At 39.1% G+C, this 72,089-nt stretch overlaps 1 long non-coding RNA gene across 2 annotated transcripts; it reads left to right on the forward strand.

Moving 5' to 3' along the window:
• The first annotated feature begins 2,782 nt into the window (after window positions 1-2,782).
• On the forward strand, window positions 2,783-39,629 carry LOC148222139 (uncharacterized). 2 transcript variants are annotated; one of them, XR_015806922.1, is made up of 7 exons: window positions 2,783-2,821; window positions 21,842-21,974; window positions 22,262-22,340; window positions 28,549-28,761; window positions 37,509-37,734; window positions 38,308-38,611; window positions 38,960-39,629. It is a non-coding gene; the product is annotated as an uncharacterized LOC148222139 (long non-coding RNA). The 2 variants fall into 2 exon arrangements; XR_015806923.1 differs by having other exon boundaries at window positions 28,690-28,761.
• The last annotated feature ends 32,460 nt before the right edge of the window (window positions 39,630-72,089 follow it).

Genomic DNA, 72,089 nt, shown 5'->3' on the forward strand with positions numbered 1-72,089 from the left:
GAGGCTGAAAAATGGATGTGAAAGATTGGCAGAGAATTGTGCTGTTGAATTGTGGAGAAACAGGCCATAATGTGATAATAAATGAGTTCATTATGATCATATTTAAATAATGTCTAGTTACTGCATGCTAGTCCTCAATTCTTATATATATATATATATATATATATATTATTATTTTTGGAGCCCCCTTGTATGTATTTAAAAAAGAAGATGAAACATTTGAGATTCGTGGCCAGTACTGGGCAATGGACACCAGGCTGTGTCACTGTGGCAGTCCTGAAATTCAAGAATTCAGATTCTCCTCTGTTTCCTACAGATGCACTAAGGTTATTCCTTCCACATTTAATTTGAAATCCATTCTGTATTTTTCCTCAGAGCCTCTGAGTTCTCTGTCAGCACGCAGCAAGGTACAAGTGACTTTCTTTAAAATATCTTTGTTCTGAACTTAGAGATGAAGCTCAGATCAGACTTTTTTCCCTGTATACTTTTTTCCTCCTGCTTTTGGAGGGATGTAGCAAAGGCCTTTCAAAGCAGATTGGCTTCATTCCAGCACCAGACAATGCATTTGATTATGAGGCCCTAAGATCAAGGCAGTTTCAAGAAGCCTCGACTTCAAATAATGCAAGTCTGAGATGTGCAGATTGGTTTGATCTGCATCTTTCTGTGCATCCTATCTTATGGAGGATTTTTTTTTTTTTTTTCCTCCAGTGGAACATTTAGAGGACTTTTTCCAAAGTCTGCTTTTCCAAGTTAACAATAGAATTAACATCTCATTTTGTACTTCCTGTTAATCCCCTGCTTCTTGACTAATTTTTGCTGTTCCACAGGAATTAACAAATTTCTCAGTTTTATAGAGAGACAGTAGGAATGGTCAGTGATTGTCATTTCCTAAAATCTCAATTGTTGAAGATGCTAGACCAGTCAATAAAACACTTTTTTTTTTTTCTTCAGTTTTTCAGTCTCTTATATTTCTTGCCAATTCTTTCTCAGTTTTTTTCCCTCATGACTCGAGTGGGAGGTGGTGTGGTACTTCAAACACCTGATTTGTGGAGGCACTCGATTAACAATCTCAGCTCTTACATTTTTTACATAAAAGAGGCCATGAGAAAAGAAATGTACTTATCTTGCTACTGCAGTTTACCATTGCCATTGTGCTACTACAGATGTATATAGTATATCATATTTTTATTTTTGAATATCACTTCTTGCATATTTCCATTCTGTTTTAGTGAATTGAAGGCAAGGTGATGAAATAGAAAATACATCTGAATGAGAAAATAGTCTGAGAGACTGAGAGGTAAATCTGTGACACAAATTGTTATTTCCTCAAGCTGTTAGATAAGACAGAACCAAGAAAGCAGGCAATAAAAGCAGACCAAAATGGGAAAACAGGAGGTTATTGACATATGATCTAAATTAAAACACCTTGTGTTACTGAAAACAGTCTTTCATTTTTTAAGCATTCAGTTTCTGCCGCTTTCAGAAATTAATAAGTTGCCTACTGTCTCCAAAAGAATTTAACACTTCAGTGCCTGTCCATTATTATATATGCTGTCTTTTTTTAAATGGAGAAGCATGGGATAAATTTTATACTTTCAATATCTGTATTGCCTAATTCTGTTCTTTATGAGTCAGCATACTGCTTATTACCCTTTTTTTTTTTTCAAACTTGGATTTTTTTGTGTGTGTAATGTAGTAGCAAAAAGGCTGAAAGATGTTAAATAATGTCTGTTAAAGTATTACAAATAAAGCCCTGTGCCGCCTTCCATCCTCAGCCCCATTCTCCCAGGATTTAACACAATGACTCTCAGACCTCAGTGTGTCTGCTTTGGATACAATCTCTGCAGATTAATAAAACTCAATGAAATATTTACCTTAATTGCACTCCAGCCTCTTTCTTTTAATCATGTTGAATAGATCTAACAGCAAGTGCTCCTTCCCACTAGTGGTTTTCTCATTAGCACACTATTGGAAATAAAACTTGGAGCTGCAGGTTGGCCCCTAAAGCAGCAGAGGATTTAAGGTAATGTTTCCTGGGCTTTACCCAGGACATTCCCATAACCCTGGCAATAAAAGCTCTCTCAGAGAGTCACTGAGGCTGGCCCAGGGCTCTGCAGGCTGGGCAGTCTCCTGTCCCTGCCCACATGTCCCTGGAATTTGTCCAGCTGGATTTTGGATGTCTTTAAGGAGCCTCCACGACCTCTTTGGGCAATTTGCTCCGCTGCTTGACCACTGGTCCTAAAGAAGTTGTTTTTATTCTTACATTTAAATATAATTTTTTTCTATTTCCCCTTGTTGTATTGGAGGAGCTCTTGTGTGAGAGATGCTTTAAGCCCCTGATCAGGTTGGCTGCAGCAGGCAGAGCATTCCCAGCAGGTCAGGGAGGGCACCCTGCCCCTCTGCTCAGCCCTCTGAGGCACATCTGGAGTGCTGTGTCCTGGAGAAGATCCAGAGAAGGTTGATAAAGAGGATGAAGGGACTGGAACATCTCCCTTGTGAGGAAAGGCTGAGGGAGCTGGGAAAGGAAATGAGTAGCTGGGTTTGATTCAGTTGTCTCCCAGATGAAGTTGTAAACAAATGTGGAATTTAAAGGAGGATTAAAATATTTTGATTTATTCTATTCTGCATGTTCAGCATCAATAGTTTCATTCCAGAGAGAATAATGTAAATACAGTAGAGAGATCAGGATTAGATCAGGATCAATATTCACTTGGATTAACTGCTTGCATCCACTTTTCTATGGTTCCACAGAAGTAATGAATGTTTCACTTTCTTTCAGTGTCTGCAGATGGAGTAAAAAACTCACTACTGTCATTGGGAGGTAAGAATGAACTTCAAAGATGGTTATGTCTAATTCTATGTTTATGTGTATATATATCATGTATGAGGAATCTCTATCATTATCCATCAAAACTTAAAATTTTCAGGCAAATTCGGGACCCCTTTATTAACTCTCCATACATGTACAAAGAAGAGGCTCTTAACTGCACTGAATCATCTCCTGATATTTTTCCTCATAATGGTGAATTTTTTATCTTTAATGGTGATTTTGAAACGTAGATTAATTATCAGCCAGTATCTCTGGCTTCATCTTGTACCTTTCAAGCAAGAAAAGTCACGAAGGAATTTTGTAAAAGTTGTAGTAGTTCAGAAAGGTAAACGTCAGGCCAGCTTCATCTCTTGTTCTCAGATCTTCCCAGCATTAAAATTGATGAAGAGAAGATTTATCAGGATGGGAAGTATTCAACCAGAACATACAGGAATCCAGAGCTCCGTGCATGTCCTCATTTGTCTTTGTCTTTAGTCATTCCTCATTTCTGGTCATTCAGCTTTATGCAGCCACGGTTTGAGTTCTGTTTAGAGAGAGCTCTCATTCTACATTTGTAGAACCCCCTCTGAAATCTCTGAAACTTAATGAGGCTCTGCAGTCTCAAATTCACACTTAAATTTATGCAGTCCAGACCATGCTATTATGTACTGCCTTCATTCCATCTTTCAGTGAAAACTTTTTATTCCTAAGCAGGAAGGCAAAATTTCATCCTTATTTATTCATTTATTTATTTCACAGAGTACTTGAAAATAACTTGAATTGTCAACTGCAATCTCATAAATTTTGATAGTACTTTATATGAGGTTTAATCTGCTGATAAGAATCAATGCATCTGATCATCTGATTAATTGAACTAAACTGCAATTAGGTGCTAATGAAGATCATTTGTGATCATATGGAATGCATGTAATTCTTAAGTTCGATTTCTAAAGATTGACAGTTTTCTGCTCTACTGGTTTTTAGTTTTCTCTTTGTTTTGTTTGGGTAGGTTTCAATGCTGCATTTCCTGTTTGGAAAGAAATAGAGTAGAAAGTGAAAATTATTTAGTAAGGAGGTTGAAACATAGTTGTGAACAACTGAAAGTGTGTTTGAAATTTGTTTTACTCTCTGATGGATGAGGAGGACAGAAAATCATCTGGACCAAAGGTTATGGCAGGAGTTCACCCTTTTTGCTGTTTCCTTGTAGCATCCCTTAGGGATTCACACAGGGACCACTCTTGTCAGCAGGAAAATGTTGGATCAGAGCCCCCTTTTCAGCAGCTTTGGGGGTAAAATCCCCTCAGAGGGAGTGGGAGGAGAAGGAAAGGCTCTCTCCAGGCTGTGCTGGTTGGGTTTGGTCAGTCTTAAGAGGAGAAGCCAAAAAGAACATCCAAGCCAGCAGAATTTAGGTATTTTGGTATTTTGTAACACCTGGTTCAAAATAAAGAGCAGAGATTTGTGAACAGAAGATTATAATTATAACTGGTCTTTGGGCAACTTGATGTCTGTTGGAAGTAAAAATAATAACCCATACTTAAAAAATTATAACAGCAAATAAAGCCTGAAGAGAGAAAACACAAATCCCATTAAAAATCAATGGGCTCTTATTTCACTCACTAAAACAAAGTTTCTTTTTCTTGAAATTAAAGGTAATTGACATTTGTTTTCTTGTTTGGTTTCAATTTAAAACAATGATGCCGAGTTAATTCTCTGCTGTCTAATATCTGAGTCTTACACATACACAAACCCACAAAAATCTCATTTGCACCAAGATTGCCAGTTAATGATTTTGATCAGGGAATTGCATTGTGGTTTCATTAACTCCAACAAAAACTTTTGGTTCCCGGGCTTATGGCAATTATAACTTGTTTTGATAAAGGCATGAGTAGCTGTACCTATTTTAGGGCCACTTCTCATTGGAAAAACAAGATATTGAGTAGTTCTGTTCAGCATAGTTACTGTTCAACGTTAGAGTTCAAAGTTAGAGTTAAGGATAGTTCTGTGCTTTTAATAACTTGAAATTGCTTGAAAATGCACATAATTACAGAGGACTCAGCCTTTCTTTAGTATGGATTAGCATCCTTCTCTATCAATAAGGCAATTATAATAATAATAACTTGAAAAAGTAGCAAAGCCATTTTGATATCATGATGTTTCAGATAAATTTCTGGTTTATGCACTGACCTTGGTGAGCACCTCCATGGCAGTGTTGGATGATTATATCCAACTTGTCAAACAAAACAACACCTTATGATTTAAAAAAAAATTACATTACCTCAGCATAATTTAAAAAAATGGGGAGGGGAAGGAAAAGACAATAAATGCAAGTAGCTATTCAGGTTATGTTTTTATTAATATCATGTCGTGAAGCCCATCCTGACTCAGGGGGTCACACACAGATAAAGGCACCTCAAGCACTGCAATAAATTGGGCTGGCTCAGTCTTGTGGAGGGATCAAGGAGCTCCACTTCTTCTCCAAAATGGCCTCAAGCAGTTCCAGTGCTGAGAAGAAATAAAACATAGGGAAGGGCAGGCACAACAGCACAGAAAAGCCTTGATTTTGGAATATTTGATATTTTAGGCTAATTTGTTTTGAGATATAAGTGCTGGCATCACTGCAACTGGACTAAATCTTTGGGCTTAGCCTTTGGATAAAATAAGAATAATTTCTTGTTTTTGCATATCAAGTGTGTTCCTTTTGCTCATATCAAGATTTTAAGAGCAAGGAACAAGATTTTAAGCACAACACACCACAAACTGGTGGGAATTTGTGCAACCTCTGCTCTAACTTGGATGAAATAAATTACTGATGACTCCAAGACGTGCCTCCCATAATTAGGAAAATACCCAAGGGTTACCCAAGTCCTTCACTTAGCAGTAGATGAGCAGGTTTTTGAACAAGAAACACCTATGGCTAGGAGAGACTAAATCTATTTCTAGAACTATAAAGTTTGTCAGTTGAACACATGGAGCCCAAGCTCTCCATGAAAGCTGGCAGGTTATCAGCCAGTTTATCTCCAGAAGGAAATCCAGTATGAGCCACCATTACCTATTTATAGTCCAGAAATACTGCAGTCTGTCTTACAGCTGAAATTTTTATGTGTTTAAGTAGATGATGAGTTTTATAATCAGCAAAGATGCCCCAAAACCTTTAAAATGTAAACTTTTAAAATGACTAAATTCGCTGCATCTATATACTGTCCATAAAGCCAAATAAAATGTAAATATTTCTCAGCTGAAATGCAGAACTGCTTAATCTCTCTCCTGGTGCTATATTTTACTTCAGCTGTGTCTGACTGCACTTTGTCCTACCTATAAATAAAGTCATTAGATTGTCCACAGAGCCTTGCAGACATGTCTATAATCAGCAGTGTTATAATCCGAGCACTTTCTGTATTGGGAGTTTGATCTATACAAACACGAATACAATAGTAGAGGGATTTTAAAAGTCAAATAAATGTCACTGGAGTGCAGTAGTAAATGTGTCCAAGGAATGTGCTACCTTAATTGAAAATTCAAATTACTGAGCATTGCTCCTTTTCAATAAAACATTCAGTGCTGTTGAATGAAAAATCAATAGCTGCTTTATAGTGCATTTTTCTTAAGCAGTAGGCAAGAACTCAATTCCCCTTCAAAGGATTTTTATTCTTCTATCTTTGGTATTTACTTCTCTCCCTCTTTTTCTTTCTCTCCACAGCAGAACTGTCTTCAGATTCTTTTGTAAGCCAAACCATACTTCACTGGCAAAACAAAACCAGAGCATGTGGTACTCAGATTTGGTAGCTATTGTTGTAAAGTCATTATAAAGTCAGGTGCTTGGGTACCTCTCTTTTTCCTGAGTGAACACTTAATTTAGACTGTGTCTACTGAGGTTTCAGGAAATACTCTAGTTCACATTGGGATAGGATAGGATTTAATTTTAAGGCAGGAGCTTTGACATCCTTGTAGGGTAATTTGAGATTTGTCCTTGATATTCAGAGAGAGGGAAAAAAAAAAAAAAGAAAAAGTAAAAGCTCGACTGGAAATGGTGAAAATGCGCTGGAGATTTGTAAGGAAGAATGAAGGGAAGTTTTTAATGCCTGCTAAAACAGGGATCTTTGTGGAATGGGATATTCTCAGAGAAGATTCTCCATGGTGCTTGATAGAGGCTGAGAGTACTCTGTTGATTTTGGTGTTTGACCTGAGCAGTTGACATTTCCATCAGGGCAGGTTGTACATGAAAAGCCCGTGGTGTCCCTTCCTGTTGTCCCTGTTCCCTTGAGAGGGAGCACAGGAAGTGTTTGTGTTCTGCTCCTGGTACCTGCCCCTTCTCCCCTCCTTTTCTGCACACCTGGGAGCCAGTGATGTTTTCCAGCAAATCAACCTGAGGACACATTTCTGGGATTCCTGCCCCAGCTGTGTCCCAGCAAACACTCTCATCTCCAGTGTGGAAACTGCTGCAATCATCTGCACCTCAGTGATGAGAAACATTTTCAGATTTGCCCTGTAACTCGTGGCAGGAAAAGCCCTCGTGCTGCAAACTGCTGTGCACAGAGGCATTTGGGAGTTTGGGGTCAAAATTATCTTAATCTTTGAGGATAAGTATGGAGGAGGTCATTAAATTCCAGCATATAAATCACAAATATTGATTATAGCTGGCAATTGGATACATAGTGTCACTACATATGCCATAGCCTGAAGTTGTGAATGTATTGCACATTCCCACAGCTTTTTAAATTAATTCTAAGCATCCCTTGTTTTGCAAGAGAGCAGAGAGCAATGACAGTAAGTGTTACTTAGAGCATAAGCTCCCAGGGAAATGTGCCTCGCTAAAAGACCAGGAATGAGCTTTAATTTAAGTTTGCAGATCAAAATAATTCCTTGGAACATAGAGGAAAATTGTGTGTGCCAATATAGACTCGTTCCTTTAGATGGAACTTGTCCTTTCCTAGCGTGGCACTGATGTGACTTAGCAACAAGGATCATTAGTCTGAGCTAAAAATGAGACCAGGAAAAGAGCCAGTTCAAAGTATGCATTACAGCAGGAAAACCACTGCTGCTGCATGTGCTGGAAGTGTTATTGCCTTTCCCAGAGGTAAAGATTACTTCTTCAGCTCAGCTTTGTTGTTGTCCCCAATGCCATAAGCAGCTGCTTTCCCCCCCCCCCCCCCCCCTTTCATTTTTGTTTTGCTTTGTTTTATATTCTGCAGCTTTTCAAATTAACAGGTGCTTGTGGAGAGGCATAAGCAGGCCTAGAGACCTAAAAATTAAAAAAATGCTGTAGAGACTGGGTGTGTGGGCTGATGTTGAAATTCTCCCATGTGTAGCAAATCATGAAGAACTCATGGCTGGTCACCCAGAGGCAGAATCTAATCTGTATTTGTGGTAACAGATGTAAATTCTGGAAGCTTTTTCAGTATCTTATACAGTTTGTTTTCAACCAGCTAAAAATGAGAGCTTGATTTTTGACTCATCAGTGAAGTCAAAGAGTGATGAAAGAACCAAGTCTGTTATTTTGTTCACTGCACAGAGTCAGTGTCCTTAAGTGACTTCTGACTTTTTCAGTCAACATAAGATGTTTTTCTCTGTGTGCTGAGCTTATCCATGGGTGGCAAACAGAGTTCAGAGCAGCTTTGCCCTGCCTCTCCCTCCTCACCTCCCTGGCCTCTGCACCAGAGTCTGCTTCCAGCACGGCTGTATTGCCCACGATATCCTGCTGGGGCCGTGGCTCCTGGGACTCCTCTGTGCTGTGATCCTGTTCTGGTTCACCTCTCACAATCACAACGAGTTCCTGGCCTTCCTGCAGCCCTGCTGGGTGTGCTCCCCATCTGACCACCCTGCTGGAGGCTGGTGTTCAAAGCAAAGCCAGGCACAAACTGCACCATCCTGCAGTTCTGCTCCAGCCCTGCCCAGTTTGGGCACCTCTGGCTCCATGTGAGCCCCTCTGCTTGGTGGGTGGGAAGAGGAGTTTGGGATGGGGAGGATGAGGGAGGGATGGAGGGAAATGATGAAGGGTTGTTCTTTCTGTGACATGGAGATGTGACTGCAGCATCATCTGAGAGCTGCTGGCCCAGCCTCCCGTGGTGTGGACACAGCATCACTCCCCTGTAACACGGGGTTTGTTTAATTTCTTTTTAGGAAAATTTCCAAGCTCTTAATTCCATCCTGAATCAGTGTGAAAACTAGTTATTTGTAAAAGCAGCATGTGAATGGAAGAGTTTCTAGCTGATGCAGGTTCCCAACATTGAATGATTTGGATGTTGAAATATTCTTTTTTTGCTTTTATTTTTTTCCCCAGGAGAATCTATTTTCTTCCACAGGAAAAAAATAATAATAAAAAAAAAGAACTTAGAAGGCAATCTGCCACCAATAGCAATGGGCCAGAAGAGATAAGCAGTGCAAAAAAAATGACAAAGAAGAAATACACAATAAATGATTGATAACAGTGAGGTGAGGTTACGGTGAAAGATGCTAGTTTGATTCTGAGCTGGTCTTGTTAACAAAACAATTCATAGAAAATGATGTCTGGAGGGCTATGGGATTATAGGTCATCTTTGAGCTTGGCTTAACCTTGAGGAATTTAATTTAAGTCAGTGACTTTGTAAATAAGTTTAGTCAAAATACCTTTAATGCTTTTTCAAATATAAGTCAGAGATATATTGCTGCAAAATAGCAATAGATGCAAAAACAGTAGTAATGGCTACTCTCCTTACTGAAAGATGTGCAAGTTCTGAGAAGTAAGTAGTGAAAGAATGTAAAAAAGCTAAAATTTAACATTTTATTGATTTTTACTTTTAAGACAAAAGAAAAAGAAATGTTAAGTTTCCCCACATTTATTCTAACCCACTAAAACTTAGATTTATTTATTTTTACTCTGCTGAGCTGTAGGCTTTCATTCTTTGTGATGCCTGTATCAAACAGGATAACTGAGAAGTGTGAAAAAAAAAAAAAAAAATCAAATTGCTCAGAACATGTTTCCCCAGAGTGACATAAATCCTGGCATTTGAATGTTGCATTCCCTTGCCTTACCCTGAGCAGGAAAACGAATGGCCCCGCCAATACAGAATCTGATTCTCGAGCAATGCTGAACAGCTCCCTCAAAATTAATTTTGGACAAGACAAACGACGTGGAGGAGCCGAGCCAATCCCCCCCATGACCTCCCCTGGAGGGTTTTTGCAAACTGCCACTGCTCCTGCTTGTGATGCCAGTGCTGGGAGCTGTGGGGACAGAGCCAGGCAGCCGGGGCAGGTCCCGGGGCTGGAGGAGCTCCAGATTCCGCTGCTCCGGCAATGTTTGCTGAGCATCTCCCATGTGCCACACGAGCCTTGGGGAGAGAATTCCTGCCACAGCAAAGGGCCCCAAGTTGTGATGGTTTGGAATGTGGGCTTGCATCGGGTGCCTTTCAAATCCCTGTGTTATAAATGAGAGACAAAAGTCTCTATATTCAGCAAAATTTAAATTGTTTTATTTGATACAGAAAGAGCAAAGCAGGGCTGGGGAACGTGAGGGGTCACTGCCCACTCCACCCAACCTTGGTTTGCAGCCTCTTCTCATACTGTGGGTTCTCATTGTAGTCAACAATTTTTTGGATTTTTGTTGTCATAAGCAGTGGTGGTTGAATAAACATCCTTACACAAAGCCTTTGGGTGATAATCAGTCACAGATTGCCATCTGGGCCTTGTAGATAACCACCAGGGAAGTTCTGGGAGTCTGGTTTTTGGGATAGGCAGCATTGATCAGACAAAGGCAGGAAGGGCTTTTTGGGAAGTCTGATTTTGCAAGGTGGTAGCTGATACAACTTATTTGGAAAACATAACATAACATATTATAATGTAACATAATACAACACAATATAGCATAACAAGGTGATTTTAAACAGAATTATTTTATCATATAATTTCCGTTATCTAGTGTCCATGCTTCACTTCAGAGCTTAGTATTCTGGTTTATACAAACCCCAATGCTTTTGTGATTAACACGAATCTTTTATCAGTTATCACACCTGGGTGGTGGGAAGTGCTCCCAGAGGTGGCTGAGGCAAGGGGACAATGGAGGAGCCCCATGGTGACAATTTCCATGGGTGGGCTCTATGGGAGGTGTAATCTCAGATATGGCTGCGTTGGTTCTTGATATTGATGCCTAAAGAGGCGACCTAGAATAGAGGCTGGGCAGAGTTAAAGGAATAAAGCAGGGATTTATTAAAATCCTTCCAAGGATTCACCTTGGGCAGTGGCTACACCCAAGATGGACCCAGAGTCAGGAGTTCTCACACTTTTATCAGTTTGGGTCCATTTCCACATTGGGGTTCATTGTCCAATCCCAGCTCCAGGTTCTGCAGTCCCATCCTCCCAGATTCTCTCCTCCATTCTCTGCTGTTTGCACTTTTTGGGGCTGGAGCTGCAGCTGTCCTTGGTTGTGGGGCTGGAAAAGGATTGTTCTGTGTGCCTGAGCTGGGAGGAGAGCTGGGAACACTTTGTGTGGAGGTCAGAGTTATCCACTAATGCAGTGCAGAATCTGGAAAATATGAAAGCTAAAACTTAAGGCATCAATATTTTGGTACTTTCTAATTCTCGAGGAACAGATTCATATCTCTTTATATCCTCATTTTCTATTCTGCAAGAAATGGGGATAGAAAGGGAATCTGAGTGGTTTGGTGTCAAACCATTCCAGAGGTTCCTTTTCCCCATTTTTACAAATCACACAATGCGAGCAACAGAGAAAAGGGAATATTAGTCAATAAACATTTCACATTGCAAAGGAAGGAATTAATCTATAACACCAAAATATTTCTTCTTTCTTTTGATTTTATTTTCTTTCTGTTAAACAATTATTTTTTTTTCCTATTCAAGCATATGGGGCATTATAGCTGATTTTAGAGCCTATGTATAGCTTTGTTCTGCCTGATTTCAACATAGCCAGAACAAAATGTGCTAAACTGCATCAAGCATTAACATCAGAGGGTGGCCCAGCAGACCACATGCAGCTTTTAATTAGACACACGCAATTGTGTGTGAGCTGGCTGGCTTGCACAGAGTTAAATGAGAGCAGTTTGACCTTCTGGCAGCAGAGTGCTAAATGCTGTGGCACTCGAGCCATTGTAACACAAACCACCCTGCTCACCTTCCCATCCAGCCCAGCCCAGCCTGGCTCTTGCCAACGGAACCAAATGAACATTTGGAAAGGTGTGTTCAGTGCTAGCCAGATCCCATTCTCTTAATTATGCAGCTTTCACCAGTGTGCTGCACTAAATCATCCTTGCCCAGGGGTGGTATAATTACTGCTGAATAGCCTGGTGCTGAATAACTTAATATACCAGAGGCAACAATTATTCCCAGAATGCGGCTGTTCCACTTTGCCTGTTTACTCGAGTTCTTCAGAAAAATTATCCCCTGACTTCAGTACTCTTCAGGGCACTTCTGGTCCTTTATTTGAATATTTTGGTCACAAGCTCAGCCCTTTGAGAGTAAGCTAAAAGACTTCCTTAGATGACTGAAATGGTAATGGAATAAATATCTTCAGTAGCTCTATAGAACATAGTTTTAATTCTGTCATGGTCATGCTATTCATTTTAATTTAATCTCTACTGCCAACCCATTTCTTTTGAATTGCTCAAAATTCTTTTTTTCCTGATTTGAGGAGGAAAAAAAAAAAAAAGAAAGCTAAACTTACAAACCCCAATAACCGAAGGTCACTTTTATCTTTAATATTTTAATAACCTATTATAGTTTGCATTTGCAACTGGAGGATTTCCATCAGATCCAGTGCAAGATAGTGCTCCATTTCTTCCAGGCACAAGGTCCTTTGCTGGCTCGTGCTGCTGTGAGTGGGAGCAGCTCATTGCTGTTATCCCTCTCTCTCCATTTAACTGCTTTTGTGACATTTTTGTTGAATAGTGTGGTGATACTGGTGCTACGAGACTTTTCATTGATCTGTCAAAGGCTTTTCAAAAAGTTTATCCTGCAAATGCTTCTCTGACAGGAGAATTTTCTCCAGATGAGAGGTGTTAGCTTTACAGTGGCATTAGCATTAACCCTCTGAAGGGTTTAGCAACTGAAAATGCTTCAAAACTCTAAGCTATTATTTAGTATAATTTTAACTATTTAAAATCTGCATAGCAGTGAAGTGATTTTGAAAATTTTGCCTACTTTACATCGGTTTAGAGTTATAAATGTATAGTGTTGATCTATCAGTTTGTGTCTGACAGTCTGGCCTCCGTGTTGTATGCTTGAGAAATAACCTTTGCGTCTCACAATGATTTGACAATTAATTTTCACTTAATTTTGTTTGCTATTGTCTGGCTTTAAGATGTGAAAAATACCCATATGAAAGGAAACACTGGGAATTAAGAGTTAAGTCTGCACAGACTCACAGTAAACTGTCTGAAGATGGCCCCTGTGACCTCAGCAGGGTTTAATTTGCCCAAGGTGAAAAACTCTTGGTATGTCACCCCAAAGTGCATTTCTGCATTTCTGTGCATATTTAGATGTTGCAGCAAACAGTTAAACTCCTGAGAAGAAGTGAGGAACAGATTCTATTTCTTCAGCAGACACTCATTCTAAACCATATTTGCTTATAACCTTATCTGAATAAAGGCTGCCCTGGTTCTGAAATCTATAATGTTATTTCATTACCCTCACATTCAAACACGCATACAAATCTGACAAGCAGGAAATTCATTGGCTGAAAGCAACTTCCACTTCAGCAGCTGTATCTATTTTGGTGTATTGTCTTGGAGGCTGTGTCAACGAGCATCCCTATTCAAAAGCTCAGAATTCAAGTGCTGAAGTTTTTGATTGGAAGCAGACTAATATTAATCTTCAGTTATCAAAAAGTCTAGTTCATCATCTATTTCCCCATGTCCCCAGTAAAAAGAGTTGCTTTTTTTTTTGCCTTTTTTTTTTTTTTTGTAAGTCTGACAAAAATTCATTTTATTTGCTGAAATAAGATTTTATTTAAACAAAATTACCACCCCAAGAACAGGATATGAAACTAAAGAACTTAAGTATCTGATGTTATGGCACGTGAAATCAAAATATTCTCTGTACCTCGGAGACCAGACCTACCAGACGAAAGTCAGGTAAACTAATTAGTGCTGAGCAAAGAACATTTTCTATATTATGGCTCTCTGGGCTAATTTCACCCCTTTTGAGCTGCTCATTGTATAAAACTCCTTAAATCAGTAGGACACGAGGCACTGTACTGAGAGCAAGGTCAAGGAAACCAGACTCTTTTGGGATATAATGAATGGAGACAGAATTCTCCAAGGGATCTTTTTAATGTATGTCAGGAGCACAACAGATCACAGAATAGTGATTATGTATCTCTAGGTCTGCTTTTTTTATTTTTTAACCCCAACTGCTGTTTCCACATTTTCTTGTTGAACATTTCTAAACTGAAGACGAGGGTTTAACAGGAAATTCTCGTTATCAGACTGCCTCTTCATGGGAAAAAGATAAAAGTGGACATGTGGGAAAAAAAATCAGGAATATCAGAAATGTTCTTATTTGGTTAAAAGTTGAAGTTGATGAGCAGCCATCTAATATGGCTTGGATTGTTCTTTATTTTATGGAGTTATGCTTTCATTAATATCTTTAGTTGCAGAATTCCTTCATGTGAGCTGTCTGAACATGCAAAAGGAAGAGTCCAGTGAACTCTTCACAGGCAGTAGAGCTGAATTGCTGACTCATCCTAATCTATATTTTATATTTATTTATCTCCAGTAATGTCTGTGTCTCAGTGTGGAGTGAGATAACACATCCAAATCATCTGAGATGCATAAGCAGAGAGATGATGAACTCCTTCAGGAAACCCAAAGAATAGGCAGGACTTACTTTGAATAAAATAATTGATTGTTTTTGGCAAATAACAGAAAAACCTAAAGTAGACTTGTATAATTTATAAATAAATACTACACCTGGTGCCAGCCATTAGATAGTCCATCCCAATAATTACAAGAGTTTTGCTTTTGGGTTAGGGGGGTATTTGCCAAAAATATTTCAGTTAAGAAAATGGAAAAAAGGGGGGAAAAAAGAAACCAGTTAACCAAAGAAAAGGATAAGTAGCTTAAAAGAGAAATCTAAGACTTAAGAAATACTACATATTTTCTCTGAAAATCATATAAAAATTCTCGATGACTGTGAAGTTTGGATGCATAGCTGTTTGTTGAGTCTTGAAGCTAACATCAGGTAAAACCAGGCAAGAAAACAAAAATCAATAGTGCATCTTAATACAAATTATCCATTAAATTTCAGAGATGTTCTTGACCCATCAAGGTCTACTAACGTAGACTCATTTTTGTTCCTTCAAGTTTATTTCATATATGAGAAGCATGACTTGTCCATACTGAGCATGAGAAAGAAATCTTTTTGGTTATACAAAGCACAAATTGGTAATCTGGAAGAAACAAATATCTATATACATTTCTGATTTATGACTGAAGACAAATATGAAGAAAATATTTCATTTAGCATAACCTTGTCAGTGTTTTCCAGGCTGCCTTCATTCACAGAGGCACGTGCACCAGTGTGGTTTAGTCTGTCTCCAATGATTTTGGATGTGGTTATCTTTAAGAAGCTATTTTTCTATGAACTGCTAAAAGATTTTATACCCTGAAGTACCTCTACTTTCCCCATTCATAACTAAATTGGAACACTCAATTTTGAAGTAATAGTTAGTGTGATTTATTATTTACCAAGGCAGCAATGAAGAAATGTATTTGAAAAGAAGCCAGTAGCAAATTACAATCGATTTGCACAATATAACAAATAAAATGTTTTAGGGAGGCAGACTTGCTGTTTGAAATGATATGTGATCCATAACAATATTTCCAAGATGTCTGCTTCTTTATTACTGTCAACAATTCATTAATCATCTTCCAGCAAAGAAAGCAACTCACCTTTCCTGCTGGTTCAGACATCTAAGAAAGTGCAGATTTTAGCTCTGGGATTTTGAGCCATGTTTTACAAAATGCTGTTGTTTCAGTAAAATGAACGTACAGAACTTCTAGGTGTCCATTTATGTGCCTTTGGAGTGAAGGCAGGGAAAATTACTTACCCTGTGATGGAATCACAATATATATATATGGTGATAGATGGTCATTTTCCAGTGAGGTAAAAGAGTAAATTTTTATAACCAAAAGAGAGGAAATCACAGAATCAGAGATTTGGGTTTGGAGGCACCTTAAAGATCAGATCATTCATTTCCAACCCCATTCCCATTTTTCACTGCACGTTTTCCTGCTTGTTTTCTTCCTGAGCAAGAAAAGGAACCAGAAGCCCAAGATGTCTGAGTTAAAAAAAAATGTTGTAGCCCAGTGACAGTAATGTGCCTAAATGAGGCAGTAAAACCTCCAGAGTAAGGTCTGTTGAATTCTCTGCTGCTTGCTATGGGTATTTCTCAGATTGTGTTGGACATTTCACTGCATCCTTGAGATAACATAGAAGAGTTGCAGAGGAATGAATTTTCTGCTTCTAGTAAAGCCTAAATGAAAGATTAGATCAACAGAGATGTTTAGGCATGCAAAGATACAGATAAATGCTGACAGGATCATCAGAAATCCCATGTTTAGGCCAGTGAGTTTATTCAGAATTAAGTGCATTTTCCATGTAATTCACTTTTGAAAATATCATCCATCACCAAGCTGGATGTTTAAATGCCACTGTAAATCTGGACCAAGTTATTCTTATTGGTAACCAAGACTGGGGAAAAAAAAAAAACAAAACTGCAAAACTGAAAAAATACAATGATACAAATAGAGCTACTGCTTTATTTTATCCTTGAACAAAACAGAGTCTGCTTTCTAAACACAGTTCATTACTGTAGAAGAGATCATTCTGCCAAAAACACGGAGTAGTGCACTAAGTTATCTAAAAAGCCTCAGGAACTTCTTGGCCAGACAGCACAATCTGTTCAGGCAGCCCTTTGATATGCTATCAGCAGACACAGAGCAATCTCGCTGTGGCCATTCCCTCTATTACTCTCCCAGACTGCTGCTGCTCCCTGGGTTGTATTTCTGTGCATATCCATGCATTTAGGAATCCTTAATGGATTTCCCTGACATGAATTCATGCAATCCATCCTCAACCAGTGCACAGGCAGGGTGAAAATGTGGGGTTAGAACCCTTCATTCAATCAGACTGAGCTGGAAACTGCAAAATGTGACATTAGGAGCAATTAATTTAACCATCAGCAGAAGACTGAACTACTGCTCTTGCTATGTTAGTGCTCCTTGCAGAATAAAAATAACAACTGGCCACTGCATCAGGACTGCTGAAGAACAAAAGGAAAGAACCTCCTCTTTCAAGTAAAACAAGCTCCTTTCCAACTGAAGGAGTGAATAAAAGCTCAGTCAAAATTTCTGAGAACGTTTGCTGAGGCAGCTGTGGCTGAGCAGCCTTTTTTCCTAGCTATAAACAAGCACAATACTTATACATTAATATAATTGCTGCTATTCATTGCCTTCATTCAAGGTGCTTCAGGGGAGGAAATGTGAAGATAAACAGTATGAAAGAGCAGAACATCACCAGAGCAATGTATTCCAAAATTTTCTTAATTATTGAATTTTGATTTGCACAAGAAATCTTTCATAGGAGAAAGGGCTGCACTGATTTTTTTTTTTAATTCTTGTTTGAATGCAAGTCATTTGCTTTTGGAGGTCTTTTTCATGGGTTTTTCCAGTCTTTAATTTTGGAATTAAACTCTGCCACTTGGATAAGGCAGAGGGGCAGCTAATTAGCCAAGAAATGGGCATTGAGAGCTCTTGAAAAAAATAAAAAAATCATGCTTTTGTAAGTTAAATGATTGCTGAGGATATGGTATTGATTTGATAGTTTTGCAGCTGAAAATGCTTGCTAATTGGAGAACCAATTCTGTATTTTTATTCTCAGCACAGAATTAAGAAGCTTCTGGATTGAGCATCAGGAGCAAATACTTGCTGAAGGAAAAATGAATCCAATAAAAGCCCAGGATGTGATACTGGGTGACACAACAACCTGGCAGCCATGCTCTGGGCACTCTAAAACTGCCCTGGAAATGGACAGGTAGAAATATTCATAAATATGAATCCAAAATTAATATCAGTGGATGCTAGTAGGCAATTATTGCTGGCCAAGCTAATAACATTTTTTCAGCTCTGGTTTTCATCAAACTGGTCCCTGGGTTTATAAGTCCATCTGTCAGAGTGATTAACAGAGAGATATAAAACCTTCTGATGTACTGCCCTTGCTTTCACAGAATTTTCTCTTTTTCTGACAAATCATTCTGATAGAAAGAAAGTGGTAAAAGGATAAGGGGTAAAAGGGAGAACTAAAAATGTTAGATGTTTCTTCAGAGCCTTAAAAAATCCAAGAAAATATCTGAACAATATGAGAATTAGTTTAGATTATTTTTAAATGGATGCCTTTTTTCATTTCCCTCTATATTTATTTTATCAGGCAGTGTTAATCAGGTGTGAATGCAATATTCAGGAAAGAGAAATCACACTCCTGTTCTGTTTCACATGTCATTCAAATAGCAAAAAGTGTTTGGTGATCTACAGGAGCTGAATATTTGCAGTCTGCTGGTAAGGGCTGACAAATTACACCAATCCTTTCCTCACATCTCTTTGAAATTTCTCAGGTTTGTTTGGTTTTGGTTTTGTTGGGGGTTTTCAATAAATATTCTTCTCCATTCCACATAAGGTATTGATATTTCTGAAAAAGTGCCAGCCACTACCTTGAGTAATTTCAATAAATATATGTCCAGCAATTCAAGAAGAAAGAAGGGCTGAAGTAAATCCACCACCAGCACTCCTTGCCAGCCCATTCCCTGCTTTACACCCCTCCACCCCCCAAATAAGTTATCTACAGAGCTCTGGGATGCTTGCTAGGAAGATAGCATAAAATACAGAGGTGTGAATAAATAAGAGAGTGCTTGTTTCTTCCAATGTGTGTGCCTTGTGCTGGTTTATGTCACTATCATGTCCCTCCCTTCATCCCTACTGTCTCATTCCTTTTATTAATTGCTCTGCTTTTTCTCCCCTTCTTTTTTTCTGGCCTTTCTTTTGCAAAAGCATAACATCTGTTCCACTCATTCATTTTTGCCCATTTATTTTTCTTTTCTTCATTGTCTCTTCACTGTGTAGGTCTCCTTTGCTTTACCTCGGAGAGATTTTCCTCCATTCTCTCATTTCACTCCTTGTGATTTGTCTGCCCTTCCTTCTGGGTATAATTCTTCCAATTTCTTTGTCATGTGAGCTCTGTCTCAGTGACCCCCTTGCTCCACGTTCTGCCTCTGGTCTTTCTCTTTATGCCCTTGTACTGATTTAATTCTTTTCCCTCCTCCACAGTGCACAGCTGAGACCTCCAGCTCTGTCTTGTGGTGTTCATAGAATCACAGAATATCCTGTGGAATCACAGAATATCCTGTGCTGGAAGGGACCCATCAGGACCATCGAGTCCAGCTCCTGGCACAGCACACTCCAGGAATCCCATCATGGGAGAGTGTTGGAGCTCTGGCAGGTTTGGTGCTGTGACCATTCCCTGGGGAGCCTGCTCAGTGCCCCACCACCTCCTGGGGGGAGAACCTTCTAATATCCAACCTAAACCTCCCCTGGCACGGTTCAGGCTGTTCCCCCGGGTCCCAGAGAGCAGAGGTTGGTGTGTGCCCCTCCTCTCCCCATCATGGGGCAGTTGTCATTGTGATGAGTTTTCTCTCAATCTCCTGTTCTCCAGCTGAACAAGCCCAGCACCCTCAGCTGCTCCTCACCATCCTTGTTGCCTCCTTTGGATGCTCTCTAACAGTTTTATATCTTTATTTTTTTAACTGGCCTCCCCAGTTCAGGACAATCCACTCCCTTGACCATCCTGTGCTGCCGTTCCTGATGTCCCCCAGGACAGGGATGTCCCTCCAGGGCACACAGGTGACACATCCCACCCTCCACCTTCCCCATCCCTGTTACATCAATGGCAGTTTCTGCTCTTCTGGACCCTTCCACCACCTCGCTAGGCTGCACTACAGCTGCTCTGGGTTGTGCTAGTCAAGCCTAAAGCAGACAGAAAGGCCTAAAAGCAGATTTTCTTTCAGAGAATGATGCCTAGCTGGAACAGAGGCTAGACAGAGTTAAGAGGAATAAAATGGATATTTATTGAGAGACCTTCAAAGGCCACACCCTGGCAGTGCCAGTGCCACAATCATGGCCCTGCCTGGATGGCTCCAGGATGGAAACAAAAGAGAGCTTGGTCACAAGATCTCACATTTTTATAGGTTTTAGTCCATTTGCAAGCAGGAGTCAACTGTCCAATTAATAGCCTCAAATCAGGAAGTTTCATCCTCCTTGCTTGCTTGCCCACCCTCTTCTTTTCACATTGTTTATGCTTAGGGTCTGAAGTTTGAAGAAATTGTCCTCAAATCCCCAGCTGGAATGGGACTGTTCTGTCTTCACCACCCTGTGAAAAGATCCTAGGAACCCTTAATATAAAACTAAAAGCTACACACCCAAGCAGAAGAGAAAAAAAACTTAAAACTTAAGGCATCAGGAAGGCAGAGCTGTTGCTGCAGTGCTGCTCCAGGGTGCAGGGCTCTGCTGAGGAAGGGGATCCATGGCTGGTGCCTGCTGTGCTCGGATTGTTCTGTGAGAAGCAGAGCATAATTAGATCAGCAATGAAGCTTTTTTACAGTTTGGAATCATTTGTAAAACCCACTGATTTTTTTTGTACAGTGAAGGGCTGGTTTTGTGTAGAAAGGAAGTTATTGAATTATGATGTGTCAGTCATAATAATTAGCAAGGCCTGTGCTCACTGCAGCAGGATATGGGGTTTATTTTCTCCCTCTAGGCCTATCTAACTTGGATAACAGATATTTGAAGTTTCACCTTCACATCTAAAAGCCCTCTTCTGACAGGTGGAGGTCCATACTGGATATGCAGAGAAATCTGGGTATCCCTAAAATCATCGTGCCTCTGCTGGCCTGCACCCGCAGGAGCCGTGAGCTCTCCGTTCCTCCTGTTCTCTTGTTAAATGCTGGCTTGAAAATGAGCTTTTCCCACTCATCAGGACCTGAGTGGCAGCCACACAACCACGCTTGAACAATTTGGGGATTAACCCAGGCCAGAACCATCCTCCTACATCCATGGCAGGACTGCCCAGCTTTGGCACAGAACGACTCTGCCAAATGGAGATGAGCCGTGCCTGTGGGTCCAAGAGCCCCAGAATGGTGCCTGGATTGCCTCGTTGTGAAAACTGATGTGTTATTTTTAATCTGTTCAAAAGCAGTTCTTGCAGCATCCTATGGAGTTGAATTCAGGAAATCACTCACAATGGTCATTTTGTGTCTGTAGTGCCAGAACTTGCAGAGAGATGGATTTAGATATGCCAACAGCGACAGAATTTTCCAAAAATCAAATCAATTCCTCTGTTCCTTCCCTGAATCACAATGTGGATTTATTGCTTGATGTTATTTATGAGCTTAAATTGGTAAAATGAGTAGTCCTAGACCTGCATTTTTTTAATATATTAAATAGTTTTGTCCTTTCTTCCTGGTAAAGATAAAAATATAAATGTTTGTACAGTTTTTGTTTGTGCTAGTTCACTTTAACCACTCATCTTACACCAGTGGAACTCCACGAAATGCTGCTAATTTACATCAGCCCAGGTAAAAAAAGACATAGGCAACTCAAAAGTTTGGGGTTTTTTCCTATATTAACTATTTTTTTAGAAAATAATTCTTTTCTGTCCACTGTTTCTTCCGTGTGCCTTGAAATGGGAAAGGCTGCTGTTTTCAGAGGGGTTTCCCATGCTCTTGGTTATAAATCACAACTTGTTAGGTACTAAAACAACCAACTCCCCCCTTTTTTTTTTCTTTCCTCACAGGCTAATGGTAAGAAACTTAGTCTAGGATGGGTTTTGGTTTCATTTTTCTTATTTGTTGCCAATTTTGAGGACGTTTTTACCAATCCTATTGCTAAAAACATTTCCAGTTAACCCTGAAGTCCAACAACAAATGTTCCTTCTCTATCAGAAATATGTGTGTGGAGAGTGTGCTTGACATAGACCCATTTATTTCACCTTTCCCTGCAGGAAGAAATTATTTATTTTATTCAGAAATTATTATTGGATACGCTTGCTAAACCTGAAGTTCTACATGTGTGAGGAGTTAAAAGTTCAAGATGGCAATGTAAATCTCAGCATTGATTTCAGCCCTCCTTACTCTGTAAGTACTGTTTATTCTTGGAGACAGGTTCCCTTGTGATCTTGCTTTGGAAGTAATTACTGGGTTAGTGTTTAAGGCAGAAAGCGTTTGTGGACTGCTAACACACAAGCTGACAGAAAATTCTCAGCAGATCTTAACTCATTTTCAGTTCTGCAAGACTTTTTCAGAGCGTTCTGATCACAGATTGTTGTTGAGATATCTTTGTTCTGATCTCACCTGTCTGTGTTTGCTGCCCAAGCCAGGTTTTTATCCTCCCCACCCACCCAGTCCCATTTTCTCTCTCACAGTGCCTCCCACATTGCCTGGCAGTGATGATCAGCTCCTGAAAGAGTGGCTTGCATTCCAACTGGGCAATTAGAGACAAAGGTGGGAGCTTTGTTTAAAGTTTAATATTTAAAAAAATCTTCAAAGTATCTTATGAGCTCTAATGACAGGATTATCAACAAGAATGAAGAAAACCAATGTGAATTATTTATTCCTTCATCTACTTACCAACTGAAAGGAAGTCAGCTTCTTATTTAGAGTCAAATCCCAGCTCTGCCAGACATGCATTGTGCTGAAGGAGTCAAAGATGTGATGACAAAGCCATTTTAGCAAAACTCCTCCAAGGCAAATGTTAAATAATATATTTAAGGACATTTACATATAAGTAAATATAAGTGTATTTATATACATGTCTGTATAAATAGTATTTGTGTATGTGGTACATTTTTATATATACAGTTTTTTATACCAAACACATAGTTTATTTAAATATATTTATAGTTTCATTTTTTTGACTGAAGAATAAAAAAAGTCTGTTTTTTCTGTAACAGACTCCAGCACCTGACACACACTTAATACTTTCTCTCCACTGAGATTTAAAGAACACCAGAACCTCCTCCCATGAATTGGGATGAAGTGGTCAGAGAAACATCACAGTATATCTACAGTTCTGTTTTAAAAACTGGTTAACTACATTTTAAAAATTTGAGTCTTGGAACTTTTAGCTGGTTAAAAGACTTTAAAACCAAACATTCTGAAACTTATGAGCTGCTCTGCTACCAAAACCTTGCAAATCCAAAGCAGTAGAGATTGTAGAGATTCCAAATTCCATTGGTTGCCAAATTTATGGTGCTTTATTTTACATAGATTGTATTGACAGCTTCATCTGGAACGGAAATGGAGTAAAACATTGATTTTCAATAAGTTAATTCTGTTATTGATTTTAGATTTCATACCTGTACATTTGTAATCGTTCCCTCAGTACTTTCAGAATCCACGATGAGGTGCTGGTTGCCTGAGGTGCTTAGGTTTATATTGCTCTTTAGGTTATCAAGCAATTCTTGAAAGTGATTAAAAAGAGTAATTGCCTAACTTAGTAACTCATGTAGAGTCTCTAAGATCATGTCTAAGTTATTCATCATAAAGCAAGCTTAGAATTCACTGCATTCATATTTTAAACAAGCTGTCACCATTTATAATCTCAGTTTGCACTCCCCAATGTAAGAACCAAGATAAGGGTAGGGATAGATAATGTTCTGGATGCAATGGGAACAGAAGAAAAGGAGACAAATACAGAAATAAGGCTACCACATCCTTTTTAATCTGTTTAACAGTAATTTCCATCAGGATGTCAGATCAGGTCAAATTTACAGATGAGCTATGGAATCAGTGAATGGAAAATGAGCTAAGGAAGAGGCTGATATTAACTCTGACTTTTTTTATTGTGTCAGTTTAACTAGAACTTCAATAAAGGAGGGGTGGGTCTTTTTTAATTCATAGAGACCAAATATTTTCTTATAAAATTTCCTTGTATTGATTTTGATGTGCACACCATGCACATTTAACATCTGTCTTCTCTTAGTGGCAATGAAAATGTTGGTCAGCATTCATGAGAACCCCTGACCAAGGGCTCCAAATGCCACATGAGGTGGGCTCTTCTCACTGACACAGAAAACTCTTCCTCTGTTCCAAAACTACTGCTACATTCTGATCCTCGAGTTCAGTTACTCATTTTCTTTTTCTTATTCTTGAGTCCAGTTCAGCAGAATTTATTTTCTCTTGACCCCCAGTTCTAACTGTGCTGTCTAGGAAAAATTCAGCAGAACATTTTATACTTTCTTTTCTGAAGTAGCTCAGACTTCTTAATTATCCAAGTCATAATTTTCTAATCCAAAGTCACAGGAAAAGGACGAGCAAGGACTAGGTCTTGGAAATTATTAACATCAGCTTCATCCAAGTATAATAAAGTTTTAATACACATTTTATTTTAAGTCTTTTTAGATATTTTACCTAAATTAAACTGAAAATTACGAAATTACTCCTTCAGAAAATCGGAGTAATGTAGTCATTAAAACTGACTTTATTCAATTCCCTTTAAGTATCCAGGAAAAGTACCCAAACACAAAATGGAGGGATCCCTTTTATTTCCAGCACATCAGAAGGCAGTGGAGATTATCCTCATGGTCTGAAACCCAAAATTCACCTTCCAGATCCTCCTTAAGGAGTCAAGGAAAGACCAGAACCATGGAGGACAGATGCATGGCAGGGAAGAACAATAATTTTTTTGAAATAGGATGAACCCTGCAGAGCCCAGTTATCTCAAAAAGTTAATGGCTCTGAAACACAATTTTTTCACCACAATGCTCTTCAGAATTTTTATTTAATTTATATCAATCTCCTAGGCTCTTATTGATAGAGATGTTTGAATTTTCAGGCTTGAGTATCCCTTGTATATCAAAGGAATGAATCATGTAAAATCAGGAGGCATAATTTCTCTTTTGTGCTGAATAGATGCCACTTAGCCAGCACCAGATGGACAAGAACCATAAATCCTGTCCTGGCTCACTCAAAAAATATTTCCAGCCACACTTTGTTTGAAATTCCAGGTCCTTCCCTTAGTCCCAAAAAACCCTCTTGATCTTTGTCCAGGTTGCTGAAGATTTAAGAGGGTCAGCTCAGCTAAAATAATTTTTTAAGTAGCTTTTCCCTACCAGCTCCAAAACCTGCTGGATTATTTTTGCAATTGGCAATTCGGCAATTTCTCATGTCTAAAGATGCCACAGATGCTGCAAACTCATTTAATCACAATTGAAGATTTATTTTCTTTGTGCTTTGAACTGTTAATATGCCATTTCTGTCCTTTGCTCGTTATGAGTATGTAATCACATGATAACAAGCACCAATATGACTTTAGGCTGTATATTCCTTTATTTCTTGCTTTAAAACGTAGAGAGGTAGCAGAAAGCCAATTTTTCATTGTTTTGGGGTTTTTTTTCTTCCCCCATTGAAATCCTCATACTCTCCATGATCTTCTAAAGGAAGCATTTAAAATCTGCTTTTTAATAGTTAAATTCTTAATTGTTTTTAAAAGCAGTGTATAGGTTGTAAATCTTGTGACAAGCAATCTCCAGAGTATTTGCTACCTTGTTTTAAGGATTATTCACTGAAAGCAGGCAGAGCTGTTGAGGTCCCAGAGGCCCAACGAAGCACTGATGACATTGCTACCAAAATTGTTTTGGAGATTTGGCTGTCACTGTTCACCTTTTGCTGTGAACCCACCAGTTAATACAGAAAAAAAAAAAATCCACCTGAAGCTCCGTGGTTTCCCTTCTCACTGCAGCTTTGTTTCATAATCAGGCCTTGATACTGTGAACAATTCAGAATGTCTATATTGATTAAACCTTAGGAGTCTTCACTTGAAATTCTAGCTGGTGTTCTGCAGACTATAATGAACATTACTGAATGCATGGTGTCTTCTGGGAAACACCTTGAGATTATCAAGTTTAATTTCCCCCAGGAAGTTCTTACAGCAGTGCAATCAAGCTAACTTTTACTCTCTGTAATGGAATAAGATTTAATCTGCAATTTTTAAACCACCAACACTTCCTAATTTTCTTCTTTTAAAAAAGGAGTTTCACTCTGGTTTTGGGCTCCTGCTAGACTTTTTCCCACAGTGCAGGTAATGAATGTTCCATCCCTTTTTATTATGCTGGAGGTGTACAAGCAGCTTTAAGCCTATGGTTCATAAGGAATTTATGTCAATATTGCAATTAAATCCTGTCTATCATAATAGGTGACCTTTAATCCAGTGTATATTGAGTTCCTAATCTCTCAGATTGTAACTGAGTGATGGAGATGCAAGACTTCATGAAAGAAAGGCAGATCATAAGAAAATAATTATTTTTTGGTGTAAACTGTGATTTTCCAATTACTACTCTCAGCTGGGACAGAAAAATATCTAACTCATGATATGTTCTGATCCAAAATTAATCCTTTTGTAACTGTGCCTTTTTTGATTAAAGACTAATTTTTTCTTTCTTCCAGACAAAATCCTCAACTCCTGTGGTAATTTTAATGTAATTTTTTCTTTCCCAGTATATCATGACAGTATAAGCATATTGATGAATATAGGTTTAAGCAATATAGAGAGGTATTCAGATAAATAATCATTAGATTTATATTATCTATAATTATTGTTTTGATGGCAAAGTGTATCTGGCAAAAACATCCCTAAATTGTGGATAATAGTTATTTTTTTTTCAATTTCTGAAGTAAATATCCAATTTTAAAAGTTAATACTTTTGAGATATGTGAAAATGGCTGAAGATGTTGAATACAGTGTTTAAGGTTTTGGTGACATGGCATGTGAACTATAAAACAGGGGTAAAATTTGAGTGGCCAAAATTTTTTTGACAAATATTGGTGGGAACGTTGCATCACAAAAGAGAATTTTTTAAAGATTGACTGTGTTCCCAGGTCTGTGCTTGTGCCAACAGAACCGTGCAAGAAAATTGTCAACTGTCACAATGATCTTGTTTGTAAAGCAGCTTGAAATGTAATCACCAAAAGTGCAGTGTCAGAATGAGGTGTTGGGGTGGTTTTTTTATTTAAATTAATGTTTGCTCCTACTTTTGTTTCTAGTTTCTGAATTTGCTTATATTTCCCAACATTGAGAATAGCAGGAAAATATGTTCCCAAACTATCTTATTTGAAGAAATATATCATTTCCAGATGCTAAAGTACAGCAATATTACTTAGGGCTATTACTGGATTTTTTTTTAAAGCTTCCAATATTTTCTGTTTGATGATGGAGAGCAGACCTGGCTTTGATGCAAACCATTTAATTGAAATGTCCTCCCAAGAGGAGAATTCAGCAGTGCTTTGGTCACTCCTCTTACATCAGTGGTGTCAGGATCCCCTCGAGGGAAAAATAACACAAATAAAACCAAACCAGGGTAAACCATGGACAGTTTCTTAATTAGTTCATTCAAGTTTATTCTTTTTATTCTGCACTTCACTGATATTTTTAAGATGGAAATAAATGAACTTCCTGCTCAGGGCATTTCTTGCCATGTCACAGAGCACTGTTCCTTTGCTCAGGATGAACCAAGACTGGGGTACAAACAAAACAAATTTAAATTTGTGTCAAACACAGATTAAAAATCCATATTTTGGAATTTGATCGTTACAATCTTTACATTGTAAAACTAGATTAATAAAAAGTAATTTCTACTTAAAACCTCAAAATATTTGGTCAGCTTGTGCTGTACAGTGGAACTTTAAATTCAAAAACTACAGATTGAATAACGTGAAGATTTTTAACCTCTGAAAAAGAACTTCATTTATATGGATATGGTCACACTGAACATAAAAATTTCAATTATTTGTTTATATTATTTTCTTTTTAAATTCCAGTGAGGTGGAATTGAGCTGAGAAAATGCCAAACCACCTCTTTGAGATCTACTCTAAGAAACTATAGTTAAGACCTGAACATCCTTTGTAAAGTGTGAACGAGGTCAGCTCACTTCATGCACATATGATGGTAAGAAATTCCTTTTTAAGGTTGAAATATTCAATCCAATCTCCATGGTATGGGCTATGTCAAGAGAGGGCCCCAGAGGAACTTGAAAGAAATGCAGTTGCCACCCATAAATGAGAGAAGTCTGATAAATAACATCTGAAGGATAAATTAGAGGTTTTTCAGGAGAACCAAGGGAGACAGAGACACAGAAGCAAAAGGGGAAGAGATTTTACTAAATGATGTGTCAGTAGCTGTGGAAGGGGGCTGAGAGGTGAACAGGGAGGAGGAAGGAGGATTCCTTCTCTATTTCTACTTCAAAGAGACCAGTGGAGACTTAGATTGGGTCTGGTGGAGTGGGAGGGATGGGTCACTGATTTCAGAGAGATCTGAAGGTGCATCGTAAATGAAAAGCTTTAATCAGTATAGGAACAAGACAGAGCCAAGACCTGAAAAAATAACTGAAAACACACAGCAAAGTTTCTTTTACAGATGAGTGAGGTTCTGTTTTTTTGTCATGGCAAATGAGAAAGAGCTACAAAGGCAAAGAAATGTTCCTTTGCCCAGTTTCTCCATATTGACCTGCACAGGCACAAGTGGAAGCAGAAATATCAAAGTGACAAAGCAATCAAAAGCTGTGGGTTTACAAGCACGAGACCAAAAATGAGAGTTATGAGCTGTTAATGTTCATTTAATGAAGTGGGAGATATGAAAGAGGGAATCCTTATTCTGTGGCTACAGTGTGACATGGTTACAGGTTGTCATGGCAGAATGGTGACATTTGCCAGCAGGAGCTGAACCCCACCAGGACTGCTCCAGAAGAAGCAGGAGGAAGGGAAGGACATTTCCCTGCAGAAGAGGACAAATCAACACACAGATCATCCCTGTTTTGTCAGTGGTTATGACATTTTTTTCCCGTTCAAACTACACAGAAATGGTTCACCAGGAAATCTCCATTATGCAAAATAGGCACCTCTGTGTGAATACAGTCCAGAAGATGTCAGGTACATTTTTACCCTCTTTAAGTTAATTTTTTTGCTAAAAATGTCTCCTTGCTCTCCAATCCCTGTAACGCTTCACTAAAAAAAAGAAAGTTCCTGATGGGGGATACAAGTTTCATAAATGCCAAAATGATTTTGCAGTATGAATTTAAAATGTGTCTTGAACAGAAATAATTGATATTTTGTAGGGTGTTCATGTTGTTCATGTAGGTCCCTAATCACTTGAGGTATGTTTAAGTTTTTTGACTGATACTTAGTTCTTTCAAATGAGTAAATTAATCTCCTGGGTGCACAGCAGCTCCACATACCTGGGGTCACAGTGCAGAAATTTATTTTTGTTGCTATCTACAGATTGTCTTGACATGCAGCATATACCCACAGGGTCAGAGGAATTGCCCTCTGATTACATGTACAATAGTCTGGATCTCCCAAGGTATTCAAGTGGTTAATTAAATATCAAGTAATTGCTAAAACTACTAACTGACATTTAATTAGTATGTTAATTGATATCAAATTTGTTCTCACTATCTTGTTTTATGTTAATAAAATCCCTAAACATTTCTTGGGAGTAGATTAGGAAACAATGTGCTCCAAATGTACTAATGCAAAACAGCCTAAAGCATCACTTCTGCTTGTGCAATGTGACTTGTGACTTCAATTTTTATCCCAGCTGTGACACTTGATGTTTAAACTTACCTTGTGCTTAAGGTGTATTATATTCAGTAGCATAGACCTCTCTTGGTATGGGTTTTGACTTTTTTAATCCTATAATCTCTTAGACATTTATTAAAAGAGGGATAACTGTTAAAATAGTCGAAGGCTGCCTCTGTTCCCTTGGGGGGAGACATCCAGGGCTGTGGGAGAGGGGAGAGCCTCCATGGCTGATGCCAGGGATGTATTTCAGCACAGCCTCCCTGTGTGCAGTGGGGAAATCTGTGATTCTCACAGAGCTCAGAACTGCCAGAATCACAGCTTTAATTGACTGATGGCTGTGCAGCAGCAAAATGCTGCCTCGGTGTGAGTGCACACCAAGGGCGTTCTCCTCTCTGTGAGGAAACAGCTTTGCCTTGCAGCTCGAGTCCTCCAAAAAGCTTCACAGCTCTGATGTAGGAAAGAGATGCCTTCAGGCTTGGGGCCAGAACAAGACTGACTGAGCTCCAGGATGACAGGAGCCCCGAGCTTGTCCTTCCTTTCAGCCACTCGAATGCTCCCAGTGGCCTCATCAGGAACAGGTGAACTGCCCAAAGTTGAATCCACGAAGAGAAAAAGTTGTTTTCCTAACATCGAACTGGAGAACACACTGGAAAAAGAAATCCTATGAATATTCATATGAATTTTTAAATTCATTCCTTTCAGCTGTGCTCATGCCTTTTGTGTGTCAGCTTTTTGTGGAGTTTTTTTTCTGTGTTTTATTGGTGCCAATGCACAGAGAGAGTTGGTTTTACATTCAGGATCACAAAAAAAGCCAAGTCTAATTTATTCTCCATGAACATTCACACCCAATTACTTCAGAAGAGTCCAACTGGGAAATAGAAACAATGGGGTATGACCACGCACAGGGAAACTACAGAGCTCTGGTGCCATCCCTCCTCAAATTCTAAATCTGGAATGCACATGGAAGCACTGTAAAAGGAAGCTGGTAGAGGAGGGACTGTCAGAGAACTTTGAATTAGGAATAAAGAAAACTGTGATCTGTTTATTCACGGATATGTCACAGGAAAAAAAAAAAAAGGAAAAAATAAAAAGAGGGAAAATTGGTGAAATAAATTATTCATTACAAAGTATTCAGCTCTAGTTATATGTCATCAAATACTGCAATAGAACTAAGAACCAGCAGAATGATCGTGATAGGCAAAGTATGACACTGAATTTAAACTACTTTTGGATTAATTGGATTTCACTTGGATGATTTAGATTTCACAAATAATTTCACACAATCTATTTTTTAAGTTTCCTTTTCGATACATTGTGATAATCGAAATTATCACTAATAGAATGTTTTTAGCAAGTGAAATATTTGAAACCTTCTGTAATGCAAAATGAATTTTTTTCTGAATTGTGTGTAGCCCTTCTATCAGTTCAGAATATCCTTTGCAAAGTTAATACTGGTTGTACAACTCGTATACACTGAAGTAATGATACATAAAACTGTAAACATGAATAATACATATGAAGAGTAGCCTATTTAGCTGTTGTGTAGACTTAAATTCTTGAAAAATAACGTACAAAAAAATTCAGAAATGACATGTTTATCTGTAAAAAATCTTCAAACAAACTTGTCACAGGAGATAAAAGCATTGCTACTATTTGAGCCCCCTTCTGCCTTGTCCATTAGCCCTCACAGATAGTGTCAGCTCCAAAAATATTTTAAAATACAGCCTCCTCCCCACTAGCTGATATGGTCCTTTGTGGTAACTATCACCCCAAATATTCTCTTAACTCCCAGCTGTCTTTCTCTGCTTTCCACTTGCTCTTATTCAGCACCTCAAGGTCTTTGCCTCGAGTTTGTGTTGTTCTGTCTTACCCTGCACCTTCGAGGGTCACCAAGCTCCAGCTCCAGCCCTGATGTCCTCTCAGCTCTGCTCACCTCCCCAAGCACAGCAAAGGCCATTGATCCCATGTTCCATGTCACTTCTCTTCCAGGGAGCAGTCCAAGCCATTGCCAAGTCACTGGGTAAACGATGGTATTTTGGATTCTCTCAGGAATTCAGTGCTTCCACCACAGCCAGACACAGCTGAGCAGCTTCTCACCCCAAACAGCAGCTCCAGCTCCTGCTGAGGGACTGCAGGAGTCACTTGGTGCCCAAAAAACATCTCCAGCTCCTGCTGAGGGACTGCAGGAGTCACTTGGTGCCCAAAGAGCAGCTCCAGCTCCTGCTGAGGGACTGCAGGAGTCACTTGGTGCCCAAAAAACATCTCCAGCTCCTGCTGAGGGACTGCAGGAGTCGCTTGGCTCCTTGCTGGAAGCCCCAGGAGCTCTGCAGAGCCTGAGCCTGGAGCCAGCTTGGCACAGTCAAGGAAAAGTTTGTGATGAGAGCCTGGGGAAGAGAAGGCTCTGGGGGAGATCTTAGAGAACCTTCCAGTGCCTGAAGGCAGGAGAGCTGGAGAGGGACTGGGGACAAGGGATGGGGAAATGACCTTAAGCTGACAGTGGGATACTGGGGAGAGATTCTTCCCTGTGAGGCCCTGGCACAGGGTGCCCAGAGCAGCTGTGGCTGCCCCTGGATCCCTGGAGTGTCCCAGGCCAGGTTGGACATTGGGATTGGAGCAGCCTGGGACAGTGGAAGGTGTCCCTGCCATGGCAGGGGTGGCACTGGATGAGCTTTAAGGTCCCTTCCAAGCCAAACCATTCTGGGATTCTGTGAGTAACCCACTGCCTTCAGCCATAAGTGTGAAGCCTGCACCTGTGAAATATGAAATAACATAATTACTCATTTGTCTTTAGATTATCTTTTTAAAGTCATGATTATTTTTTTTCTCTAGGAAAGATTAATGTTTGATTGCTAATTTTGTATTCCAAAGTCTTCTGGTAAGGGCTGGAGTATGAGAAATGTCTCTCTTAGTTATGATTGCTGTTTGCTTTGAGTATGATGTTGGCCTGTCTTCTAGGAGATTACAGAGCTGAAAACAGAATAGTTCTTTGGGCTGTAAATCCACCAGCACTGATGTTAGTGTTTTACAGCACTGCTGGTGTTCCATTTCTGTTGCAATATCAGAAAAGTGGCCACTGTTTACCAAGAGTTAAGCCAGTAGTTTGATTGTTTTCTGCATTGCTAATATGATTTCAATTGTTTCAATTATATTTGTTCAGGCATGAAATGCAATATGGATCATTCAGTTAATTAAGAGATGTAATTTGCTTTAAGTCCTTTGTCCAGCAATGTAAATCTAAGACCACCAGTTAAAACGTGCCAATGTTAAATAAAAGGTGAAGCACTCACCTGTATAATAAAATTGGCCTTACAGCCCTGCCTGCAGCAATGCAGTTGCTAGTTGCAAGTCATAGTTTGAAGGTAAATAATGATATATTTTAATTACATAAAGCTTTCAGAGATCTGTAGTTTAGAAGATTTGATATCTAGTTTATAAATGTATATATCTACATATAGATATTTATATATTTATATGTATATGTTTGTGTAATATTCTAATCACTATCTTTTTAAAATTTGCTCACTACCAATCACAAAAACCTACATTTCTCACCTACCCCCATAAAAAACAGCGACCTTTCCACGTGTATAAATATATAGGCATAAAATCTGAGGAGTGACAAGTTCCTGCTCAGAGGTGGTGGAGTGGGAATCTTCAGCTGGAATTCTGTCACGTGGAGCCCCCTGACAGGCTCACAGGGGATGTGTTTGGGCTCCCACGAAGGAAAATCCCCCCCAGTTTCCCACCCAGCCAGGAGCCCCACTCAGTTTTGCATGCAGGGAGAGCAGAGACCTCAGTGTTGTGATAAAGCTGCACAGGGAGAAGGGTCATTCCTCATTTCCTTCTGCACAAGCTGGCTGATGAACGATGTGTAACTCAAGGATGTGCCAGGCAAAGGCTGTGGGAGCAGCTCTTGCCACAGGAGTTGTGTTTTCTCTGCAACAGCCGGCTGGGGAGCCCAGCTCTGCACCTCGGAGTACCTGCACATCTTCCCCATAAATTCATCTGCTCTTTAATCTTATTTACAGAATCACCTCGAGTGTTGGAGATGAATTTTCACCACCATGTGGTTCTAATGCAGGGCCTTGTATGGGATATTTCAGATTAGCAAATTTGGGAAAAGATGAAACCAGTGTTATAAAGAATGTGCTGAGTGCTCTGCCAAAAGAATCCCCAGTAGGTAACCACTGCTTAAAATTGCTGAAGAAATACACTCCTGAAGGATAGTCAGTTTGATTAGAAAGTTTGTTGTGGTGTGAAACTATTCTGAATAGATTTTATACATTTTAACCACTTTTTTAGTACAGAATTTAAGAATCATTGCAGTGCTCCCTGTAATCTAGTTTTGAAAGGATTTGTTGTCATTTCTTTAATGAAATCAATCCAACAGGTTTTTTTAAAGACTCTTACAGTTTTCAGGACATGAGTGAATATATATTTCATCATGGTGAATCATGCACAAAAAGAGACTGAATGTGCTGTTGGCCATAGATAAAAATATTGTCTGCATAGAGTCCATTTTGTAAGATTAAAAGTAGGTTTTGAAATATCCAATGAGGTGGATTTTTTAAAGGAATTAATTCAAGCACCCAGTTCCTAATGACCATATTACTCAATTTCAGTTGCAAATTCTGACCTGAAACTCTGGTGAATAAAATAAAAACAATAAGTGTGGTGCCTAAGTACATGGCAGAGGTAAATAAATTTTGAGTCTTGCCCTGTGGATCAGCTCTAAGCTTAGGGAGAGTTTGTGAGAGTTTCCTTCGTTGATTTAAGTGGGCTAAAGGTTCCTTCCTAAATGTAGACTCCCCCCCAAACTGATAAACCATTATTTGAAAGGACTTACCATCAAAATCCTCATGAAGCCAAATGTAAAAGAAAATCTAACAGAGTTCCATCTCTGAGTATTTATGAACCATTCTCCTCCAACACTTCAATTACAAAAGGAGCAGATACCTGATATTCGGTCTGATAATAAGGATATTTCTCTCTACTTGTAAAAGAGCCTGCAAAGAAACTCGGTTTCTCCTGCTGTTTAGTAGCTGTTTTAAGACAGGATTTTCTGGTCTCTAGGGCTGCTACTCAGGGTTGTTTCAGGGGCATTAGAATCCCAATACAGAAAAAAAACCCCATACAGCTTGGAGCTGAGCTCATCCCAGGTCCTCTTGAAAGTACTGAGCAAAGGGATGTTCTTTTGTACTGCTCTTTCACGTCTGAAAGCATTTCTGCTTTAATTCATTCTCTTTACTTCTGCTGTGCTGAGTATTATTATAGTCTAGTGAGTTCCTGAAAGTGGGAAATGCCAAACAAACAGGTGTCAGACTTCAAAAGAAGCATTTGTCAGGACTTAATGTTCTGAAGCTAAAGGCAACAGCTCAACCTAAATAAGCTCTTCTCAACAGGATTTAAGTTTTCCTAATAAAAAAGTAATAATAGAAAGTAAAGTGCAAACCCAACAGCCTAGAGAGTGGAAGGCTTAGAAAAATGAGCAGCATCTGACATGATATCTTGATTTAAAGCCAGCTTGTACTGTAGTTCTCAAAGTCCAAGGGGTCCACCACTCTCACATCTTTTCTCTCCTTGCTGTGTCTGTCTCAGGTTCAGTTTTGAAGGATGAACTCCCCTGTAACTTCCATGTAGGAGAAGTTAGGAATGTCAATCAGCACAGGATTTAGCAGGACGTTTTTCCCATCTCAGAAGTGCAGCCTTGTGTGTAGTGGGTTGGAGCCAAGGCTGAGCCAAACTGGGGAGTCCTCAGCAGCAGAGGAGCAGCAGCTGAGCTGTGTGGGCTCAGGGGGTCTCACTCCAATTCTCCTTCTCTCCTTGGAGCAGAGATTGTGGCAGCCACAATTCCATCTTCCAGCAGAGTGCAGGGACAGAGAGAGACTGGGGTGTTTGCTTTTCACTCATATTACTCCATGCAGTATTGTACTTTAGGCAGAGCCATCTTTTCTATCAGCTCCAGCAAACATTGCTGTGTTTGTTCAGGCATCCCCTAATTAAAAGGCACCGACTCTGATGGAAACAGTCAAATGAAACGTGCTCACGGTGTGCATTTCCCCAATATATTTGGATTTATCCATCAAACAAATGTGTGTTGTGATTCCTCATGACCAGCAACTCAGGAATCAGATGTGAATGCCTGGATCACTCTGCAGCCTGTGCTGTTCTCAGCATGACAGTTCTGGTGAGGAGAAATAAAATCTGACCCTCGCAGCATTGCTAGGCAATGTCTGATCTGGGCTGAAGCACAGATGTACTTCAAGGCACAGGAGAACACTCACATCTATTAATGAGATTATTTGTGGGCTTCTGGCATGCCTGTGATTTGTGTTTTGGCTGGAACAGATGCACTGAAAGAGGAGTGAGTTTGTGTGTCTGTGTAACCATGCCATGTTAAGGAGCCTTTAAAAAACAGGTTTGAAGACATGGGGATAAGGAGAATTAAAAATAGCTCTATGCAAGGGAGAAAAAAAAATCATGTGCTGTGCTGGAACACACAGTTCCATCTTCTGTCTTGGCAGCATTTGTCTATGATGGATGGTGGGACTCAAAGTCCTCCATAAATTCGGGTGGCAAAGCCCCAGACACCATAAAATAGCTGAATTTTACTCATCTTCACCCTCGAGTGGCTCCTCTCCAGTTCTTTCCTCGTGGTTGAATTCTGTCCATGTCCACCTTAGCAGAGGCAAGAGGTTTCTCTGAGAACGAGCAAACCTTTCTCTGCACAGGTTGTGTTGATACCTTCTCAATCTGTCCTGGGTGTTCAGTGGACAATGTACCAAAAATATCTTCAGAAAATTTTGGTCATATTAGAAAAAGTTATGTCTCCCAGGATGACAAAGTAATGCAATGAATTTTCTTGACGCCTGGGTTTAATTTGTCAGGGATTTTGTTTTCTGGTGCATTCTGATACCTGGAATAAATTGTATTTTCTGATTCCATCTTGTGATTTTAAAGCTTCTTTTCAATTCTTCCACCAAAACAAGCAGTGTGGTTTCTTTTCTTCCTGGAGTTTACTTTTTCCTGTTCATACTCTTCATTAATACACTTGGTTTTCTAACATCATTGCAAGAAAATTAAGATATTTATTTATTTTTTTCTGTTATTTTATTTAGTTCTGTTTCAAATCAAGGTCCAAGGGAAAACTTTGCATATGTCCTGATATAATCAGCTCAGAGTTATTATTTCCTTTTCCTTGCTGGAGACAGATCAGCCCAGACTTTCAAAAATCCCATGAGAGACTTCTGGAAGAAAATTCCAGCTGCAATAGTTAAAATTTAACCATTACAAGAAGCTACACAAATATCTGTACAGCCCTAACCACGGCAGGCTGTCAGGTCCATTTGCAATATTTGATAAAATAAATACATTTAAAGAGAAGGAAAGCAGAAGTTATAAATGCAGAATTCCAGTGAAATAGTTCCATGCATAATTGCTGCCCTATAAATGAACAATACTATCTCATATTCCACCTTTTTTTTGATACAAGCCAGTGTCAGAAGTTGTGTTCTCTGGGCTTGCAAAGATGGAAATTGGATCTAAATTATGGATGTTTTCCACTGACCTGTATGGTAAATGATCAAGGATTATAGAAGTCTCATGCAATAGTCTGCTCTGCATATATATTTAAAGAGAGCCGTATGAATATTCAAAAATGATTGTTTCTCGCATTTCAAAGAATAAAAGAAATAGAGCTGTTCTGCTGTCTCTACATAAAACATTTCTCCAAGGTCAGAGGGAGAGGTCAGAGCCAAAATAAAAGTCACTCCTGAGAGTGATTTGCCACGTGATCTTTTCTGTGTTTTGAAAGGTCAGAGTCTATGTGGGACAAATTTAATAAAGCGATCCCAGAAGTATTGTATCCAATTTCCGAGGAAACATTCCAGAATGCCAGAATTGGGATTTTGCTACACTGAAATGCCAATTGGTTTGTGATGTTTTGTCTTATAATTATGAAGGTGGCTCAGCTCCAGCTGAACCAATGATTGTTATGTCCCTTCTCAAAGAGAAAAAAGGTTCTCTAAAATGTCTAACACTGATATTAGAAACGGTTCAAAGTGGTAACTTGGATCTGCTTTCTTCTTTTTGAACAGAACTTGAAAGAGTGAATGGCACCAATAAGGAGCATAACACCATTAACCAGCTGCTGTGCAATCAGCATCTAAAGGACTCTGCACCTTTTGAGAAACACTGGATGGGCATTTCTGCTGCATGCAGGAAATGACCCGATAAAAGCTGAGAGTCTCGGGTCCTTTCTGATGTTCCTATCAAAATAAGGATCTTTTAAAAAGGAAAAGGAAGAACTGAGCTATAATAAAGGTGCTGTACACAGAAATAGCCATCAAAGGTTTTCATTTTAAGAACTGCTTTAAATAATTGTTAGTTTTATTTATATTTGTAATATTATTTATGCAGTATATCTTATATGTCTTACACCTACAAGTGATTTTGCACACCAGTATTACCTATGAATGCAATCCACTGTCTCTGGGCACGGGCTGGACTGTAACTGTGGATGTAGGTTATTGGTGACAGAACAAAACACTCTGACTACTGGTGGATATTTCTTTTTTCAATATGTTGTAGCAGAATGAAGATGCTATAGCTCTGTGCACAGAGGAGAATCTGAGGTTCAGCCTGTGTGGATGTAATCATTATTTCCTTCTTGCTGACTGTGCTCCACTATTGATCATGCTGTGCATTTCAGTGGGGAGGGCTGTGATTTAAACTGGTAAATGTAATATCAGCCTTCGTGACAATTACAGCTGAACACCATTTGTTTTCTATGAAATACAGTAAATTTTTCTATTACATTTGCTTCTGGCATCCCCAACATGGCTCAGCCACTGGTTTTGTGTCTCTGCTTATAACAGTTTGTTTTTTACCTTACAGGTATTTGTGGGCATTTATGACATGAGCCTCAGTGTGGACGATCCTGCTGTGGGGAAAAGAATAAAGGAAAAGGAGATACTCGACATGATGTTCCCTGTCCATGTCTGATTAAGTGTGTTGTACCAGGGGCCATCCAGCCCAAACCTCACCAGCTATTTGTGCAGTATCTAGTACAGATCCTTGGGGGTTGGGAAAATCAGAACAGAGCAAATAGAGCCTCGGAGAAGGAGCAGTTGGAGCCTGCAGACAATGTGGAGCATTACTTCAGAGCAGCAAAACCTGGGCTTGGGACTGAAACCTAAAGGTAACAACTGAAATTATTTTAGTGTTGTTCTTTCACAGAAACTTCCCTGAGGCCCCAAACACTTTTTATTCCTTCCCCTGTGCCAGAAGCACCAATTCATTCCCACACAGGATTCAAATTCTGCAGCTGTTCTCTCAATAACTTTCACAATGCAGTTAGTTATTGCTAATACAAAAAATCTATAGCACACTATAAAGTGGAAATATAATACAATATATTTAGGGGCTGGGTACCTCTCTGAAGACTTAAGGAAGCCATATAGGAACTGTGCAGGATTTGTATGGCAAATTTAAAATTTCCTGATGGCAAAGCATCAACATAACTTGTTTTATGACACCTTCTCCACAGAGGGAGCAATCTGAGTTGTTGGGGGAAGGAAAATGAGAGCCTGGCTATGGACCCAGTTTGCCCCTGGAGACCCCCTGGGCTCTGCACTGCTCACCTGGGCTCCTCCTCAGCTCCTGCAGCAGCAACATCTTTAGATCACCCTGAATATTGAAATGGAAAACATGGAAGGTGTGCAGTGTCTGTTACTGAGCTCAAAATTTCCTTTAACTGCTACCAAATTGCTGCTTTGCTGGGAACTTCAATAGAGCCAGCCCCAGCTATGATGAAGTGTGACAGGTTCTCTGTCCTTGCCTATAAAACTCTTAATGGCAGATAATCAGAAACTTTTTACCGAGAAACCTTCTTAAGTGTTACTTCCCATTTCAGTTATTTGAAGTGGGATTCTTCTTTCTCATTTCACTCTGGATTATGTAATTTACTCTGATGTAACACAGAACAGAACTTCATTTTATGGAGAATGGGAAAAAATTTACATCTGCACCTACAAGTTATGCTTCTAATTATTGCAACAGTTCAGGGACCTGTTCTTAAACAATTTCTTACATAACATATTGAAGTAATCTCGTTCAAAATACTAGATACTGGCATTTATTTTCTATTTCTTAGACTGATGTAAATTCCAAAAACAAAACCAAGAATATTTAGATCTTTTTTTTCAGAGACATTTACTTGTGGCTGTTCAATTAATGTGCATCTTCCATTGTCTCATTTGGTTATAAAACCACAATATTTTGGTATAAAAATCACAAATTAATCACAAAATGTTGTGCTACCTTCAAAATGCAGCTTGTCTTCATTGATTAGTTAAATGTGGGCTGGTTTTAGTGGTGTCATGGTTTCAGCCCAGCCAGCACCGTGCAGCTGCTCAGTCAGGAGCTCATATTCCATGAGTTCCTTAAATGTCCTGGGCCCATCAGGCAATAAAAACCCAGCACAAGTGGAAATAAAAGTTTTGAATCCAGAACCTTGATGCATTTGACAGTTTTATGCCTGTTGTCAACCTGGGTCTTTTTGTTCCTTAATGAGTCCATATATTGTTGTCTCTTGTTCTTCATCTTCCCGTAAGGGAAAAACAGAGGCAATTATAACTTAATAACATTCTCTGTGCTAAGAATGTGTGGTGACAGATAATGAAGTCCAATATCCCGATCTGATTACAAGTTGCTCTTTAAATGGGGGACAAATAACTACAAGATGGCAATGTCAGAGCAAGGAACACTTACACGATGAAATATTAATGAAAATACATTGCACTTATGTCTCAATGACATCTAAATGGGAATCAGTTATCAGATCCTGAGTGTTTGCTACAAATTCCTACTCTGCAAAAGAAAAAAAAAAAAAGAAATCCAATGAACTTTAAAAATGTCAGCCAGCAGGGCTTTCAAATACATAATTTACTAGTTTGTTGGCTTCCTATAAATGGATAATAATAAACTCGTAGCTAAAAGCAAGCTCATAAATGCTGAATCAAAAAAGGGAAGAACACCATGAAATGATAGATGCAGAGCTGCATGGTGGTAATTTTCTTCTAAGGAGAAATTGTAGCTGTGCTGTTAAAGCTGTGAATGGAAACCTTGACAGAGCAATGTTTCCTTCCACACAGAAGGGTCTGTGCCACTGTTTCTGTACTGCTGCAGAAATGCAGGAGCAGCAGTGCTGGAATTGCAGCTTCAGCTTGATGGACTTCCCTGAGCATTATATTTTCATAGCCTGCCTAGTTAGGCTCGCCTCTTTGATACACTCTCATACTTATTTATTTAAACATATGAAAAATAGACTCTTCTATTAATCAGGGGGCAGAATGAAGTCATTTCTCATGGAGAAGTTTTAATCTTAGTCAAAAATTGACCTATGTGTTCTATGTTAAAAAGGCATATATTATTGAATGGTATTAATAGAACCTTTAATGTTAAAATATTTGATATCAGCCAAAATTAGATTCTATTTTAAGCCAGTACTCTGGGCTGAATGACGATGAAAGCCTCTCATTTTTTGGTTTGATTTTAATAGCAGCCAGACTGGAGTTGAAAGGCTCAGTTCTGCTGTTCAGCCTCATCTCCATGGAGCACCATCCTGCTTGCTGGCTTCATTCTCTTAAACCAGGAGGTGAGACTTGACCTGGGCAGAGCAGTGAATGGAAGAAAGCTTCAAAGTGCTCAGCTCATGGGGATTGCTCAGTCTTTCATTTGGGTAAATTTGTCTGAAGCTCTAAAATACCATTACAAGGCCCCTGCCACAGTGGATTTTGGATTGTGAGCTCGAGCTGAAGCCTTGCTCAGCCTGGAGGGGTGGGAGCAGCCACAGGCTCTGGACAGCTCCTGTGGAAGGATTCCAGCATTTGGGATGGGGACATTTCCAGCCTCATCTCTTCTGGATGTGCTTTCAGTAAAAGCTTTAGGAATGGGTAGTCAGAGCCACGCTGGGACATTTTGGTACAGCATGGATTCAGTTAGAAAAGGTTGAGAAATTCTTTCTTCAAATGTTTGTATTGCATCATAACAAGAAAAAAAAAAACCCAAACAACTAAATGTTTGGCACAGAACCATTTAGATAAATTGTATATATGTAGACTAAATCCAGGAAGTGTAAAACTAATTGATAATTAGATCAATTTTTTGCAGGTTTATATTTTTAAAAAAACTTAAATCTTAAAGCTCAGACATTTAGTCTTAAAAAACAGAACTGACTTAATTAAAGTACTGTTATAACAATGATTTAATTGGATTTCTTTTCTATTCACGTTAAAATCTTTTTCATAAGAATGAGCTCCAGTATTGTGGAATATTAATATGGGATATATTATTCACACTACCTAGTCTCATAGTAGGCCTTATACCTGAAAAATAAGGTTTAATTTAAGCATTAAACCCTCCAAACTTACTTATCCTAGCTTTTTAAAAAAATTACTCAACTATCCAGCAATGTGCTAAATATCTTACCTGTGGTCCAGCACCTGAATGACCCTGGGTGGGAGAAGATGATCTCCACAGGTTCCTTCCAGCCTCAGCATTTCTGAGATTCTGTGACATCCACTGCCTTCCTGCCATGTGGATGATGTGAGACCTGGTGATCCAGGTGAAAGCCATGCAGAACAAAGGAGAGCAAGGGGAGGCTTTCCAAGCTGAGCTGTATTTTTTGGAGAGCCCTGAGCACACCACCCAATGCTCTCTGAGCCTTTTGGAACCATTAGCAGACTTCTAAATAAATTCCTTAACCGCCTGTTTTGCTTTGTGAATGATGAATTGTCAAATATCTGTTTCTAATGCGGTAAAAGTAACTTTGCAGAAGGCACCTCGATCTGCTTGTGTCCCATGAGTCATTTGTTTCTAAGTGGAAAACAGAGCAGGAGTGTTTTTGTAGGGATCATTAGGCGAGTCCTCCTGCTCCTCACCAGGATCCTCACAGATCCCCCAGGGCTCCAGGATTCTCCTGGATTCTCCTGAACTGTCACACCTGAGCACAACCAGGCACTAGGGGATGATGGCAATCGATAGAAAGCACAATGAAATAACAACCTTGGCTGGGAACAGCAGAGCTACAGTCAGACCTTAGAATGTAACCTGTGAACTGCTTTTACATTCAACAGGGCCTTTCTCTATTAGAGCTTAACTCCACTGAGTTTGGACTGGGTTTGTATTTCTGCCTGGAAGAAGCAAGGCACACAATCAATCTTGAGCAAAACCCGTGAGTAGAACAGTCTTGTGAAGCCAGCAGTCCCTGGGATTTGCATGCTGCAGTGCCTTTGCTGAGCTCTAACCAGTGGCTCTAAAATCTGAACATTTAAATCCCATTAAAGAATTATCTGTGTGTAAGATGTTTTATGTGATAATATACACAACAACACGTCTATGACTCCATTAGGTCTTTGCTCTTGTATAATGTAGATCAGCTCAATTAGTCTTTGCCAAATGACTCACTAAAATTAATTCGTGCAGGTGGACACATGACTAAATTTGAAACAAAATCTGCATCTCTTTTCATGCACTGTAGAGCCCTGTAAAAGAGAATTTACATTTGATAAAGTAATAACTCTTCTCTATAGTAATATTTAGAATTATAGAATCCGAGAATGGCCTTGGCTGGAAGGGACCTCAAAGATGACCCAGGGGAAGGGCAGGGACACTTTCCACTGTCCCAGGCTGCTCCACGCCCTGTCCAGCCTGGCCTTGGACACTTCCAGGGATCCAGGGGCAGCCACAGCTTCTCACCTCCCTCACAGGGAATAATTTCATCCTAACATCTAATCTTAACCTCCTGTCTTAAGCCATTTGCCAACCAATAATAATATTTCAGATGTTTTAATGTGATTTATACTCTTAACAGTTCCATGCAGCCTCCCAGCCTCTCAGGGAGGGACTGTTTTGTGTTGCACAGATGTAAAAAATGTGACATAACTGCTTCCAGTCCTCTCAGCACAGAGAAGGAGCAAGGAAGGAGTAACACATTGTGTAGCATATTCTATAATGTTAAAGATGCTTTATTCTTGTATTGTATTCCTCATTTCTGTTCCCCTGGCCTTCTGCCATCTGAGCTCCAGCACAGAGGAGCAGCTCCCAAACCTGACCAAAGGTTTCAGCTGCATCCCAGCATCGCCCTGGGAGCACACCCAACTTTGGGGCAAATTTCAGACTTTGAACACACCGTTGGGTTTTTTAGCACGAAGCACAATCTCACGGGCTCCAAGGGAAGGGGAGGGGGCTGTAACTGCCCCCAGGTGATGCTGGGCTCAGAATATGCTCCTGGGAGCCTCTTTAAAGGCAGGGAAGGTGTGGGAGCAGCTGCTCCCAGCCACGAGCACCTGCAGCAGCCTGTGAAGGTGAGGGAGCCGTCAGGAAAGGTCAGTGCAGCCATTATGTTTCTATGGATTAAATAGCTTTTCCTCACATATATGTGAATCTATAGTGAATTCCCCTGTAGCCTTAGATGCCAGTAATTATTGACTGTGGTGTGGTACAGCTGTAGTTTTACTGCATCATTAGAGGAACTTCTTCCACTCTGGTGCTTCCAGAGATGTCTCCAGTCGTGTCCCAGGACGCTTGTGATGTGCACTGGAAGATCCATTGTGTGATTTCTCATTTTCTTAGAGGGAAAATGCGTTGTGTCTCTTGAATATTTTCGTTCTCGTGTTACTTACAGGCAGCTTAGCATTCGGTGTTTGGAGAGTTTGTGCTTTGTGTGGGTGGAGAGCAGGCGGTGTTAATGGAACTCATCATCTGTGCAGAATTCTCTGCTTCGTTCAGCAGCCCCTGGGGTGTGGGTGTGTCTGTACCTGTGGATAAACACCCACCCATCCCGCAGGATTCACCCCAGGGAAGGGCAGAGAGCCCCTGGCTGAGGGGTGGTGGCTCCTGGGCAGAGCACAGAAATGTTGGATGAGTGGAGGGAAAAGGAGAGCAGCAATGCAAGGATTTAGCTGGGATATACAGCAGTGACCTGCATTGGCTCTGCCTGAAATACACGAGCTCCATATCCCAGTTCTGGCAGCAATGGCAGTGAATATTTAACACAAGTCACAACTTTTACACTTCCATGTTTCATATTCAATATATCTTTCTAAGTGTGTTATTCATCGTACCCAAAGTGATATAAACAAATCCTGCTCTGCAGGCTGCTGTTTACTCTCCAAGTGGCATTTTAAGAGCAAACCTTCCCTCCCTGACATAACGCAGTGACAAATTGCAGCTAATACTTCTACATCCACCAGGAAAGGAGCACAGCAGTGCTGAGGATTTATATAGTGGGGAGCTGTGGAGCATATGTAACTGGCTGGCATTTTTAGTGCCCTGCCTCGATTTTGAGACAGCTTTGGTTAAACATAGCTTCTCTTCTTTGTCCTTGACTATTTAAGGAATTAATTTTTTTTTTTTTTAAATTCCATTTGCTGTTTTTCTTTCATAAGCCCAAGAAAATCTCCGAATTGGTAAAAATTTGTTTGACAACTTTATACAATTTCAAAGAATGTGTTTAGGTAAGGGGGGAAGGAACTGGAAAATATGAATGAGAAGAAAGACAATAAAAGATATTTGATACTACTCAGATATATTTTTTCAAAACCTATCAAAATCTGTATGTTAATATGAGACTTTTAATTCATTTGGCATCTTCCTCTGAGACTGCCTTTCAAAGGCTTTGAAATGTGCTAATTTAATTTTTCTGTTGCTCCTCATCAGAATTGTTCTTCATCCCAGCATTATAGCAGCAGATACTTAAAAAAAAAAAAAAAATATTACAGAAAATCAAGAGAAATCATAAGTATTAGATAATTTTTGAAAGAGAGGTTGGTTCTACTCAAGTGCAGTCTTTCTGATCAGCCTGCTAATGTCAGTTGAGGAGGGCTCAGATAATCATCACTTTTAGGCTATCTGGGGTACAGAGTATCAAAATCTGACAAAGCAGAAGTAAATTTGCCTTCTGTCAGTCTGAGCCAGCCAGGAAGTCTGAGCAGGATCTTTTAGGTACCTTGAGTAATTTTTAGGATTTCCTTCCAATATTTTAATTTGGATAAATTCCAAAATTTTGATAATGTATTATTTCTGCTGGAGTCTCCTTCTTGCATTTTCCATCCAGGATTGTGAATGTTACTGTCCTTTCTCTGTCTTCATTGGTTGTCAGGTATTTGTTTTAGTTTCAGCCCCTTAGAGAACAAAATGGAGTTATTCTCGAGTTTGTGAATATTTTGTCATCCTGGATCTTAACTGATAAATATTTTGCTTTTCTGAACACCAGTGTTTACGGTTGGCACTGAATCAAGGGCTCATTCACAAGCTCAGTGTCTCAGTCAAAGGTGGGATGAGATCTGTGCTTCTCCTCGACACAAATACTTGTGAGGGTAGCTGTTCTCTGGTTTGTTTTTTTGAAGGGGAAAAAAAAAAAAAAAAAAGCTTGGTAAACACCATCTGTCAAGCTCAGTTTAAATTCTGTTGTTAGGTTAAGTGCAAGTGTCCTTGAGGATGATGTAGCCAATTCTTTAATGTGGCAAGACTTAAAGAATCCACCTTTTTCCAGTGGTTGTTATGGTTTGGAGCATTTAGTAGTGAAGTGTCCATCAGGCAGCATTTCTGCCTGTGGGACACTGAATTCAGGTGCCTTTCTCTGCATTTCTCTGTGTGAGCTGGAAATAACTTTGAGAAAAGGAACACCTCAGCTTTGAAACTGTCCTGTGCTGTCCTGATAGGCAAACTCCTCTCCAAAGCTCTTTCTGCCTGCTTGACACAAAACAACAAACAAAACCCACGGGAAATGGAAAGGAAAAAAAACCAACATGAGTGTTTCTTCTCATTAAAATTAACTTTTAGCTGAAGATATTGGAAAAAGGTAATTAGAACACGTTTCTGCTTATGATTCCTGCCCAGATACAGCCTGTTTCAGCAATAAGCTTTTTTCATGTTTAACAAGCTATTTCAGGAGATAAGAATGATTATGAGTTTTCTCTATTGATAGAAATTACAATTAAGTATTGAAATTCTCTTCCAGTGAGGCAATGCCCTGGAACTGTTACCCGCTTTGACTTGAAACCGTTCTTTTTTTTTTTCCCCCTTTCCTTATTACTTAAAGGCAGGAAAGCTTTAGAAATCTGTGGGGTTTTCACTTTTTTTCTCCCCCCCAGAAGCCATTGCTTTAATGATATGTTTGAAAACACTGAGTGGGTTTTTCCAGTGCTTTACAGTTAATCTGTTATTTCAATGTCTAACAGGCTTTTATGCCTGGCAACCACTATATCGAATTAGGAGGAGACTTTGAATAGTCAAAATGTGCTCTTAAATTTGTAGAAATATTTCTTTCAAGGCTGAAAGCAAACAATTGAATACATAACACAGAAAATACGCCTCCATTGAATGAGGAGGTTACCCTTTCTCTGCATTTTTTCCTGGATTCATACTTGTTTAAATTTGCCCAGGGAGTTTCTAGAAGCTTTATTCTCTTCTGGAAGCCTTTTTCTTTTTGTTTTGTTTTGGGTTTTTTTTTTTTTTTTTTTTTTTTTTTTTTTTTTTAAGAAAGTCTCTAAACCATATGTTAAAGCAAACTGAGCTTTCTTAAGTGAAAATTTTAGGAAAACCTTTTTGCACATCAAGCGTTGTTAACATAAAGAATGCAGAGAACTGCACAGAAATTGACTTGTGGAATGATTTTTCCTTAGAAAGAAACAGAAAAATTCATTGTTCCAATAGTGCTAGCCTGTTTCCATCTTGTGAGGAAATCCCACTTAGATTTTGAAGTTCTAAATAATTTCATTTAAATTTTGCTGTTGTGACTGTTATTTGGAAAAGCCAAACATCAGCTGAAGAGAGAGGACACTGGAGCCATTTTACACCCAAATGGGAAAGGATGTGAGGGGAAATCTCTGGAATTTAAGTTAATGCACCTCTGCACATTCCCAGTTGATGGTTTTATTCCAAGAAATAATTGATTTGATTGCCTGTGGATTATCAGCTGTTGATTTCCTTTCTCACATCACTTTGACTTTGGCAGGATTGTCTTAAAAACAGAAAAATGAGGAATTTATGTGGAAACCAGCCTAGAACTTTTGCTAACTGCTACTAAGGTGCAAAATACTTTACTTCAGAGCTCAGTGAGCAGGAATTAGCATCACAAAAGCAAATACCTGCATCATTTCTGTGAAACCTAGAACCTGTTTTACTGGCACAATATTGATTGATGTAACTCACAGTAAATCCTTCCTGCTCAGGCCTATGAATATGGAAACACTGTTAAAATCATGCTTACTCACTGGATTCCATGCTAAAACTTTATTAGTTTTTATATATTAAACTCATATAGTTAAAAACTTTATTAGTTTTTTGTAGTAAAGGAAAGGCTTTATTATTTCAACTGGAATAAGAATGCAACTTTGCTGATATTTGAGGAGAAAAAAAAAAGAAGAAAACAAAGCAGTTTAGAAAAATCAGGAAAAAAGTAAACAGCTCTGGGATTTTTTTTTTTTTTTTTAAATTAACTGATCAGAAGAGAGTTTTCAACCAGGTTTGTGCACATCTCCTGTTGAAGCTGAATCTCCTCCAGGTCATTGAAGTTTTCCAGAGCCCTGCAGCACCTGCTGCTGCTGGAGATGTTGGCTAAACAAACGTTCCCAAAGGAGCTGTGCCAGCAGCCAGTGGGAGCTCCCACTCAGGGCTCTCATGAGTGATTTATTTGTTCCCTTCTGGCCGGGCTCGCCCATCATTACATGTTCATTAAGTAATAATTGCCATTGATCGACAGGCTCGTGGATGGATGATGGTAAAAGAAACGGGGCTATTAAACCCTCACTGCCTAGAACAAGTGCATGCCACAACCAATAAGGCAGATTAATGAGAAGAATTAAACTAAGGATAGTTATATTATGGGCCACTTCCTTCCTTTTCATTTTATTTATGGTTAGAGACAAGTGTAGGGCATTTTAGACATTCAGAAAGAAAAGAAAACCAATATGAAATTGAACTTGTGCTCTTCAAGTGCTTCTGACTCTCAACATCAGCTGTCATAACCTGTGCTAATAATTAAATTGGTTTGGTGGTTTTCAGCTGGGTTTTATAAAGAGCATGTAGATCAGTTGGAGCAAAGGACAAAAGGGCATCACAAATTAGATTCAAAGTCAAATCGGGTTTCTCATGGATCAGTTGTGGGTAACTCCCTGTATAAATAAATATTTAAAAGCTCTGTAAGGTCTAACCTTGCATCATTTGGGGACAGTGGCCAATTTATGATGATTTTATTGTACTCATTCCAGCGGATTGTTTTCAGAATCAGGGGTAGGAATAAATTTTGGGATCTTCTCCCTTGATCAGCAGCATCCCATGAGAGGAGGTTGCCATAAAGCCTTGACCAGAGCTGTGCCTCTGGAGTGAAGGTGCTGTGGCTGTGAAAATACATTTGAATTTAGATCTTTTGGTGCCCTGAATTACATTGAAACATTTTTGCCTGCCCTCTCAGGTAGGACTATAACAGCTCCCTATAATCTTTCCTTTGGTAGCTTTTTCCAGCAGGATGTTCTTGTCTAAATAGAATTATTGAAAATTTTCTCTCCCTGTGTGTGCATTTGTTTCTGAATTATAGCACCATATATTCATGTTTCTCTGGCTTATTTTGCTTTGTTGCATCTGCAAATCAGGTGAGCATTGCCATTATTATTGGGCCAAAAGGCAGTGGCTGTCTAACAAACTCGATGGGTTTTGAGTACAGGTAATTTCTCCTTTTCATTGTGGTCTCAGGCCTCCTGCAATCAATCTTTTAATAAAAAAGGAAATGCCTTCTGTTGATTTTTACAGACTGAAAGGTCAGGATAGCACTTAATGAGAAGAAAAGATGGAGCAAAGTGGGAAAGAGGAGAGGGTTAATTAAGTACACTGATTGCAGTACTTTTATAATTCCAGGAACCACTGTCCTGTGTTAATGCTTTAAAAATACAGCTTTAATTATTATGCTGGGTAAGAAAACTACCTTAGGGTAGATTCTGCCAGCGCTCTGCCATTGATTGCTGCAGAAATCTGATACTGCAGCATTTCCTCTGCCACTGCTGCCAGGCTGGCTCAGAATATCCACTGTAACTGCTTGAAATTCAGCACCAGTGGCAACTCAGAGGCAAAAGTTTCCAGTCTGCATCTCAATCCCACAGCAGCCTTGATGAAAAGCTGGGTAATTGTGTTAAGTACGGCAAATAAAATGAATTCTTTAACTTTTTTAACATATTCCGGTTTCTTTTTAATCACTTTAAAACCAAAAAGGCAAAACTATTAGAATGTCCATGGTACCACACTTAGAAAAGGAGTTTAGCCCTGCCAGCCCTCCTGAATTTGAGGATCAGCTGAGTGTGAGAAAAGAGCAATATTATTTAAAATACTGTGTGATGTGCTTCCTGTCCTATGCAATATTATTCTTGGCTTGCTGTGAGTTACAGCAATAGATCAGAAAAGGGGAACATGATGGACTAGAATGGCCAAAATAATAAAAAACATAATTTGGATACATTTCTTCCATCCTTAACTCCATTTTAAGAACAGATCCTGTATTTTCTTTAATAAATTCCAACTTGTGCTCACTGGGAAGAAATAAGAGGTGTAACATTACCTTTAAATATCCAGGGATAAATTGGTTTCTAATCTGTTGTGGAAAATATGCATTTGTAATTAGCTATAAAATATTTGTCCTTGTCATGGATGTTATTGCACTATACAGTTTTCTAATATGAGAATGGGGATATTAAATTATGGATATTTAAAGCTGGTAGCTTAATCATTTTTTAGATGAATTCAAATCACGTGCAGAAGCAGGGATGAGGAAATTATCAGAATTTTCTGAGAGAAGGAAAACAGAATAAGATCTGCCTTGTGTATATGAACTTTAGAGAATAATATTTAAAGTTTCAGACAGCCACAAAGTTTTTCAGAGTTTGCCTTTATTAATTTAGAAACTAAACACTGGGAACTGAAATGGAGAAACTTCTACCCACACGTTTTTGTGGCTATGATATTAGTTATAAATACTAAAAATAAATATAAATGCCACCCAAATGGATTTGAGTGAGCAAAAGAAGCAATTTCTATTCTTTAATTTTCATTATCACATCTGCAAGAGTTTATAAACTCAACTTCTTTGAATTTAATTATTTATGAGCCTTTAATGAGCATTTTATAGAAGGTAAAAATTCTCCCTTTGTTTTCACTTTCAATGAAGAGATTAAAATAATTAAGTAGTGATTAGACTTGCATTGACCTTTGCTAATAAACCTGCTTCTAAAACTGGCAAACCTCAAAACTTTTCACTTTCCTGGAAACAACTTCATGAGCTGCTGAAGAGCACCAAAGGCCACTGCTGGAATCACCCCAGAAAAAAGAGAATTTTTTTTAAAAAAGGAAAAAAAAATTAACTGTTTATTGGCCGGGGACAAGTCAGAATCTTCTCTGCAGACTTCTTTACCCTAAAGAGCAAATCTCGAATTCCAAGGGCACAAGTGAGAAGCAATTCCCACCTTGGCCAATGCTGTCCTTGGACTGTGGCAATGTCTCATTTTCCCTCAGAGTCTTGAAGAAAAAGCTCTAATATAATTCATCTTTTAATTTTGGCAGTTTGCTGGAAGGTTTTAATACAGAACATTGTGTTAAAAATTCTTGAAACATCTTCTAGAACATATTTTACCTGTTTTTGCCAGAATAGACAAAAGCTCTGCATTTAATCATTACTTAGAAGCCAAACTTCCTTTTTATTTACTGTAAAAACATTTAATCTATTAGTTATTTACTTGGTTTGGTTGTTACTCGATGATTGCTAGTGTTCAAGTAAAAATTCTTTAAGACTGGACTTTTTAAATGTTACCTTGAGAAGTATTAGCTGATCCTGAGCCTGTTAAGTCCTGATATTGTTGTTAAATCAGATTTTTGGAGTCTCTTTCTCCTAAAGAGTGTTTCATTTTCCTTTATAGATTTTTGAAATTGCTCTCAGTAGTCAGTGGTACTGACCCCACACTGGTGACTTGTTTCTTTATTTATGCTAAATAAAATCAGATCCACTTAAGAGGGTGGAAAGCCTTGGAACGTCCAGGAAAAGCCTTTCTAAAGGTATATTTTAAATTCATTGTCGTTCAAACATTAAAATAAATCTGATGTTCACACACATGTGAGACCCAGGGCTGATGTAAAGGCTCCATCCCTGGAAGCTTCACCTCTCCCTGTGCCAAGGATCGGCCCAGGAGCCTTCCCAAGGAAAGGTTTATTTCCAAAAGTGACTTAATTCAAGCACAGAGCTGACTGTGGCTGTTGTCAGGGTATTGTCTGCTTTTTACACTTCCCACAGTGGCCAGAGAGCAGCACAAACCAAGCAGAATTTGTGTTTGTGGTGTGAGCTGTGCTCTCTCTCTTCTGGATCACCAGAAACGTGTCAGCTCTTTACATTTGTTGCTGCACTGCTTTTATTTTGAATTGCCTGCATTGAAGGCATGTGTATAAATATGATTATTCAAAACAAAACCCCTGAACTTTAGATGTTTTGGATCAAGCATGATTTTATCTATTTTTGACACCGTTTCCTTGGTTACACGGTATCAAAGTCAATTCATTTTAAACACAGATATGTTACTGCAAATCCTTTAAAAAATGTGTTGGCATGGCAGGTCCACTCAAGCTGCAGCGTTTTTCAGATAATGAGGTCACTCCTCGGTGATACTGTCATTATTCCATTTGGGGAAATGCAGAGGGGCAGGGCAGTCAGGGATGAGTGCAGCTCAGTGCCCAGTTTGGGTACCACGGTGCTGAGGATGATAAAGATGGGGAAATATTGAGGGAACCAGAGCAGAGAGAGCCCCTGGCTGTGTGAGGGGTTTTCTTCTGTTTTCTCTGAAGAAGCCAATCCAGCTCTCCCTCCTAAAAATCTTTTTTGGGGAGGTGCTGGAGGGGTGCAGATTCCTGACTGGAGGCCACGGTGCTTGAGCTGCAGGGATGCTTTAAATTCTGAAATCCAGCTCTGCAGAAAGAGACAGAAATGCTGGAGCTCTCAGTGAATGCAGGCAGAAGAAAGCAGAATTCTTTGGCAATATCCTCCACCAGCAGAGCTGTAGGTGACCTCTTGTCACTCAGGACAGGCTGGAAGTCTGAACATGAGGAATCAGTGTAAAAGCCACAGATCCTGTGGGAAACTTGTGGTGCCTTTTTACAGGATTTGCAAAGTGCTTTCCTCACTTCAGCCTGCACTGAATTATTGCTTTTCTATTATTTATACCCCAAAATATTACTGTAACAATACCATATGCATATTAATAACCTCGTCTAGGATTTGATCTGTAATTGAGAATAGATTTGATATTTGATTCATGTTTAATACAGTACCAAACTTTTCTGTTTAAAGGAACTTAGGTTTTACTTACTCTTTATTTTATGCCAGCAGCAGTTCCTGGAGCCTGAACTCTGTCATGTTGTTCACTATTAGTTGGTTCTTTGTGCTCAAAACATTGAGAAAGATGTTGGGCAGAATTTGTGGCTAGAGAAAAGCAATACAGAATTTGACTTTGTATTTAAAAAAAAAATATTTTTTACCCCACATTTGTGAAGAAATAATGGTGATGGTGTTGACATGGCCACAGTTCATCTGTTGCTTTTTCAGAGTTATATTGTATTTCTTTGCCTCTCCTTTCTTATTTATATATTTTCATTTCTTATTACACCCTCAGCAATGCATTTAAAAAAAATTACCATTCTATAACTCTCAAGTAAAAAAATTAAACTTGACTTTACCATAGCCAGTGTCAGATGAGATGGTTGAACTCAGAATCTCTTATGCTCAAAGACAAATTCTTATTTCACATCCTGCCAGGGAAGCAGACAGCTCCTTTGAAAGATCATTTTAATTCAATACATGCACTTTATAAGAATTGATTTTAATTTCACATGTAAGAATGTCATTCACTGATGCTAAAGCACTAAGCTATGGGGACTGTTTTCATGGAAACTAAGTTGTAGTTGATTTTTTTTTTTCTTTTTATTACCTCCAAATGAGCACATTTTCTTATTTCATGGATGGAAAGATGAGCCATTCTATTCCAACTTGTAACTAAAAACTCCAGAGGTGCATCTGTGGGTACATTCCAGGGCCTCTCAGAGAGAGTAACAGGAGAAAAGGATCTGGATTGTGTGCAGAGCTTCATCTACCCTATGAAAGGAAAATGCATATTCCTCAAAAATTCCATAAACACAGGAAAAATCATATTTTGTGTCACTCTTGAGTCTGACTCAAGAAAGCTGAGGCAAGCCTTAACACCCTTAGGGATGACTTGACTTAAATAACAAACATAAAGCAAAACCAGACATCCCAGCTGAGACTCAGACACTTCTTTGAGATCTGGAGACAACAAAAGGCAGAGCCTGGGGAGGGATGAAGATGTGAGTGGGCAGATTAATAAGAATTAAAATTAACCCAGTGATTGGGAAATATTGTCCAGAAGAGCCAGACCCTGGTGCTGTTTCCAAGAGGAAGGAGTCTGTCTGTCAGTGAATTCCAGATGTGCAAGGAACGAGCTCTGCTCCCTCCCAGCTGCACTCCAGTCAGAGAAAACACACATTCAATGCTGGAGTACCTGCAAGTGCTGTAACCAACAAGCAAAGAGCATTTCTGCAGATGCTCATGTGCCCTTTGGGGTTTTGGAATTGCTGCTGTGAAATAGCCAACACATTGCTCTGCCACATTTTTAAGAAATTAGGCTAAACCTTTCTCACTCAAATGTGAATTTGACCTGTATTTAGACTGCTACATGGTTCTTAAAGTTATTGCTATATTAAAGTTACCTTTATGTCGGTTTTGCATATTTTTGTCCAATAGCTTTTATATTGAAATACAGGGTTTGTCCCATAAGTCTGTGCATTAATAAAAAGATTATTTTAATTAGTGTGAGGTCAATTTAGCTTAATGTTTCTTCATTTAATCTCTCTGCTAATAGTGACTGGGGGAAAAGAAGAGTGAAGAAAATGATGAAATAATAGGAAATAGTGAAAATTGGTTAATTATGAGCTGAGGCTTGTGCTCTCTACTCCCTCCCCTAGCAGAGGAACATCCAGATTTTCCCTGCTCTTCTTCCCTGGGTGATTTTAGCTCCTGATGCTCAAGGTGCTGGTCCCAAGCTGTGTGTGCTGAGTGGGCAGCAATTACCCAGGGCCATTAGAGAGAGCAGCTCCAGCAGCACAGACCACACAGCCTCCTCTTCAGCTGGGTATTTCAATTTGCCTCTTGTCTCTCTAATTTTACAGAAATTAAAAGTAGAAATTAGAAATTAATTTATTTTTTTTTAATTCATGAATCCTTTCTGAAAGCCTGACCAGCCTGACCTGCCAGTCCAACCTTTTCCTTCTCTTTTCAGAAGAGAAAAATTATCTCTCTGAGCTGGCAAAGGTGGTTGCAGATTAAATTAAATTTCAAGAAATTCTAATTTTAAAGAGGATTTTAGAACCTTGTGTCTGACAGATTAACAGATAATGCCACTTTTTCTGAAGAAGGCAGGCAAAAACTTTGACAGAAACCTCACTGAAGATTCACCAGTGCATTTCTTAGGTTCTAAGGATAATTTCTGGCCATGAATTTATTGGCAAGAGCAATAAAAGGGAGGAATGATTTTCATACATCTTCAATAACATAAGCCATCATATCTGGTTGTGGAATTTAAGTTAATATCATTTGAACATCAATACAACCTGCCCAGAAGGAACTTCCAGAACCTTCCATGGTGCTCAGAGTGTGAAAAGCTGCTTGGAGCATCCTAGTTTGGATGCTGGGGCTTGGCTGCAGTGATGGAAAGCTGTCCTGAGATTGGGAATTTCCCCCCACAGATGGTGCTGATAAATGACATTGTGAACCTGGAATTCCTCCACACTTCCTCTGAGATCCTAAATAAATGCAGGCCATCAGTTCACCCTCCCAGGCTCCGTGTGATTTCAGGTTTGGGTGATTTTTCTCTGCTGCTTTATCTCTGTTAAGGAAACTCTTCCTTCCCAACCCACAACCCTTTTGTGTCAGAGTTAGTGCTCTTGCTACTCCTCACCAGTGTTTCCTGAAAATTTCCTGGAATGCTTCCAATGTTTCTCACCTCCTGCAGCATTCCTGTGCTAGCAGTTGTTTTTCTGAGCAGTGTGCAGTTGTGCTCCCAGCATTGCCCTGCTGGAGTTCAGTGGTGGCCAGAGGAGATTGGAGCCAGGGATGCTGCAGTGTCCATCTGATCCCCTCAAATCCCTGCTGCCAGACACACAGACCTTCCTTCTAGAATGCTCATTACTGCTGAATTCCTGCAAAAATTGCATTTCTGTCTGAGCCGTGTTTTGGTTCAGCTCAGTGAAGGTTTCTCCCAGATCTCTGATCAGCAGTCATCAAACACTTCTGAATTTCCTCAGCTCAATCATCCTAGGGACATCTAAATTTCTCTTTGACACTAAAGGGAATTCTGAATTTTTAGATTTGTGAACTCTTACGTGCCGTGTGTCAAGGTAGTCAGTCAATCCAGCTCATGGTATTGTACCTCAGGAATTTTTAAACTGTGGATTCATTGCCAGGTGAATGATTGGGCACAGGTAACAATTTATGGAGACACTTAGCATTCAGCAGAAGGGTCTAAAATCACAGGAGGCTGTTTTCCCGTTGTGAGTAAACCTTTGGTATGCTAATTTGATATACACAAGTGACAAAATTGTGAGCTGCTTTCTCCCCAAGGGACAGAATGATAATATATAATTCTGTCAGAACAAGATGTGTGTAAATGAGGTCATTTAAACTTCAAGGGTGCTCAGGCACTTTGATAGGAGTTTTCACAGTGCACCAAGTGAAACTTAAGAGATTTTTTTAAGTACTGGGAAAAAGTTTAGTACCAATTCCAATTGGAGATACCACCAAGACTATCTGAAATATTAGACTGCAGGGGAAAAATCAGGAGAGGGGGGAAAGTTTATCTCAGAACAGATCTTTTCTGGAATGATTCAAAGTTTTTGTTAAATTGCAATATAAATATAATAGCAGTGACTCCAAAAGTGGCTCTTTCTAATGTTTTTCCTCCAAGTGTTACTCTAGAATCTACATACTTAGATCTCATCTTAAATAATGTGATTCTCTTTATTACTTTATGATTGCATTAAATAGCATTTAGTCCAATAACAAGTAAAAACAAGCATAGAAACCAGCTACTAGGCCAGAAATATTCAATGCTTTTCTAAGCATAAAATTGTGAGATTTCACTCTAAAGTCAGTTAAGGACATTTTTTCTCATTTTTCTTTTAGAATGCTCTCTGTAAACTAATAAGGGTGCAATATTTTCTTCCCTGGGTTTTGGTTTTGGTTTTTTTTTAGGGTGGGAGGTGTCACTGTTGGCTCATTACCTGAGGCTTTACTAGAAAATCCCAAGCAGTTAATATTTCTGTCAGATGCCTTTTGTACAGCTCTGACTGTAAAGAATCCATTCTTCCACAACAGGTAACCTGCAACAAATAAGCTATGACAGCTTGATTAGTGATAAAAAAAAAAAGGGGAGGGGAAGAAGATGATGATGATAATGAAGGTTAATTTACTGTTGTCAGTGTCCTTCATAGATCTGTGACAAAACAGGTTTAACACTCAAATAATGGGAAAAATCCAGTGGAAAGCTTCACTGCAATTTGCATGAGTGTGATATGATTTGATCCTACAGCTGCACTCACCAAACACCTGAGCCATGACACTGAGGATTGCATTCCCTGCCTGTTGATGTTAATGTGTGTATTAATGAATCTCCCTCTGATCACTGCTCTGAAAGGAATAAAGGAAAGATAGATAGCACGTTTCCAGGTCTGAGATCATTTGAAAAAGAGTGAAATTGCATACAAAATCTGTTAATGGAGTTATATTTTTGTACCAGCCATATGTCTCAGTATCTAACACAAATGCCCTTGTGTATTTTGTAATAAGACCATATTTAAAAGGAAGAGTTACATATAAAATGTGTTAATGCAATTTTGCTTTTTTTCTACCATCCGTATGTCTTGGCAGCAAACATCTGTAGCCTTTGACATTTATATTGTATATTTCATGTTTAGAATTTCTCTTTCTTGGAGCTCAGATATGAACCTGTCCTTAATCATTTTTGGGGGGGGTGGGGGGAAGGAAACCAAATAAATAAAAATTACTCTTTGAACTTTTTCTCTTTGTGTGTGATGCATAGAGAGGAGGCTGCCAGTCTGCCTCAGAAAAGGCCAAAGACTGCATAAGCTCCCAGATAAAAATGTCTATCACATTCAGCTCAGGTGGTCATTTAGGATGAAGAGGGAAGCTCCATCAGCAGAGCAGTGTGAGGAAGCCCACCTGTGGTTTGTGTGTCTGCACTGCACTGATTGAGGCACTGGGGAGCTGAAAGTCATTCAGACACACACCCTGGGATTCATCAATTAAATATAAACCATTCAAACAAGCACCAGGAAAACAAAGCTTTACACGGCTGGGTTCACATTTTGCTGTGTGTTTTCTCCATGATTGCTTCTCTTCACTGAGAGGAATAAGTGCTTATGGCTGGGAAAACTTGGAGCTAGGGAAAAAACATTTTTGAAGTGATTTATAAGAGCGAGTAAAATTACCATAGAATGGTTTGGGGTGGAAGAGACCTTAAAGCTCATCCCATCCCACCCCTACCATGGGCAGGGACCCCTTCCACTGTCCCAGGTGGCTCCAAACCCCAATGTCCAGGCTGGCTTTGGACACTTCCAGGGGCAGCCACAGCTTCTCTGGGCACCCTGTGCCAGTCTCACCTCCCTCACAGAGGAGAATTCCTTCCCAATATCCCAATCATCCCTGACCTCTCCCAGGGAACAATTCCCTCCAATATCCCAATCATCCCTGACCTCTCCCAGGGAACAATTCCTTCCCAATATCCCAATCATCCCTGACCTCTCCCAGGGAACAATTCCCTCCCATTATCTCATCCAGCCCTGCCCTCTGGCAGTTTAAAGCCATTCCATGTCCTGTCACTCCTTTTCCTCGGTCCCTCTCCAGTTCTCCTGGATCCCTTGAGCCCCTGGAAGATGCTCCAGGATCTCCCCAGCCCTTTGTCTCCTCCAGGTGAACACCCCCAGCTCTCCCAGAGCACAGCAGGGATGCTGCAGCCCTTGGAGCACCTCTGTGACCTTCCCCAGCCCTGCTCCATCCATGTCCCCAGGGCTCCAGGTGGGCTCTGAGCAGAGCAGGGAGAAATCTCCCCTCCCTCCCCTGCTGCTTTTGGGGTCCCCCGTGACCCTTTCTGGGCTGCCAGGGCCCCGTGCTGGGTCTCTGGCTCTGCTCAGTTTAGGGACAAGGATGCCATGAGGGAGGGTGGCAAATGCTCTGCACAAATCTGGGTAGAATTCGTGCTCCTGCCTGCCAGCAGCACAGAAAAAGCAACAAAAAGAGAATGGACTCCCATCTACTGTGATTCCTTCCTAATGCTGCACCTGAAGGGGCTAAGGAAGTGTTAAAAGTGAAGTAGTATTTAACAGATGATAGGATGAATAAATGATTATAACCAGTCAGAATATTTTTAATGTATTCATTGTCCTAATAATATGACTAACTCCATATTTATATCACTTTTATTATTGCCTTACATTTCAGAAATGTGAAAACATATTTCAGGCTTATTCTCACCTTTCATTAAATGTCTGAGCATTATCTAGTAGATATTCTTGTAATCATTATTTATGGAATATTTAGGCAATTACTAATATGAATCTGGATGTGACTGCAGCCTTTTGGAATCAAGATCATTTTGCCAAAATGATGTTTTTAAAAGTGTTTTTCATGACATAAAACAACGTAATTCTTCTGTATATAAAACAAATGGCCCTTTTTTTTTTTTTTTTTTTTAAATATTGCCTGAGCTGATTTCCCTACCTCTGCAGTACTTTTATTAGTTTGTAACACGCTGCTCCCAGGATAGCACCAGATGGATCTGAATATATGATGGCTTTTTAACAATAGTCTGTCATCAGCGACTGTGCCTCTAAGTGCTCTTCCCTTCATTCACCAGCTAAATGGACTCTTAAAGCATGGAAAAGAATAGACATGCATCTGTTATTATATCAGCTTTATTAAGATAGAACTTGCTAAAGATCAGGTAAATTACAGTAAATCATGTAAATACAGTTGTTTCCTTAAATCTAAGAGGACACAGATTTCTTTTTAATGCACTGTGGGCATCTGCCCACACTGTGTGTGTTTCTTCACTGCCTCCCTGCCACAGACAGCGTTTGCTGATATACTTAGCAGCAAGGAATAGCCACAGTGGTTGTTTCACTGTGCATTAAATGATCTGTCAGACATGAAAGTTGACAATTTATCCACCTGAACAAGAGAACTCTTTGCCTCCCTCCACAGATGTGCATGCAAAATAAGCTATCTTTACTCTCCAAGCCTGGTCTCCTACCAGAAGGAAGTGGGGATTTTGCCAAAATGGAATGGAAAAAGAATTTCAAGGCTGCAGTAGGGATAACTTTGCATCTCTTTTGTCTTAATTATATTAACAGAAATACCTTCTAATTCATTTGAAGAAGCTTTTTGAACTGAAGCCCAGAAAGATCACCTGCTCATCATGTAATTCTGGTACAACAAAGGCCCTGCATTTGGAAGATACTGAGATTTCACAAAGAAGCTGCTGTTAGTTGAACATGCTGCTTGCCTCCTCCTATTTTCCTTACCACCAGAAATAGTAAATATTCCTGCCTACACATGCAATGCTAAACAGTTTATCAACATGCAAGGAGCAGGTGCAGTACCTGGTGGCATCATATTTCAGGAGAAATAAATAGGACTCTGAACTGATGAAACTCGTCCCATCAGGCCCCACTATCTCATATCTAAAGCTGACTTCATTTCCAAAGGATATATTGCCTTGTGCTAAAGAATCCTCTTATTTCAAGAAACCTACAGAGATGCAAGGAATATTTTAGGATGTGCTTTTACTGCAATGACTGCTGAAGTAGGGATAGGAGGAGAGACTCTTCTTTACACAAGAATAAACTAACTCCCTCATGATTTAAAAAGATGCTCCTTCTCAAGCTGTGCCTTTATGGTACCATAGAGATGTCTCAGATAAATATACACAATCCTCATTTGCTGTTTCACTGGTATGTGACAGATGCAAATCTGCAGTGGATGTGCACCTGGAGTGGTGCCAGGAGCATCATTCCTCACCCATCTCTGCTGCTCACAGGGAAAAAATGTGATTTGGGTCAGGTTTGGGTTTTTTCTCCACTAAATTAGAGTTTTACTGGACAACAAAACAGTTCTCAGTTGTTTTCTGCGGATTCTCACTGGTTTCATTAAAAAATCATAGAGCAAAGCCAGCCCACTGTGGGGATTCTGGCTGCAGGAACTAACCCAAAACCATAAAACATTCTCCTCACAGGCTCTCACCAGAGCTTCCCTCGAAATCAGCCTGGGAAATCAGGTGAACCCCACAGTGTGGACTGCCATTGGAAATCTTTTTTTGGTCACCACCTCAGAATCCAAATCGGTTGATACAAACCCATTTATAGTCTGGTAAAAGCTGACAGAAGTGATCTGACAACCTACAGAGCTCGTTCTCATCTAAAACTTTCTAACAAAATGTTTCCTATTCTGCCAAGGGAAAACATCACTGCTAAAGAGTGACCAACCTGGAGGGATTTGGCAGTTTTAGTGTACTTTGTATTCTTCTTACCTTTAGTCCCACACTTGTGGAGTATTTATGTAAATAATTTCTGAGATTCATCCAACAGACACATCAAATGTTATAGGAAAAGGGGACTTGACTAGGAATACATTCTGATCTGATTTATAACAGAATGCTTGAAGAATTATGAGAGTTTAAAGTTGGCTTGATGTAAATGTCTATTGAAAAGTATTGACAGCTGGGCTTGATTATCTGTTGGAGTTTTTTTAATCACTGCATTTGACTTCCATTGTCCTGGTGCCTTGGATCCAAGGAGTACAGCACTGAATGTCTCTGAATATGTCATTTAAATTTTAAAATAATACAAGCATCAAACCGGAAAGGATTCATTTGTAGAGCATCTTAAATTTGACTTTTTTGTGAGAATTACTTACAGGGAAGTGACAGCTAATAAATTACTAATGCTGTATTTTTATTAGGCTTAAACAGCTGAAATATAGTTTAGTTTAAAGTATTCCTAAAAAGTGGAGGATGAGCAGGGAGTGATGGGAGTGCATTTTGTTATCCCAGCTGGAAGAGCTGGGATTTTGGGATTGTCACAGAGCTGAGCCAGCTCTGGGCTGTCCTTGGTGCTACCCCACATTTATGGGCAGTGACAAAAAGTGAGCACTGCTGGTGAGATGTGCTGGCTGTGGCTGTGTGAGGGAAGGCCACCAGGATCACTGGAAGCTTTTCCTGCCATGGGTGTCTTTAGGGACGGGGAAATTCCTGCAGTGTTTGGAAGAATGATATTTTTGACTTTTACACCTAAAGTTGTTGTGATGAAGAATCAAAAGGAGAGCTTGTGGTATTTTAATTGGGAGACAGTTAAATAGAAGTTTTGTGACTTCTTTGAAAAAGGAATTTTAACTCTTTGTTTCTTATTAGGTAGCTTCATGTTATAAATTCACAGATTCTTGTCACCTTATACATTTTTGTTGCTTTGATTCAGGTGACTCAGTAATTCTAAGGAGTATGATAAATGTAAAACGTTTTCTGTTTGTTCCAAAAGTAGAAGAATGAACTGGATAGAGAGAGAGAACCAGACAACAGAAACACAAAACTATTTGGTGTTTAAACTTGCATCCTATTTTTCCCTTTCACCTTGTGTGGCTCTTACCAAAATACTCCACTTTTGATTTTGGGCACTTCTTTACTCAGTATTTGTCTTTTATTTACTAAAAACCATATTTCTGAGAACCTCTTCATTCCTTAGCACCCTCCCATGCCCAATAGCTGTCAGACAGGAGCTCTGGTTTGGGATCCCTCCACACTTCCCTCCCTGTTTCAATTCCCTGTCACCACCAGCATTACTGAAGCAGGAGGAAATAAAACACAGCAGCAGGTTTAGCATTTTCTTCTGCTACATTTCTCTTGATAATTCCTATTTCTTTCTCACAAATGTCCCAACCCCGTGTTTGAACAGACAGAAGGCTGAAGTAATTGTCTTCAAGAAATAAATGGGAATTAACAGGCACTGAAATAGCCACGGGGCAGGTGAGAGAGGTTCATGCTAGAGAGGATTTGCATGATATTTTTATTGTAGTGACTCCTCTTTTAGGGTTTTTACTGCTTGTTTAAAAGGACAGGAACAAATTCCTTCCCTTGGTGAATACAAGAAGCTTTATGCATTAAATAAAAACTCTCGCATAATAAATTCACCAGCCTGATGTTCCTCAGCTGAGATTTCTTGTCAAGGGAATAATCTCTTGGAGCAGCAGGTGACAAGGGAAGCACAGCTGTGATCTCATGTGTGTGTGAACAGATCCTTCTCTCTCTAAGGCTGCTCTTGCCACTGTGACACCAATCCCTACAGGACAACTTTCCCTTTGGCTTCTCTCTCCTTGGATAGTTTTCTGGGTTATTTAATTTATTCCTTCTAATTTTTATAGAGGGCAGAATGTATCCATTTAATAGCTTTTTTTTTTTCCCCTCTCCCATTCCTCATCTATTTTTTCTGGCTATCTTATTTAAGAAGTAAAGAAGGAATATATTTTTTCTCTGAAAGCAAGAAGAATGGTGTTTTTAGCAAGAAATTTTGGACTCTGAAGAATGAAAGTCCAATGAGTTACTAAATCTTCCACTCACCTGTTTTTCTTATGTAGTTTTTTACCTTAGAGCAAAAAATTCTCCGAAAGGTTCTCTGCACTATATAAATAATATTGTGTAACTACATATTAGAAATTGTTCACTGAGATCTACATCTCCAAAAAGGCCTCCTTACTTCTTATTTTGTATAGAATGAGTTCAGTGTTGTGTAGTTCAGTGTTCAGTGTAGAATAAACTCAGGTATTGGGTTGTAACTCATATTTGATTTAAATCTGAAGTGTGTGAATGGTCTGGAAGTTGTCACAGGAGTCTGCCAGACCATGGAAACTCCCCCAGTCTGTAATTTGCAAAGCTCCATCCACCTTTTAATTGCTGAAAAAAAAGGGTGGATTGGATATTCTACCACTGCAAACAGTACTTGGGAGCAATGTGGGTTTTCCTTAGAGAGAATTCACTGCATTTTTCAGGATATTAAAGGTCTCTAATGATCTCCTAAAAGTAATACAGGGCAACTAATTATCTCCTTGAAATAGTGTCATTTCAGCTTTGTTCAAGTGCATGGAGTTCTTGCTATTACCAGGAGAGGCCAGGGAATAGACAAGGGAGATCTTGTCCCTAGAAATGCATATTTACTGGTGTTCATCAGTCAATAGCTTTGATTACGTGAGGACATGTTCCCTGCAGGTGAATAATGTATTATTACAGAGGAAGAAATGACTTTTTGTGGTATCCTGTAAATCAGGAGAGAGATTTTTAGTCTGATTTTTACTATGACCATTTCACTGTGTGTGCTGGATTGATTACTGGGTCCTGAACACTTACAAAATAACCCCAAACAAAAATAGGGTTGAAAATCTAAGAGAAATGTGTATTTATAGAACTCATTCACTCTTACCTCTCTCTTGCTCTTTACCTTACCTTAATTCATGAGTTAAAATCAGGAACTCTGCCCTTTCTCTGCTCCATTCTGAAATTCCACACAAATTACTCTCAGAAGCCAAACCTTCCCTTTATCTTGTCTAAAAAAAGCCCATCAAGTATCAAGTACTTTTACCAGTGATGAGTTCTTTACTTGCCAGACTTTATCTCATGCCTTCATCATTAATATTGTATTAATATTAATTTTTCCTTTGCTTTGTTGCCTCAGTTTTGAGCAAAACCCCCAGCAGAGCTGCCCTGTACAGATCTTTTACACTCAGGAGAGCTGAACAAGTAGAAGCAGCAAGTGAAAGCTGTTGGGATTTGGCTCTGGTGGCACTTTCAGGATCTCTTCAAGCCACCACAGTGCACATAAAATGAAGATAAATTCCCCTTCAGTTTCTCTGCCATTTTTCATTCCTTGTGTTTTTAGGAAAAGACAGGGAGAGAAAGTGAGAGGACAGCTCTCCTGACAGAGAAGAATTTAGGAGAGCTCCACCAAGATGCAATTTTTTGTTCTACTCTTTGACTAAACTTGGTTTGCTTTACAAGTGAAACTTTGGGATTCTCTGTCCTTTCACAGCTGTTGACAGCAGCATCAGGTAACAAATTTATTCTGAAGCTTTTTTCTCTTTAAAACAAGAATCTGGCTTCTTTTTACTCACAGCAGAATCACAATGAACCAAAGCTTATTCTATATATGACAGTAACAGCTAATGTTGCTGTTACATGAAAATTTACCCAGATTTAACACCTACTATCTGATACTGCCTGATTATTATAGAACCAGAAGTATATTATAGAACCAGAAGTATGTTACTTAACGTGAATAAATTAATATGATGATGATTATTATTATAACCTTGCTGGCATTATGCAAAGTAACTGCATGAGGTGCTTAGTCACCAGAGATAGGAGCAGAAACGATTCTAATAAATGAAACTGCCAGGAACATGATTTTTCCTTTATTCTTTTCCTTTTTCTCAAGCTGAATCTCATTATAATAAGCTGGAGTTTGATAATGCTCTTGGAGATGCCATCAGGAATACATCCCAATTTGCCCTGTAAAACTGGCTAATATACATTTGTATGTGAAATGCAGCAGCAGATCTTACAAGATACACACATCCAAGCGTGGGGTAGTTAGTGTTACATGCATTATTTATGGCCTCATTTGGCTTTTAATGTGAGTAGATTGTGGGAATTGTCTGGACTGATATCTCTGGAGCATCCACTGCTCTCCTCTGCAGAAAACAAAAGAGCTGCAGAGCAGCTGCGTGAGTGTGGGGAGCAATGTGCTGAGCGTGTCCGGGATCGGGGGGAAAATAAGGAATGTAAGGAAAAATAAGGAGAAATAAGGAAAAATAAGCATTGGACTTCTGAGTAGCAAGAGCCAGTTTGGTCCGAATCAGGTGGGAATCCCTCAGCAGGCAGAGATTGTCTTCCTGCACAAAACACGAGCTTTGTGCATCAGAGAGCTGATCCAGCCAGGCTGCCCAGGGAGTTGTGGTGGCATTGGGGTCTCAGGGATGCTCTCCATGGGTTTGTGCTCCCGTGCCATCTCTGAGGGCTGCTCAGCTCCGGAGCTCAGCTCAGCTTTGCTGGCCTTTGTCCCACCTGAGGTCATAAAGCCACAACCCTTTCCTGACTCCAAACACTCTCAGTCCGGAGTGTCCTCAGCAACCCGGTTCTGTAATTAAGCTATTTAATGACCCTAAAGACTATTTGAAAGCCTGAAATAATAGGTATGCCCTTGATTTAACATAATTAAAAAATAAAAGTAAATTAGTTTCCCTCAAAATCTCATGCCTTATTTTGAAGCTGGCCTTAAATACTGTTTAGAGGTAAGGAAATGAAATGGAAAATTCTGCAATCCTTTTTACTGTCTCTGGCAGCCTTCCAAACACAGAGCCCAAAGCCAAATACTCATTTTAACCATATTTTGTTTGGAAAAGATGCTTTAAGCAAATTAATTCAGTTTAAATCTGGAACACTTTAATAATGTGTGGCTGCTGATGTTGATTAGAATAAATATTGTGCATTTGAAGCATAAGAGTCTTGTCTGTAGCAAGACACAGTTACTACACACTTATAAAAGGATGGAGCAGAGTGACTCCAGTGCTAAGAAACTTTAATAATTGTTGGGATTACAGCATTAATGTACAGCATTCCATCTCAAGCTGTGCCTGTTTATTCTCCTTTTTTATCTTATTTCTGAGAAATTCAATAACAATTTATTTAGATTCACCAAGGACCATGTCCAGAAGTTGAATTTGAGAAGAAAACAACTCTGTCTTATCTAACTGTACAGATCTTTTTGATTTTTAGTTTTTTCTTGCAGAGCTGCCTCTGTACAGACATATTTGGGACATGCAATTAATCACATCTAATGTCATCTGGTGGGAGAATCTTACATTGTGAGGACTCTTGATGTGATTTTGAGGACCCTTAATTGGATTTTGAGAAGATTTCTAACACAAAAGGGGTGTAGGCAGTTGTAGGAAATCTTTGTTATCACTGTGCAACTTTATTTTGAAATCAAGCTGAACTCTGGTTTTGCCAGTGGTGCCCTTGGTGACACAGGGATGGATCACTCAGACCTTCACCTAACTCAGGACCCACTATAAAGTGAATTTCTCCTTTTATAGCTCAGTCTGTGAATCTCTCCTCAGCTTTTCTCAGGCCATTTGGGTATGAAATCACCATTTTGATTTGCCTCAGACATTGCTCTGTGTAAATCGTGCTGTAAAATATCAAATTACTCACTGAGGTCAACTCCTTTTGCCCCAGACAGGGTCAAACTCTTCCCTCTCCTGAAACTTAAGCAGTGAAATGAAGACAGCAATGTGAATTCCTCTTACCTCCAGCAGGTAATTAATACCCAGGTCCAAAAAAAAGTCTGAAAGGAAGGTTTCCTTTTTTTCTTTTTTTTTTTTTTTTAACTTCCATTAAATTTTCAGGTATGAATATCAGTGAGATGAGCTCCATTTACAGCAGCAGACATCCCAAACAAACCTGCAGCTGTCAGTGGAGAGCTGAAACCCTGGCCAATGCCATTTTCACTGCTGTGCACAAGAGCAGGTGGTGATCTCAGGCACCCAGGGCATCCTGGTGGATTTTCCTGCCTGGTTCAGACCTTTCTGAGCATCACTCAATGAACTCTTCACCATCACATTGGCCAGCTGTGGTGCAGAGACTTAATTTTGTGGAAATTAATATTTAGTGTCTAAATAAAATTAGGGTAATTTTCTTCCATTCCGCAGGAATGTGTAACAGGAAAGACAAATTAAATCATCTGTTACAGTAGGTACAGAGTAGATTTTGTCTGAATATTGCATCCAGACCTTATCTGTAAAGATTCCATTTTAAGAATATTCTAGAAATTATTTTATTTGTGATCTGTGGTGCCAGTGTAATGTCACTAATTCCAAGCAGCCCATTGTGTCCAGGCTTGAGTGCCTTTGTGTAAATATGCTTCTGAATAAAATCAGGCAAGTGCAAACCACCCTCTGAACACGGAGCCTTTTGAAGATGCCAGAATACTGAAAGTGTTAGTTTGAAAAGGTTTTTTTTCCATAATTGACCAGTAGCTCTTTAAGGAAACAAAGTCAGTGAGCTGAGGATGCCACAAACCCAGAAATGTTATCAGGACAAAGTAGGGCTCTTATCTCCCAGGGATTGATTGATTGATAGTCATTTCATGGAAACAGTTATTTTTAGAAATTCAAATTAGTTTCCATTAAAGCTACCGCTTTTAATTATAAAAAAAAAAAAATAGATTTACTGAAATTGAACTCAATGTGAGATTTAATAAGGTGAGTATTGAAACTCAGAGAGTTTGAAAAATATCCTTTGCTTCAAAACTTTTACATTGTTCTGTTCTAAATAGACTCTTCCCATTGAAATTCAATACAGTGTTTTGACCAATAACTGTTTCTGTATTTAAATGACCAATATGGAAATATAATTTCAACAATAATTCTAAAAGGTGTTCACGTGAATATGTTTGATATTCTACAATTTTTTAAAATACTTTCTCTATAAAATTTGGTTTTAGAAAAATGTGTAGAATGTTAAGATGGTAAAATTCTTTCCTGAACCACTCAAGGCACAATGATGGAGCCTGAAAAATCAGAACTGAGTAATAAAATGTTTTGAATTTATTGCTCACAAAAATATCTTTGAAGAACTAATTCATTCTGGTCTAATGTATGAATGTCTGAAACTCAGTTTATTCATTTTTCAGCTAATTATGTTTCTGTGTAAAATGAGAATAAAATAAAGCATTTTGTTGCACTCTGGTCTTCCCAAAGATATTTGTGCAATAGTGTTTTAGTTCCTGCTGTCTTTAAAAAAAAAAATATCAAATTGTGTCTGTAGAAAAATGAAATACACAATTATAGGATATCTAAAAGTTGATTTTATGCTTATCCAGGAATCAATTTTGGGATTAAGTAGCCAATGCCAAGAAAGGAACAAAGTGTGAAACTCAGTACAATTCTATATTAAGGTTTCACTTCTAAGATTTGGTGTATTAAATTTAAATTTTCATTCACAATATTGATTTTCAAATCACCAAAAAAGCTTATCATGATATCCAGGAGATTTATACAACTGTGAGATCTTTCAGACCTCAGCTAGAATTTGAGATGCTGAATATCACTAAAAACTTCTGCATTTTAGAGGAAGCAATAGGTACCATTTGATTAAATTTTGGGGAAAAAATGAGAAACAGATTATAAACAATTTATTCTAAATGTTTCTCTTCAGAGCATTGATTGAAAATCTGGGCCAAGCCACAAATCTTTCAGAGTCCAGTGACATTTTATGTTGTCCTTGGCAGCAAAATTCAGTTTTAAGAAGTTTTCACTTCCTTATATCTTTGCCTCCTTCAGTGTTTGCTTCTTGACTTATCATTATTTTATTAAAGCTTTTTTTTTTTTTTTTTTTTTTTGGCTAGGTCTCCGTACAAGTGCAGGATATTACACATATCTATCTCACGTTCTAGAGACACTCTGTGTCTTATAAAAATAGCTGAGAACTGTGGGAGAAAGGTAGAAGATAAGAATGATCCAATAACCAATTTTAAACCAATTGTGAATTCCTGTATTTGTAAAAAATAAGATAAAATACAAAGAGCAGTTGGATTTGATTTACATTTTTACCCTAATACTGATAGACTGGGGAATATGAGGGTTGGGTTGTTTAGTAATATTTCCAAATTTCTAAGCTTGCAGCACAGTAAAGTCTCACCCCTTGTGTTTCTGCAGGCTTTAAACCTTCTGTGTGCATCACCAAGGCCAAAATCCAGGGGAATCTCAGCAAACTCCACTGGCAGGACCTGAGCTCACAGAGCAGCCCAAGGGATCAGGATTTTATAGGGAAATATTCCCATGGAGTGCACGGGTACGTTTTAGGGGTAAATATTGCTATGAAAGCTGATTTTGGCTGATCAGTGATCAATAATCTCTGTGTGGCTGAGCTCCTGTGGTCAGTGCTACTCCTGATTTACCAGGGGTAGGAGTGAGTGCAAACAGAATTTACTCCTGGTTGCAGCAAGTGTTGAAGACTGGGAGGCAGCAGCTCAGAGCCATTAGGCAGAGATGGTCACAAACAAGGAAATTCCCTGTCCTAATGGCAGGAAATGTTGGAATCCAGGCCAATTCGAGGTGGAATTACAGACCCCAAGGGCTGGTGGTGCCCTGTGCTTGGTGGAACAACAAACCCAGAGAGGAGGGGGGTGTGGGATGCTGCACAGTGAGGAAAGGGAGACAACACAGCAAGTGGAAAGTGTGCAGTAGGTGTAAAGAGCAGTTTATTTTAGCAACAGAGAAGGTGAGAAAATTCATTTAGCGGATCCCAAAAAGAATATTGTGCTGTCAAGCAGGAAGAACTGATAAACACTTCATACTTACAGACTTTTTAATTTATAAAAATGTCTGTATGCGGTGCCCCAGGCACACTTGTAATCCTCTTCTTTAGCACATATAAAAATATAAGATGACCCAGTGTCACCATCTCCCAGTCTGATGGAAATGGGAGAAGAGATCAGCACTTCAGGCTTGGGGACTGCAGCATTTCTGTTCCATGGGTAAAAATCCGCATATAATGGGGTGAAAATCCTCATATAATGGGGTGAAAATCCACATATAATGCCACTTTCTGGTACACTGCACTGCCCTGATGTGTTGCCTCCCTTACTACAAAACTTCAGGTGAACCATCAGCAATTTTAAGAACGTCCTCAAAGAGTCTTATTTTTATTTTTTTCTTATATTTGGAATTACTGAACACTGAACAGAATTCCAGAAAAATAGTCATGGGAGAGTGTAAACTCCTCGTTTTTTATTCTCAACACAAGTCGTGGGCAAAAAAATAACAATAACCATAGCTCAACTGGGGTGTCATAAATATTCTGGCAAAACGGTTGGCAAGGATACACACTCCAGTTTAGGGAGATTTCAATGAAAAATAATGTACCAAGAGCAATTCCTCTTCAGTAATGAGGGAACTTTCAATTTCCATTGATCTCAGCTATGGATGTATCACACAAAAATCTTGTAAGTAATGAGATTTAAAGCATTTAAGCTTAAGTTGACATTTTCTCCCTTAAATTTAGCTGTAACCTGTCACCCTATTTAAACACTTCACAAAGCACTGGGCAGCTTTGCATGGGACTATTCCCAACAGGGGAACACATAAAACTCCATCTTCCACACACTCTGTCTTACTCAAATCACAAAAAAAAAAAAAAAAAAAAGCAGTGTTTAAAAATGATTTTTGCCATATTTTCTTCTCAAGCATCCTGCAGTTTCTTTTAGTTGTGGCTAAATTCACCCAAGCTATGGTAGATTTTTTTCTCATTTTATCATCATCTGTGGTGATTCTCTTACACCTGTCAGCTTTCTTTCAAGCCCTGGTTTCTACAAGATATATTAAAATATGTAGTTAAATACACATCTTTTTCCCAAGGTATGATGGCCATAAAAAAATAGAGAGTAAAAGATTTTTGTCTCACTAGTAAATATTACAAAGATTTCTATTTTGTTACTTATATTTAGCTTTTAATGGTTTATTGAAAGGGGTGATAGTGAAACTGTTCTTTAATCAAGTTAGAAGGTATGGAGTGACTAATCAGAGGAAAAGAACAGCTGGAAGCAAATCCCTTCCCACTGCTGGAAATATGGGGAAATCTGAGTATTCCAGAAAAGACTCAGCTGTACTCTGTATGAAAGAAACCCGGACAAACTGGAAATTGCAGATATAATTATGGCAATCACAAAGAATTTGGTTGTCTGTACTGAACAGATTCCCTAAAGATAGTAGGGGAAAGGAACCCCCTGAGAAAGAGTGAAAATGAGAAACCTGAGGACAGAGTGGGGAAAGGAATTATCAAATATATGCACATGAGAATAACACAGAATGAAACTGCAGCGAGGAGATTTGGTGTAGACTCTTAACTGGTGACTTGTTATTCCAGAGGGAATTATGCAGATAAAAGGTGATGTCAGAGATCTATGGAAACTGAAGGGAAAGAAAAAAAAAATCAAACCGTTTAAAACTTTAAAGAATTCAAGAAAATATGGGGGATTTCTGTGTAAAATATATAATTTCTGGCACCTTGGACTAGAGTGATGAGGGGTTTCTTTGTAGAGAGCAGCTCTGCTCTTGAACATCAGGGAAGATGGAGGAATTCAATGCAGAATTAACAACCTCAGACCGAATAAGACCAAATTTAGCATTTTATTTTGGCAATCCATTAACCTCAAAGATGTTAATGTACTGAAATCTAAACATAAGAACAAAGTTCAAAGCTGTTAGAAACACTGAACTCTGTCAGCAGGTTCTGTTGGTGTTGTAGTAAAATATGAATTTGCCTAAAACACTTCCAGACGGTCACCCTTGTGACAGGCAAGCCAAAGAATGAAATTCGATGTTTTCAAACATATTCCTGCTGCTTCCATCACCAATTCTTTTTTAACTCATTGGTGGGACTCATTTATATCCTCCAAGCCTA

The sequence above is a fragment of the Sturnus vulgaris genome, chromosome 14, assembly GCF_052056855.1.
Source record: "Sturnus vulgaris isolate bStuVul1 chromosome 14, bStuVul1.hap1, whole genome shotgun sequence".
Classification (NCBI taxonomy): domain Eukaryota; kingdom Metazoa; phylum Chordata; class Aves; order Passeriformes; family Sturnidae; genus Sturnus; species Sturnus vulgaris.